Source organism: Diospyros lotus, chromosome 3 (assembly GCF_014633365.1).
Source record: "Diospyros lotus cultivar Yz01 chromosome 3, ASM1463336v1, whole genome shotgun sequence".
Taxonomy (NCBI): Eukaryota; Viridiplantae; Streptophyta; class Magnoliopsida; order Ericales; family Ebenaceae; genus Diospyros; species Diospyros lotus.
Window position 1 is genome coordinate 11,500,237 of NC_068340.1, and position 72,089 is coordinate 11,572,325.

The window sequence follows — 72,089 nt, forward strand, 5'->3', positions numbered from 1 at the left end:
CGGAGAGGACTCAATCGGCTTTTGAAAAGGGTTCGGGCCTCTTTTGGGAAGGTATTTCATGTTAGAATAGGTGCTTTAAACCCAATCATATTAGGAATGTTGTACACTGACAATTGTAATCATATTTATTATTGAATAAGGAGTTATTCAAATTCACAAGAAGTCATTATATTAGTTTCTTGTTATTATTGTAATGACCGGATGAAACTAGATAGAAGTCCATATAATATATACTGTGATTAATCCATAAAAATGTGAGATGATGCATCACAGTTTCTAGACATCATTAAATGTTCCAAGTTGTAGCAATGTCAAGAATGGACATTGACAATTGCGGTAAGACTTGTATGTGCTACGTTTTTGCTATATGATAGCAATGAGGGTCTCACACCCATAGGTATGGGGATGTCTAGACAAGTACATAGGTGACCAATGTTAAAGAACGTGTCACTGGACATGACTCGCCATGAGAATCCATTTTGGTTATATGTTGATGGAATTCTCATACGAGATGGGTGTAACTAATCCTTGAACCTGAGGTTATCATGGTCATCTCATAAGAAGACCAGTATGCTTTGATATCATTTTGATGGGCCTAGTCAAATGCTGCACGTGGGAGATCGTTGGGTATATCGTGAGGCTTATGGAGATGGGTGCATAACCAAGATGGGACTCGTCTATCCCTTGATAGAGGATGATGTATCTAAGGCACCTTCGATGGATATTCACTTTAAATCCATGGCCATGGTGAAAGAGATTAATAAGAAATTATTGATTCACTTTCTATTAAGTGAAGATATCTGGATGACCGAAGAAAACTCATGTGATCCTAATCAAGCAACACATCGCCAGACTTAAGATCGCATAAGATACATTAACGAGAAGATCGAATTATACGGTAACCATGATCTTGAAAGGTTGTTTACGGATTATGAATCATTTTGAATAATTGGGTAGGCATGATGCCTTACTAGAGGCTAATCTTGTCTTATGTGTTCATACCTACACATTGCCAATATATTCAGAAGCCTAATGAGTCATACACAATAGGCATGGTCCCTAGCTTAAACCAAGAGAGCTGACGTATGGTTAAGTGGGACACTTCGGCAAGAAGTTGTGTCATCATAGGTTCTCACGAAAAAGAACAAATAGACGTAATGACGTCAATATGACGAGGGGTCGTTATAAAGGAAAAATTTCCTAAATTGATAATTGATTAAATTAGGAAGGAGTTTCTAATTTAATAATTTTCTATTTGTGGAGTGAAAAATAAGAAATAAAATATATTTGGACTTAAATTAATATTTGGGCTAAATTGGATTTGGGCCAAATATTAAATTAAATATTATATTTAGGCTAAATTGGATTTGGGCTAAATATTAAATTAAATAATATATTTGGGCTAAATTAGATTTGGACTAAATATTTTATTTAAACTTATTGGATTTGGACCACTTAATTAAGTTTCTAATTGGACTAGAATAAACCCAGTTAATTAAGTTTCTAGTTGGACTAGGATAAATAGGTCAGCCCATATTCATTAGGGTTTAAGAAACCCTAGCTCTATAAATACCCCTTTAAGGCTTGCCTAATGGAGGGAATAATTTTGTGTGTTTTTCAAGAGTTGAAAAAAATTGCCGTTCACTCTCTCTCGTTTCTTTTGGCATCGATTCGAAATGAGGACGTTCTTTTCAGTTCGTATATAAGCCACGAAAAGGAGAAGGAGCTTGCACTCCCATTCCGCTTTTCTCACCAATGGACGAGTGTCGCATATCATGAGTTAAAGGCCGGACACTTGGATGGCTTGAATCCACAAACGAATTGAAAAGAATAGAGGCCTTGCCCCATAACGATCTTTCTTTATTTTCATTTCAAAGGCCTTGAAAAGAACAGAGGTTCTCTCGGACAGGCACTAATGACCCCCTCGGCTTCCGAAAGAGCTGTAACATGAGTCAAGTGTTAGAAGGCTAGTAGGAAGGATTTCCCATAGACCCTCTGATGATCAAGTCAGTATGCAGGAAAGAAGAAGCCGCAGAAAGAAATGTAAGGACTTCAGAAAGGGAAAATTGAGAGAATCAAGATAGGTTACCAAATGTTTGGATCTTGCCAATCGGGTTGTGTCTTGCCTTTTATAGGAGTCCATGTCTCAATGGCTAATTGGGACATGTGTGCAATGGTATTGCTAGCCTCTCAGAGAGGCTTCTCTGAGGAGCATCTCCGAGAGTGAATCCTCTCAGAGAGACTTTCCTAGGACCTCTCCCTATCTGCAGCTGCCGACAACCCTTTGCGGCTTCCTTTCCAAGAGATCTCTCTCCGAGAGAGCTCTCTCAGAGAGGTAGGGTACAATAATTGTCTCCCACTCTTTGTTTTGACCGTTAGGTGAATGCAAAGTAGATCCTCTCCAAAAGATTTACCTCTGCAAGTTGTCTCGCTTCAGCTTCCTAAGGGTCCTTTTATAAATATGCCCTTGCCACACCAACTCTTCCATGCTTACTGCATATCTCCACCAGACTCTTTGCTCTCTCTATAATTTCCTCTCTGAAAGAAAATCCATCACGATTACTCTCACCGAAAGAATTAGGTTTCCCTCCAAAAGCCTTTTCTTCTCTCTAAAAGATATTTTCTCCCTCTAAAAGCATTTTCTTCCCTCTGAACGAACTTACTTCCCTCTGAAAGAATTTTCATCCATTCGTCCACAAGGATTTTCTTATCTCCGAAATATAGTTTCATCTTTCTGGGAGATATCCCCCCGATAGGATCGCCTCTCCCCTAGAGTGCTCTCTCCGCTATAGGTCTTCCCATGAGAAAATTTCTCTCTCCCTCCCACTAGTCTTAGCCTATCTAGTTAGACTCAGGATCATGGCAAGTGCAAATAAATACCATAGGTAGATCGACGAGAATGGGGTTGTTCGGGTTTACTTCAAGGGCATAAGGTTCTCAAATGTCGGAGGACGATGTCGCCCTTCTTCGTAGTAATAATAGGATACCCTCTCAATACCAAACTAGGAGTTAGGTTAGTATCTTTGAGTCCAGCTTTAGCCACGGCTTTAGCCTTCCCCTCATGATGTTAACCTCTCACTATATACTTTTTACCCCGCAAGTGGACGAGTTGAAGCAAATAGTATAACAATGAGTAGGGGTGTCATACCTATGAGGACTAACTTTTGACGTTTGCTCTAACTGATTTAACATTAACCTAACACACACATTTGTTTAGCTATTAACAATGACTTCAACTATAATGAAAACTAATTTACTAATAAAAGATGCAACTGAAACAATTTCTTCGATTCAAAACTCATAAAGCTAAGGCATTAGGGTTTATGAATCCACCGTCGGTCTTCTATGATTTAATAGTTCATTACTCGAATCTTGTTATTCCTTATCTTAGGCTGAAAATTGATGATCCAATTACAACCAAAAGCCTCTCCCGATAGTCATTCGGTTCTATGTATATATATGAGATTAATTATCTCTAGTTAACATTCGAACATATAAATATGCATTTAATCACAGTGATCATCACAAAATGATTTGACAAGGCATAGCGGTATCTCTACCTATTATAGGACCCTATGTTGTTTGTTACCATGTTTAATCTGTATTGAATCTCTCGAAAGCAATACAAATCACAAATACATTTCAATGGTGATCAGGCATTAAAATGGCATTATGAACATAACAAATAATCAACCGAATGAATAAGAAAATAGAAAACTAAGTAACTTTAAATCAAACCATTAGAAGTCGAGGTTTCATCATTCACCCTAACTATAAACACTTAGCAATGCATTCTTACAATAAAAAAAAAAAAGAAAAGAGTCAAAATCCATATCAAAGATTGAGAAAGAAAAAGAAAAATACAACCGAAAGTATAGTCCTCAAGTTGGCTTCTTTCACCCCTTCAATCTTCCGTCGGCTCATCTTCCAAAAACTCCCCCAAAACTTTGAGATTGAGCCTTTATATAGCCATCCCTACGATTTTCGAGTCATGCTTCGTGAAAACTCTCATTCCCCATTGAAATGGACGGAGACGGGTCGAAATCGCGCTTTGAATTGAAGTTCAGAACCCTATTGCGATATGCTTATTGCGACAGACCTGTGAGCTTTAGAAAGTAGTTCCTAAAGTGGTCTTATAGTGGTATGCATACTACTGTAAGACCGTGAGCTCCAGAAACTAACTCTTATAACGGTCCTATAGCGGAATGCATACCGCTGTAGGCCGCTAGATTTCTTCCTTAACCTCTTTCTTCTTCGCCTTCCACTTTTTTCTCTTGTCCACTTTCACTTTCTCAACCTCATTTCGAGTTGATAGCTGACCATGCCTTCAAGTTTTATTTCCACTCCTATCATGCACCAAAATTGTCCCTTTTTGTTCCATGTCCGCTTTGTTAGAAAACATGATCTGATCATACGCAGCGAAAAAATAAAATCTAATTTTATTGGTATCACATTTTTCAAATCTTACGATTTAAATCGAAGACACAAAACAAAAAGTTACCTCGAAATGAAATCTGATTACGTAGCCGATAACCCGCCTGATATCTCCCACACGTGAGATGCCGAGTCGGTCTACACGAAAATTTTCTCTAAAATTTCCGTTTTTGATTCAACTGATTGATCATCTCTGATTTTGGGTTTATTGTCATATTTATAGACAAAAACCCTAAAACCCTAAGTGCTATTGGATCGGGCTTTAGGTGCTAGCAAAAAGCCCAATCCAACTTAATAATTAAATAAATAATCATATTACTTATTTAATTATTCTTATTTCTTTAATAAATAATTGCACTTATAATTTAGTAATTCTATAATTACTAAATTTGCCTCTTTTTTCTTTTAAAACAATTTCTATTGGGTGAGACTTTTTGGATTCACAATTAAATTGGCAATGAGAATTAATCAATTATTAATTCTCGTAAATCGTGAGTGACATCTAGCAATATGTCATAATTACCCAATTTAATGTGAAGTGGGAATGTGAACCTTACACTACGATGCCCTACAATACAGTCCCTCTATCATCCTATATCCCGACGAGATATGAGATCACGGTTAGCAGGTCAAATCTCTCGATCTCATCATATGACCAAATCCAACAATCACACTTGACTAATATGACACAACCTCTACGAAATCCAAATTTCGTCGTCATATTACCTTGGCCAAGGATTTATCATCAAGTGATCACTGGATCGCATAGGATATCCTCTTCGTATATCTCGAGGTGATAGATTCCATGTCTAATGCACACATACCTCATGTGTCACTGAACTAGGCACATAGATACGTACGATTATCCCTGATTAGGACAACCATATAATATCGTTGATATCCTAATCCACCAACACACAGATATCCATGCCATCTCAGGTCTAAGGACTAATGCAGATCCGTAGTTAATATTGAATTATTGACCCGTGAGATAAAACCCATGTGATTCAATATTAACAGTCCCATTTAGTGAACTCGTTCCTATAACGAGCACCCACTCGTCTTCCTTCTGTATCTCATACAGAGTGGTACGAGGCCCACCAATCTTATCTTTTGGTATCTTATACCGAACAAAGAGGAAGACGATGTGTCGGCCTTTGCGAGTTACTAATTATCCAGGTTAGGAACTCTATGGCCAAGAACATATTTATAGTATAACGTATTGTGGATTATCCGTCTCGATTATTCTTAACAATTAAGAATGGTATCCACTCCTTATTATACTAAAGGATTATCCGTCTAGAACTTGTCTTAAGGGCTTATATCTAACACGCTTTGCATATGATGTGTACCTATAGTGACAATATTGAGCCCAAAATGAGTAGCAATCATGTTCATTGAATACTTAAATGCTAAACATGGACAACTAAATAAGAATGAAAAATATACTAATCAAACACCCCTAAACTTAGCCTCTTGGTCGTCCTGAACAAGATTATCACTCACGCACATGTTGGTGGATAGCCTTCCCATTAGTCTTAGATTTTGGTATCTTTTAAAATTCACAATGAGTTATCAAGTAATGCTCTACCACAGTTTTGGACTCACTCCATGCTTAACGTGTGTGTGTGTGTGTGCATAGTTTGATTCTTTATCACGTATAAGGTTGTTGCTACCCAACCCTTAAATGGCTCTATTTTCGTTTCCCTCTTATGATTTGCACTCCACCCCCAAACTTAATACATTTATTCAATCCCTAGATATCCTATGGTTACTCTCAGTTACTTAAGTCTAGTTAGGTCTAGCTAGAGATAATACTACCTCGGTCTTTGAAGATTCTCCTTAATTTTGAGTGCTTTGACATTCTAACCTCTACCAAGTAGTCAAACCCAACAGTTTTCTTCATCCCCCACAATATAAGTGTCAACACAATCATCCTTTTTCTTTTTTCTTTTTTTTTTTTTAGCAAAGTCTCTCCCATTAAGCTTTCTAAATGACCCTTGTAGCGAGCTTTCAGCCGATTACTCCCAAGTTAGATGACCTTAGGGCACCAAGTGTTGAGACATCCCTACGAACTTAATCACCCGATTCGACTAGGCTACGAAGAGAGGTGCAAAATATATATACAAGCTAATTGATATAGTGTGCATGACATAATAATACGGGGATAAGATTTTTAGCCTTTGGTCATTGCTTAGTTTTCGTTAGTTTGTCTACACACTCCACACAAATTTAAAATATGCACGGAATCAACACGTTCCTTAGTAGACACTACCACAGCTTGACCTTCCCCAAACTTTAAAAAAAAAAAATGAGTTACAATACTAGGTCGAATGGGAGAGTCCACTAGCCATCTAGGTAAGTGTATTCAACCTATGTAATGTGTAACCCAACACACGTGCTCAATAGAAGTCTTCACATGGACATATGAGTAATTCAAACAATTTGAGGGACATCACTATCAAATACTCTATGAATCATAAAAATACCATGTAGTTTTCATCATTGCTAATAAAGCTATCCAACCATTTTTTTTTTAATGGCTACAACCAAGTAGGCTAACACATCATGTATGATAGGACCAACCAAACCCTCCCCCCAAACTTAAAATGAGTCATTATCCCAAGGGCTCAAAAAGCAATAAATAGGAATGAAGGTACCTGGGATGGAAAATCAGTTCAATAATGGTCAAAGTGAGTCAACGGTCTTCGAGAGGTAGTGGTGGCTGGTAATGGAGTAGCCGAGCGAACATGGATCTAACCTCCTCATGCTGGGTGTGAAGGTCGACTCTAAGGACATCTAGGCCAGCTTGCAACAATTGGAATTATCGATCTTACTCTTCTCGATTTGTTTGTATCTGTGCTTGCATGGCCTCTAAGGTGGGGCCAAAGTTGATCCCTCTAGGCTGGCACCCGGGTGGTGGCCTCACTGCTGGTGGTGCTTTTGGTTCCATGTACTCCTCAGCTTCAACTTCCTTCTCGACCTCTACCTCTGCGTCTTACATTCGAGCTGCATGTTGGCGCTGGGCAATCTGAGTCTGCGACTGCTGGATAGTATAGAGATTGATGATTATGGGTTTCATCTTGTCTAGCTTCGATGATGATTTAGGGACTTTTGCTTACTTGCACAATGCCAAGATGAGTGCTAAAAAATAAATTCTATTCTTGCTACCCTTGGTCAAGGAGAGGGCGATAATTTGTTGAAAATTGCGCTTACCAAATTTAAGTCATGTCCGATAGCCAGGGTTTATAGTAGCTACATTCGAGGATAAATCTTAGTCATGTGCGATGATGGAGTTATATTATAGGACAAGATGTAATGGAAAATCTTCGCCTTGAGGTTGAGCTCGTTATGGAGCACCACATTGTGGCGTGGCCACATCGGTGAAATGTTTTCACTAAAGCAACAACGGGCCACTTGATTTCAATCAGCTATGTCTAGGAGATTTGTCCCTGGTGCCACTTGATAAAATTGCTGGATTATATCGGGACTGAATGGCACCCATACTCCTCTCACATATGTATGGAAGGCATGATCTTCCTCATCCTCATCGTCACCACCAAGAATGTTATCGTTGAAATTTGCGAGAAATTCTCGAACCACTGATGGATAGATCTTGTGAGGCTTAACACAAAATTTGTGCCACTTCTTGGCATGAATGACTTCCAGAACGCTTGTGAGCTCAATGCTAGAAAGGTCTACTTCTCGCTCCCTATGGAGGGGACTCTATCACTCGAGCCCTTTATTCAGCTTTGGCAGTAAGGTAAATTAGGTAGGATGGAGGATCAGTTCACAGCCGTTTGGAAGCATTTGAACTCTTTACAATGGTTTTACCCTTGTTTGCAGCTGGACTATAGCGAGTTTTGGGTGCTGTCTCTACTCAAAATCGTTCCTACAAGCACAAAACCAACCATGAGACTTGGAATGAATAAGGGAAATAATCAATTATTTCTGGCCAGATTTTTCTTATAAATAGGCCAAGGGTTTCGATGTTTTGGGAGCATCAAATCGTAACATTCAAGAGTGATTTGAAGGAATTAAATAGAGGGTTTTCACTCTAGAGGCAGCAAGGATTATTTCTGGAGATTTTAGGGCATTTTCGTGATGGTTTAAGGGTGTTTCGAGGTATGACCAGAAAAATGAAACTTCACTAGAAACGAGCTTTTGGGCAAGCTTTGAGGGGCTTTTGGTCGTTGTTTCGAGCATCCAAGAGTGCCATTGAGGTTGCCTTAAGGAGTAGGATCAAAAGGTAGAAGAAAAACCACCAGTGGGAGTTTTTCAATCGCTGGCAGGCGAGAAGCTCGCCGGAGAAGAAGACCCGCGTGCATTACACGCGCGATTCAATATACACAAGCACATGAGGGCACGTGGGATGAGGTAATTTCTTGAAATTAATTTTAATATTTTGAGAAAATATTTTATGATTTATGGTGGTGGAAATTTTGAAAAAAATGTTTGAAGAAGTATTTATTTTGGAATTATTGAGGAAAAAATAGAAAGAAAATGAAGAAAAATTATGGAAAAATTAGGAAAAATAGATATTGATATTCCCTTGAATAAATATGATGGCTAGGGATTGTTGAGGCTCAAGGTTAAGCAATAGTACGCCTGGCACGAGAATTGAGGTCGGCACAAATTTCGAGGAATCCCGAATTTAAGTTCGAGGTGAGACTCTGATACTCATAGTCCTATTTTGTGTGAGGCTCCTAAACTCTAAATTGTATATTTTTCTTTTAGGTGAGACTCCTATTGCATGAAACATGTTTTGTGTAAAGACTCTTGTTTGCAACCTCCTATTGTTCTCTTGCATAAAATCATGTTACATATATGAAATGTGTTTTTTGGGAAAATATATGCTATTGGCTTTCAACTATTGCATCCATGTTGTGACACCCCTCTCTCCTAGAACTGCCCGAAAAGAGGTGCTATGAGAAAAATAGATAAAATAGAGTAAATCTTACCATAAACTAAAACTAGAAACATCAATAACTCAGCTAGTCACAACTAAAAACATCTCAACATGCTGTATCAAAACTCAAATCTACGAGAAGTTCAATATAAATTGGAAATAATAACTATTAATTAAGGTAATCCCTCAACTGAAAATATGAAATACTCCTAAACTAACAAGATATAATAAAACTCCAACACCCGGACATCTTTCATTCTTGAGCAGCTCCACGTACACATTCTACTAACCAACGCTGCTAGGCCCCATATCCGGTACTCCCCCGCTAGGACTTAGAATAGTGAAGAGTACAAGGTGAGCTACAAAGCTTAGCAAGTAATAATTATGAAAGAATAATTGTAACTGAATTGAAGAATATCGATACTCATAAATACTAACTATCCTTGTACTGAAAGAATAATGTTAATTGAAAGATTGCATTTACAAGATGCCAATGCACATAATCTATAAATAAATGCAGGTAATGCAACTTTGGCTCATAGGCCCACATAATCTGTAATACATACCTGCTAAATCTGAAACCTGCAACCATAAAAGCTGTGAGCACAGACTGTGGGTAATATGCCCTTAGCCTCTTGGTCGTCACCAGGTGAGCAACACATAACTAAATTGTAACTAAATCTAATAGGATCCCCGCAGACTAGCCACCTAACGCACATAATGCATTACTCATATACATGCTCTCACACAATATGTAGTGCTCCATAAAAAGTCATACTCCAGGCTCATACTAAGATGTATGCACATAAAATCATACATGTCACAGAATAATGCTAAGCTTGTAATTTAATCATCATCAACATTATTAGAATACAACGATTCTACGAATTGTGATCCATGGTATGGACATATTAAACTTATCATATTTTGGCATGAGAATTCAATATTTAGAAGTATTGAATAATTTAATTTAAATAAAAACTTGAATTAAACATCACTGGAAGCTTATTCGAATTTTAGGAAAAACCATTCGGATGTAAGGAAGGACATCCGGATGTGTTGGAAGCTCATCCAGATACACTGGGCTATATAACACCGGCTATTCGTGTAATATCCAGGAATTTCTTAAGGATATAAATGGAATTCTGTGAAGGGTATAACTGAAATTTTTGGAAAAATGAGGCTTTAGAGTACACTATCACAGTCTTAAGTGACCAATTGATCAGAGGGAGTACCTCGGACCTTAGATAGCCAAGGAAAATGTAATGGTATCATCAAGTAATACGAATTATAATTTTTAGTGATGAAAGAAATTGGATCGGGAACAGTTTTCGATACAGTTGTTGATCAGGCTGAGAAAATCGAATCGACATATGAGACGTCCGGAAGGTCAACGGAGCATGCCAAGAACTAAAATTTTATGTGTAGAACAACCCTTAAGCGAATTCGGGTTAAAACGAAGAGATTTAAGGGCAAAATGAGCAATCGGGCCAAAGTATAATTTTCCAAATTTGCCCGAGGGAGGTCAAAATGGTAATTTTTTGGGAGTTTTGAGGATCAAATGAAGAGTGATAATCTTGTGGGTCTTAGTGATATAGTTGGTTAGGTCAGGGGTATCATGGAAAGGGCGGAAAAGTTATTAGATGAAAGCATGGGGTCAAAGTGTAATAAAATGAAAGTGGCAATGTGAACACAGCAACCATATTTCAGCTGCTGCAAATCACCACACGTGGAGGCTGAATCCGGCGATGGGACGACCAAGGGCGACCTGGGGGAGGCTTGGGGACCAAGCCATGGCCGGTGATTGGCCGGAAGAATGTCGATTTTCGGGTATAAAAGGGGACGGGGGTTTTGATGATTTTAGCAACAAATTGATCATGTTTTTGGATGATTTTTGGAGCTTTGATAAGGGGCAATTGGTGCTTGCATCAAGGGGAAGATTTTGGGAGCATTTTCATCAAGTGTAGAGGCTGATTGAAGCTCGGCCGAGAACGGGTGGCGGACCGCCTGCCGCCACCTGCAACTGCCATTTTCGGGCATTTTTCAGTGAGGTTTCGGCTCAAAACCGGTGCTAATAGGATCGAATTCAAGTGGGCTTCAAGAGGGTATCCTTTTTGTGGCCATCGGAGCAACAGCCGGCGATCGAAGAAACGAGGAAGATGGTGGCGCGTGGCTGCACGCGTCAGCCTTCACGCGCAGCCACGCGCAGGGCGCGTGAAGGCGCATGTTATAGGGGCAATCTGATAACTTTCTTCCAATATTTTTCTTTAATTATTTTAGAAATTATTGTGTTGAAATATTTTGTAAAATGTTTGAGAAGATAATTATTGTTGAATTATCGAGATAAAATAGGAGAAAAATAGAGGAAATTATGAAAAATTTGAGAAAAATGGATTTTAACGTTTCCTTAATTAAATATGGTGTTTATGAAATGTTGTGACTCAAGGTTGAGTGTAAGTTCAAGTGATTTCGATTTGGCACGCAAATCGAGACGTTGGACGAGGATTGAGGCATTCCAAATGCGTTTAGGTGAGTGGTTTGACTCTAGTTTTACCCTTGTTTTGGAAATGTCTTGGTGTGAGTATAGTGAGTTCAGGTGAGCGGTCTTATCAGAACTCGAGATGCTATGCTTATGCGCTTTACTTATGTATTTGTGGCATCATTTGCATATTAATTATGTGGTATATTGCATCAACTGTTTTTACTTATAAAAGAGTCGATACATGGCATGTGATTTTCATGTCATCGGGGCATTGGTTTTTCGTGTCGTTGTTGGGTCCGTATGGGATGGGATAGGGTCTTATTGAGAATGGGACAAGGTTAATCCAAGTGAACGAGTGACACGATAGGGCACTCGAGAGATTAAGTATGTCGCGGCAAGGTCAACCCTAATGGTGTGTGGAATGGATTTTCCATGGGAGGTTGAGTATGTCAGGGAGATTTCTCAAGTTAGACGTGTTGCATGTTGTTGTGTCTGTATATGCCATGCTCGTATGTCTTTCATGCATTATATAAACTGTTTCACGCCGTCACTTAGATGTTTTATCATATAATCTGGGTTATACCCCTGAAACATTCAAACGTTCCATCCAGGGACTGCTGCGAGGGCGAGGACGTGGCCAGTTGAGACCTGCGGTGTTTAGCTTGCTAGTTATTGTATCACTTTGAAAGCTTTAGTATGTATTCTGGTTATGTATGAACGGTAGTATGATAAAGTTGTTATCATTTGGTAGTTTTGTAATAAGTGTTTCGGTGTAGAAACACCTTGTATGAACTCGTGATAGGCCACGGTATTTTGATGTTAATGTATCTGTTGCGTTATAATATGTCTCGTTTAGTTGTTAAGATTATTGATCTTGTTAGTTAAACGTGCAAGACTGGGGTACTCGGGATTCGTTATTTGCATGTGAAGATTATTCTTGAAATCACAGCGCGTGATGAACTTGAAAAAAAAAAAAAAAGATTCTCGAAAATACCCTTATAGTGACATGCCTAGCGAGGCAGGGTGTTACAATTCGGATATGTTAAAGGTCATTCAGATATAGTCTTGAACTTTTGAGATAGGCATTCAGATATGAAATAGGGTATCCAGATAGAAGGAAAGGGTATCCGAATATGAGCTTTGACTTATCCAAATGCATGAAGAAGCCATTTGGATATCACATACAACATATATATATATATATAAGACACATCCAGATACGATACAAGATATCCGGATATCACTCGCAAAACATACAAGACACATTCGGATATGACTCAAGATATCTAGATATCACTCACAAACATCACTGGACACATTCGGATACGGAAGCAAAGCATCTAGATATATAACAATGCCATCTAGATCACTCACAGAGACTACATAAGCCATTCGGATATGCAAAGATCCATCCAGATGCTACTCACAAATTTTGACAAATTCATTTGGAGATGAGGGCTCTCATCTAGATGTTTGCGTATTATTTTGACAAAAACAAACGATTACAGAGATTTCATTTTAAAACAAAACTTAACAAATTTACACCATTTCAAAAGAAATCTTTGGAAAACAATCCCAATCGACAAGAAACATTATCAAGGATGTTTCAACGATCATATTTGAGAGATTCGCTATAAAGAACATGCATAACTTTGCCAAAATACTCACTTTACGTGTGTGTGTGTGTGAATATATATATACATATCTGTTAAAAATTTGAAACTCAACCAAAGGGTTCTTGAACAATCTGTAACGAACTAACATGAACTTGTAATGGAAGGGATTATAGGGAAGATACTTACTTTACGATCTTCTTGATCGACTTTAACATTTACAATAGAAGATCTTCTATGCCAAGACATTGCTACTTGAACTCTTTGTTCTTCAACGCGGCATGAGGAAAAAAAAAAAGGCTTATGAGACTATGTATATACATAGAGAAACCCTAAAAGCCATATCTCACTCTCCTAATATAACTTAGAGGCTTCCCCAAACTTCTCCTGACTCATGGATTCTCCCTTAAATACATAATATCACTAATTAAATAATTTATAATAATATGAAATTATTATTTAAATCCCTAAATTACCATCACACCTTTACATTTATTTTCCACATAATCTAAATGCTATTTCCTCATTTAAAAATTCCTAAATTGCCACCTTAGCAAATTCTCTCAACACAAGAATTAAATAAATAATTAAATAATTCTAAATAATTTATATTCCTTCTAACGGGTTGTTACACATGTGACCATACTATTGTACCTATCTGTTATTGCCCAAAGGTAAAAGTTTGGATATCTCCTGAGAGGCGCTATGCATGCGCTATCGAGAAATCTCTTATGGGGAAGACCATGAGTCTAAGGTATAATAGATGGGGTGTTTGCATGAGTTCTATGAGGTCAGCTCAAGGTGACATGGTTAGGGACTTTCTAAGAGGCGTTATGCATTCACCATCGAGAAAGCTCTCGTTGAAGGAGGCTAATATGTTCACGAGTCACTTCAGAGTAGTTCTCGTTGTTTCCTCCTACATTTTATACTTGTTCATATATATATGTATATTGTTTTGGAGTTTTCACTAGAAGATTCATTTTTTAATTGGATTTTGTTATTGGAATATTCAAACGTTCCAAGTTCGACAAGCGGGTCTAAGGGAAATGAGATAGTTGAAAAATAAGCTCATTTTACTGTTGTAACATGTTTTGGCATATCTTTAAGTATTTCAGTTGATGCAAACCTTAGTATATTTTTGATCATGTTTGAGACGTTTAGTTAATGTTTACGAGAGATGATATCCGTGTAATTCGTTTTGTAAACGTATTGAACGGTTTTTTATATGATAAATAAAGTGTTATAGTTATGTACCATATCAAGTTCAATTTAACTTCTACATTTGTAATAATATCACCTGTCTTACCTATTTGATCATTGGATTTGATAGGCTGAAAATGTGAAATTGAGATTTTTAAGAATTATACATTGTACATCAATGGATATGATGTGAAAAAAAAAAGAAAATTCTTGAAATTCTAAGTTATAACATGTTCGAAAAATTAGGGGCATTACAATATCGTACCCTAAAATAATTATATATTATATTATTTAATTATATGTTATAATTCTTGGATTAAAAAAATTCAAATCAAATATATTCTCAAAAATTTAAAATCTAACAAACCAAATGGTGTTTTTTATTACTTAATACATTAGAATAATATAAAATATTATAGTTATTACTTTTTAATTTTTTGCTTGTATTAACGTTAGATTTTTTTGTTATTAAATTATTGTAAAATAATTTAAATTATGAATATAAATTTATTAAAATAAATATATCTAGTATATGAATACTTTCCTACCCGTTATTGGGATAAGGGTTGAATAAAACAAATATAGAGATAAAAATAAAAATAAAAATACAAATACAAATACAAATACAAATACAAAGATAGACAAAAGTAACTTTACCCATTCCCTATCATCGCTACCTTTAATTTGGAAGATGAGTACAAGACTAGCATGAAGCCTCTTGACTTATTCATTTGGACTATTGAGATACATATTATGTACGAAAATACGATAAATATTTTTGATAAAAAATAAAAATATGAAAATAAATATTTTTTTAAAAAAATAAATATAAATAGAATTCGAAACAGAAATAAAAAACGTTTCGAAAACGTTTCAGAAAAGAGAAAACGACTCTTATGAAATATTTTCATGTAATATAAGATATATATACATATAACATCTGACTAATATATATTTTTTTAGTCTTAATTTGTGTGTATTTTCTGTGCTTTTATTTATCAAAAGAAAATAGAAAAAGGCAGGGAATAAAAAACTGATGACGACTGGCACAACGATTGTCGACGGACTATGTCGCTGTTACAAGCTAACTTTTTAATTATTTTTATTTCTAATTAGAGAGATTAGGATTGAGATTAAATTAAACTAAATTTTTAATTAAATCAATTTCAAATTAACCGAGTAACTTTTCATCTAGAAATTAATTTTTTTATTTTTATAAAAATTCATAAAAAACTATAAAATGAGAAAATTCAAAGAAAATGATAAATTGTAATAATTAGACTATTATAGTTTGGGTCATTTGCTGGGAGACCTTTAAAAATACTCATAGAGATTTTTATGTTCTATACATTTTCTCATATACTCTTTACATTACTAATTTGGTTATTTAAACTCTAATTATGTAAAATAAAAAAGAAAAATTAAATTAAACAAAAAAACAATTAAAACCCAGGTCTTGTTCTTTGGGTAGGCAACAGCAAGAAGGGAGGCTGGGAATTAATTAATTTACTTACAATTGCATGATCCACCTCTTTAGGTAATATTTATGTTTATTATTAATTAATTTAAGTTAGTTTTTTTATTTTTTTTTCTGGAAATTAGTTAATTAAGTTATCTACAGTCAATGCTAAAGGTCTAAACGGCGCGGCGGGGTCGGCTCCAGCACGGACTATAATATTTAATTATAATATTAAATATTATATAATAATATTTAATATTTAATTAAATATCTAAATAGCAGTTTGTTGGAAACTGCTATTTAGATATTTAATTATAATATTTATTATATAATAATATGTTATATGAATATAAATGTTAATAATAATAATATGTTATATGAATATAAATGTATAAATATTATAATTAAAAATTTAAAAATCTAAATTTTTAAATTTTTTTAACGGTAGATACATAGATATATGTATTGTGAGATCAATAAATAAATGTAAATATATTAATTTCGGGATACCCGAAGGCAAATAGGGGAGAATCTCGTAGGCCACTTACTCTTTCTCCGCAAATAGGAACAATATTCTCAGCGCCTGCAACTGCAAGCTACATACTTATAAAATAATAATTTATAAAATATGTATATGATGATTACACTCACATGTTCCTCCCATCTATATATTCTATTATTACTAGAGATAAAAGTGAAACTGGCCTCCAACCGTCAGATCAAAGCTCCAGAATTGCATCGGAATCTAATCAATTTCTAGTTTCTAATGTCTCTCTCTCTCTGTATTTCAATAATCTTATTTAGTTCTAATCTATACTCTTTAACAGTAGTTTTATAGGATAAGTTGATTTTGATAATTACTTTAATTGCTAAAATTAGTGTACAGATATTTTAAAGATATCATATAATAAAATTTTTATTTAAAATTATAAGATAAGATCTAATAATATTAATTATATGTGTAAAGAAAAGGTGGTTGAATGGTTTACACTGGACTAGACCGGAAGTCTACAGTAACTTTTTTTTGGCTTTTTCTGCAACTTACACGTAACTGGGAAATATGAAGGATCGTGATGGATTTGTCGTACGGCTCTCTTTCTCTTTCTACACTACGACCGTAAATAAATAAATAAATATATATATATATACACACACGCATACATATCGGATTAAAATCGAGAATAGCGTTGCCAAACGGGTGTGGCTGAGGTGAGGGCCACATCGTACGACACGTGGTCTCCCAAAAGTGGAGCAAGTCCACAGTAACAATGGTAAGGCATAGCCATAGCTGATCATGGTGGTTTAATCAAATTTCAACAAATCAAATCACAAGGGATTGGAAAGGGATAGTGGGGGAATCTTGCTGCTGGCTAGCGGCTCCGTCGCTTCTACGCACTCCCATCAGGCATCAGAGAAGCATATCATGATGCATCCAGCAGCTCCAGCCCTGACACGTTGCTTGGACATGCGGGAGTCTCGTGTTCCTGTCACACCGGATCAGTGCCCCCCCCCCCCCCCCCCCCCCCCCCCGCCCAACACACACAGTCCTTAATTTTCCTAACAAATTCACACGCTGCACGCAACTCAAGGCCCCAACTAATTAATTCTCCACCAAACCAAACCCCCTTCCGCTCCATCTATCCCTCTCTACCATTAACTAAAACTAAAACTAAAAGTAATGCTAATAATTGTTTACTTTTAGGCATTGTTTCAAAGCTAATCTATTTTTTCCATTTCTTAATGTAATTTTTTTTGGTAAATTGAAGTAATCATTTGCATCCACAGCCACCACCCATTCGAGCTATTCAATCATTTCATCCCAAGGCTATTTGCGTCATTTTAAGAAAACAGGAAAGATAAGTCCGCTATGTTCGCCAGCGTGTCCTCTACCGGGAATATAGAAGAAAACCAGACTTTTGTTTTTTTTTTTTTTTTCCTTTCGTTTTTCATTGATCTTTTCTTTTGCGCGAACAGCGGATTAGGACGTAAACGCCGTTAAGACAGCGTAACGGCGACCAGCGTCTCTCTCTCTTCCCCCCGTTGGATCATGATTTGATGATTTGTCTGTTTGTTCGGTTTCTCTCTCTCTCTCTCTCTCTCTCCTGCCTGCCAGTGCCGGGACCTTAGCGAAGCCGAACTCATCGGAGACGTAATTGTAGGAGGCGGGGCCAGTCCTGTTCTTTACACAACGTGCGCGCTCTGAATTGCACCGGAATCTCGGCGGACAGCGTCGTGGCTCGCCGGAAACTGCCATGAATTCCGGCACGAGCCTCTGAGTCCGCCGCTGAGGCCAGACAAGCCAGACCGAGAGACAACCGGGTTCTTCCTCTGAGAAGATAAATTTTTACAAGGATATTAATAATGAGACATCCATGAGGTTAACGTGTAATGTAGGGAAAGGAGGAAGAGAGACAAGGCATCAAAGGGGGCTTTGGAGCTTCTTGCACGCCACAGATGCCTAGATCCCTGATTCAATCTTTCTTGCCTTTCGCCGCAATCCATTCTTCTTTTTTTCGGTCTTGCCCCTTCCCCTAACTTTGTTTAAATTCTTCCCATCACATGCTCTCTCTTTCCCTTTATCTCCCACTTCCGTTTCCGCCTTTTGTCCTGATTTCACTGGATATAGCGTTCATCATCTTCATCACAATTCGATAAAGGTGCATGTTCTATTTCTTTTACTTTTATATTATTATTAAGTTTTTCGTTTGGGCTGAATTCTTGTTACATTTAGTGTTTACTTACTGTTTTAGGCTTTCGATCCTTTGATCGGCTGTATTTGATGCTCGAAATTGGTATTTCACCATTTAAACAATGTATGCTGCTCGATCCGCCGTTGAATTTGGGGCTCTACCGCCTGATTTCGAGTTCGCACTCTTATTTGCCTTTTTAAGTCTCCAAGTTTCGAACTTCCCCTCTTGTTTTGGACTTGTATGCTAACCTTGAATTGCTCGTTCTTCTAACTCCGTTTTGTGGAAAGTTGCTCTTTTTTTTACTTGCGGACGGTTCGTGCATTTGTGTTTTGCAGAATAAAAGAATTTGTTTTGACTGCTGTTGAATTTTGATAAATATGCAGTCTCAAATCTTGAGAAAACTGCTTATTTAATTCTAAGGTTCTTAACTTCTGAAGTTCTAAGAAAATCTCTATAGAATTGTCTTCTCATCCAAATTGATGAATTTACTTAATTGAAAGAATTTTTGTTAAACAATGGCCTCCATAAACATTGTATGTCAAAATTTTGCCGTTTATTATTTATGGATCCTCTCTGCCCCAAAATGCAACAAATTTTTTGATGTATCAAACCCCCCAGCCCCCAACCAAATTTTTGTGATTAATTCTTTTATTAGGGCGTTGTTGGTTGTTGACTTTTAATTTCCTTTTAATCGGACTCATTTTACTTATACTTCCATGCACATTTTCTTCAGGAAGGCTGGAAATTTCAACTGCTTGTAGAATTATTGTGTGGGTTTTGTAGTGGAGAAAGCCGGTGAGGGAACAGATTTCAGTTTCCTTCTGCTTCTTTGCTTCTTGTTCACCATGCCATCTGAAATGATGGATCGGAAAGGTTCTCCAGCATCATCTTTCTTTTCTGAGGAGGTATGTTTTCCAGATGAGGTAGTGGTTGCATCTGCATTGAACAACTCTGTTCTGATTGAGTAGTTGATATGTGCAAATTTATAGTTAAGAACCAAATTGCCTTTCAGGTTTTGAAATAATTTTTCTTTCTGAAATACCTCATCCAGTCGTCATTCATCCGTTCTATTTCTGCTCTTGGCAGAGACAGTTTGGGTTTTGGAAGACAGAAACCATTCCTGGTCACTATGGTGCGTTGTGATATATCTATCCAATTTGTTTTCATTTATGAATTTTAAATTTGACATGTTTTTGTATATTGATAGCAATGTGGTGCAGACCAAATAATGAAAGAAAAGTTCCAGTTATGAGGTTGGAACTACCACCGAAAATTATGCTTATTGGACCATACACTTGCGATTAGACCTTTATTTATTTTTATTCCTCAAGTGTAAATATCTCAAAACCCAACATTATAGGAAAATGAGTGACCTATAGCTTGAACATCACCTACTCCTAGGGAGAATGTAATTACATAAATAATACTTTGGAGTCTAAGCATGGATAATGTTACAAGGTCAACATTCTGTATGAATGAAATATAATTTTAGGTACATTTTTAGGCGCGAACATAGTGGAAGCACAGATTTCACATCTGGTTTTCATTTAATGATTCTTAAGCACAACAATTTTTCCTCATTGTGCCCTCTCTCTCACGCGCGTGCACACGTGCACACACACTGCACAAATGCATACACACATCCACAAACTATAGTTACTGGGTTTACTCCTCTTTAAACTACAATTAGGATCACAGGTTCTAAATCATGGTTCTTTTACATCCCTAGATTGTGAGGAACACGATCTGGACAAACAAGAATGGATATCCCTAGTGGAGAATGAATTTAGTTGAAACAACTTAAAAATTCCAGCAGAAACTTAAAATAATTTTCAAAAAAAAAAGAAAAGAAAAGAAAAAAAGCTTGTTTACCTCACGTTCTTGTATATTCTGTTGCATTTTGAATTATATTCAAACCTGATTTCATTTGCATAGGATTCTTCAAGGCATAAGTTGTACAAGAACATAGAAAAGAATTCCAAGCAAAACAGAACAATAGCTTTCAATAATGGGAAAAAAAAAAAACCAATCCAACTAACAAACCAATTAAGCCTACCCCGCCAACCCCCCCCCCCCCCCCCCCCCCAAAAAAAAAAAAAAAAACACACACACACACACACACACAAACATGTCATACACGGACATGTGCTTTTGTGTGTACACCCATGCATGCATGGCTTTGATCATGCACACGTGGTAGTGGTAACTTTTTGTATTATGGATCATTTTGGTCTGTGGAGTAGAAACAAGTGTTATGTGTTACGGGCTCACTTTTCTCACTAAACACTAAGGTTTCTCCTTAATCTCAACCAATTCACACACAATAGCATAGGCACTGCACAATTATTAGAAAACTTTACCCAAAATTTTATTAATTGACCATGATTACAAAGGAATGGCTTAGGGCAGAGTAACTTATTTGGCAATCACATGCACTTTGTATACGTGAACACTTGGCCTAACAATTGCACCCACTTTTGTAAGCACTGGTTATATGTCCCCAACAATGAAGATAGTTATTTTGGGTTGACACCTTCAACTATTAAGCACATCTCCCAGTGTATGGGTGACAAGATTCTATGCTGAGACAATTGCCCAAAGCTCATGCGATAGGGATAATGATAGGAATATTTTGATAGTTTCCTATTTTGATTTTAGAAATTAGATCTAGATTAGGTTTTATCTTGTTATCTTATTTTGTTTCCAATTTCCCATTTCTGTTAGATAATTATAGCTATGATAGGATTTGGATTTGAAATAATTTTATAGTTAGTATTAGATTTAGCCTACAAATAAGGCACCTAACATATTCTTTTGTTCTTTCCATTTATTATTGAATATAATTGGTATTGCTTCCTTCTCAATTGATTATTCTCTTTCCCTCTCTCGGCTTTACTTCTTTCTTCTCAAGCTGCTGCTTCTCTTCTTCTTGCTCTACTTTCTTCACTTTCTACTATTCTGTATCATATTTGATGTTAGAGCGTTCTTTTGTGGTTGTTCCACATCATCATGCCTTGCTTTTGCGCTTATGCTAGTTGTTAGCACAACTTGGCTAGTTGTCACACTAGCCTCTTTGCAAACAAACATTGCTATGACACGCCCATTTCCGGACACTAGGGCTGATTAGACTTGACTACCTGCCCATTAAGAACTTGATGTCTTCATCTACAGTGTTGAGAGTTAAATTGATACTTGCTTCCCAATTTGCTCAATCCCTATGAACTGTTTGCCTCCATCAGCATGCTGACATCCCACTGTATTGCTGCAAGAGAGTTTACCTTGATTCTAGTAGTTGTTGCCTCCCCAGCAACAAAGCATAGTTGTCTTTTGTCAACTACTGACATCCCATTCAAATAAGGCATTAGTATGACTTTTGCCACTCTTAGAAAGTCAATTTCGAAGATAATGTTGAAATCATCTAGGTCATAAAATTGAAAGTTCCAACTGCCTCCCCTAGGTTTACTTAAATGTTTGCCACCATGTGAAGCTTCTTTTGGGCCTCCAAGCTCATTGCCTGACTCGGTTACGACATTTCTCCACTTTAAGCCCTAGTCTTGACACAACATTCTTTGTTATGAAGTTGCATGTTGCTCTTTGGTGGCATGTTTCTTCCTTTTACATGCAGAGACCTGCTTCAGCACATTAAGGGCCAGAACAACTTCTAGAGTCATCTTCTCTCTTCCAGATTGCTAGAGAATAGGCTAGACAGCTGGAGGTCTTGATCTCACTTAATTATCCTTAATCACATCATTACCTCAAAATTACAACTTTTAACAAACCTTAACCAATTTTCACAAAATCTATATGTTTAGAATCTCCTCATTGAACAATATCATATCCAAAATGCAGATTAATACCCATTCATATAATCTCTTAAAATCAAGCTTAAAGTCAGTTGCTTAAGTGAGATAATTTTCCTGTTTCAATAGCCAATGCAATAGTCAACTCTTGGCTCGACTGTTGACCTTAGTAATGCCATTTTTCAGACAGTCAAGTTCTGAAGTGCACTTATGGTCGGTTGTTAGTCCCTCCTAGTGCACAGTTGACCCTTTAAGTTGACTTCATGTCTACTAATACCTTGGTCTAGCCAAGGGATATAAATGGGTTCCCTAATTAACCCCATTTATGTAGTTGTTTTAATAAATGTTCAAATAAGCTTTATGTCTATACCCTCCAATTTTGAATTTTCATACTTGCTTTAATTGGGGGGATTTTAGATGGGGTTAATTGGGGACCCATTTACATTCCTACTCTAGCCACTTTTGCTCACAACTGACCTCCTTAAGTTGACTGTTAGTTGACTCTCAATCCTTCTCACACTCTCATCTCTTCCTTAGATTCTCAAATAAAACATGAGGTGTTTCATTAACAATGATAAAAGAACTCAATTATAATTCTGTACTTTTTGTATCTTGTAATGGATTATATTGCACTAAAATTTATGGTATTGTTTTGATTATATCTTATTATTTTTAAAATGAAAACTGCTAATATATTCTATCGTTTGAAGTTATCTTACTATGTTTGATATTATATTTTATGATTTTATTAAGTGAATTATTATATGTATCCATTCATTATAATAAAATAAACACAATGATTTTATCAAACTACATGCTCATGTTAGGACCCTAGTTCTAATTGATGTTTTCTTTGGAGATAGAATTGGAAATTAAGGGAGAAATAGCAAGAATTGAGGGGGAATAGACAGAGTATTAGGGAGAACATATTGAAATTAGGGAGAACTGACATAAATGAGGGGGAAATCAAAGAGAATAATAGGGGCAAAATAAATAAAATTGAGGGAGAACAAAGAGACTTCAATAAATTCTTGATAACTCATAACATGATTTGCATTGTGGAGTTACATGTTTATATAGAAAGTTAACCAACAGTTATTTGTGGCTGTTACAATATCCTCCACTACCAATAACTGCTCCTAAATCACTCCACTACCTCCTCACTTTCCATAATTGTAAATTAATTGTAAATAATACTCAATTACTCTTAGAACATAACTGTAAAAATACTACAACTGAATAGAAATACTACAACTACCCCTAATTAACTAACAGGTGACATTCCCTCCCCCTTAAAAGATTTTTTGTCCCCAAGAAATCTTAGCTTATGGCCTCACTTCATCCAATCCTTGCCTTTACTATCTGATTCTTCCTTCTTAGACTGTAAGGTGCCAGATCCTTAATGGTGCCTAAACGATCAGCCAAGTCCGATACCTGTTGAGGACAAATGTTAACTTCTTTTTCCTCCACCTTGCTAGCTCTATCTAGTATATCCTCCATTACTATCTTTGCATTGACCTTAGGTAATGGAAGGGGGTACCCATTCTGTCAAGAATAGCAAGCTTGAAATCTTCAAGATTTGGAGTTGATGTAATCGTAACCTTCTCCAATGGCACAACATCTTTTGCTGCCTGTTGGCTAGTGTACCCCAAGGATCCATCTTCAACCAATATCTCTTCCAATGGTGTTGTAGTGATTTTTCGTGCAACTGCCATTCCTTTCTTGGCATCCAATTCAAGATGTTCCTCAACTTCTTGTAAGTCAAAAATCTGAGGAAGGACCCTAGTGCCTGCTTGAATCAATTCTACCATGGAACTTGAAAGAAATTATACTGGTAGACTGACCTGAAACCTCTTTGAAATCATAATCATTAAGCTGTCTAGCTTTTTATTTAACTATTCCTTGAATACTTTCTTCAGTGATTGAATTCTATCAAGAGTTCCTTCAGCCATCTGCACAGGCCAAATTCTTCGAAATCTACTACATATCACTGCTGTAATAAGCACCTTGTTCTAATTGAAAATGAACTGGTAGGAACCCTAAATCACAGCTGAGGAACTGCTGTCCAGATACTAAATGTCAGGACCCTAGTCCTAATTGATGTTTTCTTTAGAGATAGAATTGGAAATTGAGGGAGAAATAGCAAGAATTGAGGGGGAACATACAGAGTATTAGGGAGAACATATTGAAATTAGGGAGAACTGACAGAAATGAGGGGAAAATTAGAGAGAATAATAGGGGAAAAATAGATAGAATTGAGGAAGAACAAAGAGACTTTAATAAATTCTAGATAACTCATAACATAATCTGCATTGTGGGGTTATAAGTTTATCTAGAAAGCTAACTAACAGTTATTTGGGGCAGTTACAATATCCTCCACTATCAATAACTGCTCCTAAATCACTCCACTACCTCACTTTCCATAACTGTAAATTAATTGTAAATAATACCCAATTATTTCTAGAACATAACTGTAAAAATACTGCAACTGAATAAAAATACTACAATTGCCCCTAATTAACTAGCAGGTCGTGACACCCAATTTTCATTTTCCTAGCCTGAATACAAAAATATGAAAACAAAAATTCGAAATGAACTCATGATTATTGACAACAAAATTAAAACGGTGGTTGACACCCCCAACCACTGAGGGACATCTCCCAATGTTTGGGAGACAAGAATCTATGTTTGGACAACTGGCCATAACTGAAGGCAACCACTCTAACGAATCACACAACCACCTGTTGGCGTGTGCCAGGCTTGTGTCTGCAAACAACTGTCTTATCCTAGCCACAGGTTGCCAAGTCTTGCACAGGGCCATGCCATCCACACATATCGGTTGCCATAATTGTGCCATCTGCATATTTTGATGTGACTTGCTACCAGTAATTAGTTTAATCCAGCCCATCTTGCCTTGCTGGTTGTACTGGCTTATTATGCACATGCATCACTGTTCTTGCCTGAGTGCTTAGATTGCATGCTGCACCTAGCTTGCAGCATTGGTATGCCACAGTTCATGGCCTTTCGCTTGCTCCAGACATTCATATATGATGGGACCATGCAACTGAAGGCCTTATTCAATACATGGATGCACCTTGCCTTGTGTGTGCCTCCCTCACACCACAGTGCATGGCCTTTCTTGCCCTTTGCTTGATTTCTCTATCGGAAAATTGGAGAGATGGTGCAGCTGTTCTTCGTGGTGACCTCCACCATCAATTGACTCTATATGTGCTGCCAGTGAGGATCTTGAACCTGTTTGTGGAAATGGAGGAGATTTTCCAAGTAAATATTGCAACCCCAGGATCACTGGGTTCAAAGTTTTTTTTTTCCTCATATAAATTTAATATATATAAAAATAATATATATGTATTGCTTCATATTATATACATATTATTTTTATCAAATAAAATTTGATTTTCTATTCATACAGATTAGGATTAGATTTTCTAAATATATTTTTATCAAATAAAAAATATATATACATCTAGTTAATGATTAGAATATATTTTTTGTAATTTAAAAATATATTCTTATAATTATATTATTTTTTAAAAAATATATATGTATATATTTTTAGTTTAAAAATAGATCTTTAGTACATTCTTGTCAAATAAAATTTATATATGTATATATATTGTTTAGAGAAGAAAGAAAGAGAGAACAGAGGAGAGAAAGAAGAGAGAGAGTCTAGGGGTAAAATGGTCACACTAATTTTTAATGGAAGGGGTTGTCTTTATCATTTATGAAGTGTGGGGGTACTTTTGCATTTAGGGCAAACCTCAGGGGTGGTTATTGCAATTTACTCTAATCTTGAAGTTTTTGTTTACTTTAGTTTTTATTTCCATAAGATTTTTGTTGCAGTGCATCAATCTCATGCTTCTTCCTCTTAAATCATTATTACTATATGGGCAGGATTATGATAGTGCATGTCGATACATGGTTCAGGAAGAATTAGATTTACCTAGTCTTACCATTATATGAAGAGAGGTTATTTTCTGTATTTTCAAACCCATAATGCCAGGTTGATATGGAGTGACCTTTTTGTTCCCCATCTCTACTAAGACCATGTAACTATAAATATGCCGTATAAATCTATGAAGCACCAGTTAGATTATGTATCCAACATGTCTAATTGTATTTTCATCTAACAAATATGTGTCTGCACTAGAGTTTACTCAATCCCATTTATGTGTAATAGCTCAATGCTAGGTTGTAATTAGACAAAATAAAATTTCTTTATCATCAGCACTGCAAGCGTTATTTCCACTAGGTGCAGTTGGCTACATGAATTTTCCCTCTCCAATCATTTCAAACTTATGCAATTTATTTATGTAAAATAGAGAAAAGAAGTTGATTTAAGATAGATCTGGTATTCTGAGAATACCTAGTGATTGGAGGCTTGTTTGGGGTTTAGATGGCTAGGGAAAATTGTAGAAGAGGCTAGGGTTCTGATATGTTATGGGTTGATATGCAATTTAGAGGTAAAATATGGTTGAAAAGGTGAAATTTAGGGGCTGTGAACAAGGCTGGAAGTAGGATTACGAAAATAAGAAGATGAAAATGAAAAATTAGGGAAGAAAGTGAGATTTTCTAGGTATTGGACCTAGGGTTAGAACTGCATCACACAATTCAAAGAAGGCATCAATGTTAGAGAAAACTGAAGATTTTCATTCACTAATGAAAAAGGAGAAAACTGAAGATATTCATTCACTAATGAAAAAGGGAGATTACAATATTATTTATAGAGTTCTATTAACCCTGTTCTTACTAGGATTAGGAAATCCCTCTTCTATTAGGAAACTAAACATCATCTAATAATAAATAACAATAATAATAGTAGCAAAAAAATATAAATAAAACCCTAACACTTAATTAGAGTTACCAAAAAGACTTTAGGAAACATTATGTAAAATGATCCAAATTCATGCCTAACAAAGTGTCAGGACCTGAGGGTATTATTGAAATTTTTGTAATAAAAGTAGCCACATGGCCACTTGCATGTAAGTAGTTATAGATGAGCCTCACAATTATGATCAATATCCCATGGGAAGAGCCTATATAAGGCCATGTATTGGAGGATGAGAGTTATTCGGTTTGAATGATAATCTCTTTCCCTCTAAATTCAATTCTTCTCTCTCTCTCTCTCTCTCTTTCTTAATTCTTCTAAACTCACGATAATTTCAAGTCTCTCCCCGAAGACTTGACAATTGATATCAGAGTCGGTCATCCTCGGTTGTGATTCTGAGCACGAGAGTTAGTTCAATTGGCAGGATTGAGGTGAAGTGATTAGAGATAGAGATGGCAAAAGGAACTTGATTGAAACAATTGGAGAATTACCTAGAAGCAATGGAGTTCAGGATGACTCAAACATAGAAAGTAGTAACGCAAAGCAGGGAAGAGGCCAGGGCGATTTGCGATGAATTAAGAGAGGAGATGGCATCATCTCGAGGAGGAGTTCAGAGGGAATTGGCAAGGCAGAGGGAGATGCTAGATCAGTTTGGGCAGCGAATAGGCAGTGTGGTCAGCATGCTGTCCGCTTTCCCTCAATTCTGGTTACTGCTAGAATTTCCTCCCTGCTCAGTTTTGGAAGCTAGCATGGTGGGAGCGGGAATTCTTCCCTAACCCCAGGGAGTCGCAGAAATGGGGAATTCATCGTACAAGGACTCTACAGAACTAGTAAGGGAATTCAATTCTCCTCGTTCTCACCAAGGCTATCTGCCGAGGTTGGAGATTCTTTTATTCGAAGGATCCAAGCCTGGGTGGTGGATTTGGAGGTATGAGAGGTTCTTTCAGTTCTATCAAATCGCTGAGAATCAGCGGATCAATCTGGCCATAGCCTATCTAAATGATATGGTTGATGCTTGGTTTCAAGGGTGGTATAGATCAAGGGGGATGGAGGTTAGATGGATTGATTTTGCGGAGGAATTGTTATTAAACTCCTTTATCACATCAACCAAACGAAATATGGTTGATGTGATAAAGGAGTTTAATAAACTCAAACGGGAAGGGTCAGTGGCCAAATATCAGGAGAAATTTGAGGAGTTAGGAGCTTTGACGTGGAGTGCTCAACCAACCCTCACAGATCAGTACTTTTTATCTAGCTTCATTAGTGGCCTCAAGGATGAGTTGAGGTCCATGGTAAAAATGATGATGCCAACAACGGTTAGACAAGCGGCAGAAAAGGCCAGGTTGCAAGAATTGACGTTGTAGGTGATATTCAAGAGGAATAGGGTGGCTGCTAGGCCAATGCTAACTCCTAATTACCCTGCAAAAGGGAATAGCAGACCGTTATTATTGGGAGGGACTTCTGGGGGTCCTAAAGTTAACCCTTTGCCTCCCCGTGCTACAACCATGGAGCAAAGGCAACTTATGGGATTGTGTTTTAAATGCGGTGAGAAGTATCATGCCGGGCACCAGTACAGGAGGTAGCTCCTTAACATGGAAGGGGAGGAGGAGCATAATGCAGATGATCTAGAGGAGGAGGTGACTCAAGAGGCAGTTGAACAAGTGAGGGAAGAAGAAACAGAGCATGAGGGAGGAGAAATTTCTTTCCATGCTTTGAAAGGGGGGCCTATTGGTCAAATCATAAAGGTGTAAAGGCAAGTGGGACAAAAGAGGTTGTTAATATTGATTGATAGTGGCAGCACCCATAACTTCTTAAATGAAGCTACTACCATGGAATTGAAGTGCAGATTAACAGCTACAACTCCTTTCTCGGTGACAGTGGCTAATGGGAGTAAGATGTATAGCCACAAAAGGTGTGAAGGGTTATGTTGGGAGATGCAAGGACATGCATTCCAAGCTGACCTAAGGGTGTTGGAATTAGGTGGTTGTGACATAGTGTTGGGTGTGGATTGGATGAAGACTGTTAGTCCTCTCACTTTTGACTTCAACAAACTAGAAGTCACGGTGGAAAGGGGAAATTCTAAGCTTCTGAAAGGGATCATGGAGCACGGAGAATGCAAATGGATAAGGGGAGAGAAATTACAAAGATGGATGAAGAGTAAAAAGGGTCAGATAGCCCAATTGTATTCAATCCACGCATTGGAGGAGCATGAACCAGGGGGCAAGGATACATAACATATATGGAAAGGAAGCTAGGCACTACTCCAATCCACCACTAAGGTACCACTTCCGAATAGCTTAACTTTACTGTTAAAGGAATTTTAGGTTCTCTTTGTTGAACCTCACACCCTACCACCCCAAAGGACCTTAGACCATTCAATATTCCTTAAACCTCACTTTGAACCAGTGAACTTGAGAGCCTATAGATACTCTCCCATACAAAAAGTGGAGATTGAAAAACAAGTGGCTAGCATGCTCTCTTCAACCATCATACGCCCTCGCCAAAGCCCCTTTGCATCCCCTGTCTTACTTGTGAAAAAAAGGATGGGACGTGGAGGTTTTGTGTTGAGTACTGACAACTAAACTCTAATACCATCAAAAACAAATTCCCTATACCCCTCATTGATGACCTTTTAGATGAGTTATATGGAGCCAAAATCTTTTCTAAATTGGACCTAAGATCTGAATATCATCAAATCTAGATGTCACCCCCTGATACACATAAGACAGCCTTCCATACTCATCAAGGACTATACGAATTTATGGTGATGCCTTTTGGGCTCACTAATGCCCCAGCTACCTTTCAGGCCTTGATGAATCAAGTATTTCAACCTTATATAAGGAAATTCATCCTAGTTTTCTTTAATGATATCCTTGTATATAGCCAAGACTTTGACCAGCATTTAACCCACCTAAGACTGACATTTGAGGTCTTGAATTCTAACAAACTATATGTTAAGCTATCCAAGTGTACATTTGCTCAAAAAGAAGCGGAGTACTTAGGCCACATTATTTTAGGGGAGAAGGTGAGGATTGACCGTCAAAAGGTTGCAACTATGGTTGAGTGGCCTAGACCGCAATCAGTAAGGGAGCTAAGAGGGTTCTTGGGTTTGACTGGTTATTACAGGAAGTTTGTGTAGAATTATGGGCTCATTAGCAAGCCCTTTATAGAGCTCCTCAAGAAAGATAATTTCTGGTGGAACTCCCGAGCAAAGGAGGCCCCTTGCTTACATTAATCTGGCACTAGCTCCTAGGCATTTGGGTTTGAGTGTGTATGATAAGGAGCTGCCGGCAGTATTGGGAACTATTGAAAAATGGAGGCACTACCTTGAGGCTAGCCCTTTTATAATTAAAACCGACCATAAGAGTCTGCAATTTTTATCCCAGCAAAAATTGCACTCAACTAAAGAGGAAAGGGGTCTCAAAGCTGATGGTGTTGGACTACTCCATTGAGTATCAAAGAGGAAGGAAAAGGTTGGACAATGCCAAGCAATGTCGACGATAATTTTAGAGTGGATGAAAGAAGTGGCTAGAAGCTATAAACAGGCACCATGGATTAGAGACCTAATGGCAAGTCTGGTAGTGTAGCCATCAGGACCCTCAAGGTACACCCTACTAATGGGCTGGTGCGGTTCAAGGGAAGAGTGGTTGTGGGTGATGATGTAGCATTGAGGAAGAGGATACTACCTACCTTACATGAATCACCAGTGGGAGGCTATTTGGGCATCAGGGTAACCTACCACAAAGTGAGACACTTATGTTTTTGGCTCGGGTAGAAAAAGAAGTAGTGAACTTTGTCTTATCATGTTCAATCTTTCAGAGGTGTAAGCATGAGAATGTATCCTACCCAGGTCTTCTATAACCCCTAGAAATTCCAGAGCAGGCATGGGAGGGAGTATCTATGGACTTTGTTGAAGGGTTGCCAAAATTTGAAGGGTGGAATGTGGTCATGGTAGTGGTGGATAAGTTGACCAAGTTCGCACACTTCATTAGCTTGACCCATCCCTTTACTACACAGGAGGTAGCAAGGGTGTTTATGGACTCGGTGGTGAAGATCCATGGGGTGCCAAAGTCAATTGTCTCTAATAGGGACAAGATTTTTACGAGTACTCTCTGGTAGGAGTTGTTTTAAAGCTTGGGTGTGTATTACACATGTCTATTGCCTACCATCCACAAATAGATGGCTAAACCGAGAGAGTCTAAGCAATGTTTTGGAGGGTTACTTGAGATGCATGTGTCATACTAAACCTAAGAGTTGGCATAAATGGTTGTCTTTAGCCCAGTGGTGGTACAATTCAAGCCACCATAGTGCCATTAACAGGAAGGAGCCCTTTCGAAGCAATATTTGGTTACAAGCCCCCTCTGATTCCATCCCTATCTAGTGCCACAGCCACCATGGCCACGGTGGAACAATATCTCCAGCAGAGGCTGGAAGTTCTGAAGATACTCAAGAAGGAAGTGAGCATAGCTCAGAACTGGATGAAGCAGCACACTAATTGGAAAATGAGTGATCAATCCTTTGAGGTGGGGGATAGGGTCTTCTTAAGGTTGAAAAGGTTCTTACGATAGCCTTTTACAACCATACCAACATCTAAACTAAACCCCAAGTACTTCGGGCCCTATGAGGTGGAATCAAAGGTTAGGAAGGTGGCCTACAAACTAAGATTACTTGAAGGGGTCAACATGCACCCGGTGTTCCACGTATCCCTCCTGAAGAAGTCCATTAAGCCCCATGCCACTATCAGTCTCGACCTACCACAGATGAATGAAGAGGAAAAATGAGTAGTAGAACCCCTAGCTATTATGGATAGAAGGGTATTATATCAAGACTCGGTGCCCTTGACTCGGGTGCTTGCAAGATGGACATAGAAAGACCCCAACCACATGACATGGGAGTACTTGTCGGAGTTACTCGATTAGTTCCCATGAGCTATAGGGTTACTCTAAATTCTTGGGGACAAGAATTGTTTCTAGGGGTGGGGAAATGTTAGGACTCTAGAGGGTATTATTGAAATTTTTGTAATAAAAGTAGCCACATGGCCACTTGCATGTAAGTAGTTATAGATGACCCTCACGGTTATGATCATATCCCTCGGGAAGAGCCTATATAAGGCCATGTATTGGAAGATGGGAGTTATCCAGTTTGAATGATAATCTCTTTTCCTCTAAATTCAATTCTTCTTCTCTCTCTCTTTTCCTTTTCTCTCCAAATTCTCTCTCTCTCGATTCTTCTAAACTCACGGTAACTTCAAGTCTCTCCTTGGAGACTTGACACAAAGCTTCTAGGAGGGCTATTCTTCATGAAAAGCATCCCAAATCAATGCTTTGGCCTTAGAACCAATTTTAAGATTCTTCTTATATGTCTTTTGAGGTTGCTTCTAATGTCCTCCATCAGAAATACTTGAAAATTATGAAATTTATTCTTATAATAGTGCCCTTGGACATGAGAATTAAATGGATCCAAGACTTGGAAGATTTTTAGAATGGGAAGTAGTCATTTGTTATAAGAGCTTTGAATTTCTTTGTTGCTAGAACACATTTTTCTTGAGGAGCTAGACTGCTAGTAGATCTTGCCAATTCAACTCATATAATCCATCAAAAGGTAAAATGTCAATGATGCAAAGATGGCAGAGCTAACAACTAGGTGGGGGCTACATGATTCTAGCTCTTTAATTATCTCTATCTATAGCCATGTCTTTTGTGAGGCTATTATATCAGATACCATGATAAAATTTCTTACCAAGTTTTTTTAGTCTTCACCTTTTTTGTTGTAAACTTCTTCCATTCTATCCAATTGCCTTATAGGTGCTTCTGCTGGTCTTCTTCTCATGTACTCAAACAATGCATCTTATCTTCAATATGCATTAGGGTAAATTTTAGGAATTAGTAAAGTAGCATACTTTGTTTGGTCTCTTATTTATTTCTTTTTTTTAATGATTTCCTTTTTTAAAATTAAGGTTTGTTTAGCTGTCTTTGTAACCTCTATTAGTGTATTTTGGGGAGCAGCCTTGGTTATTGAATTGATAAACAAGTATGAGAGTGGTTTTACTGTCTTATTGTGCATTCTTGTTTGTTGTTGTTCCCGGTTCTACATCATGCACAGAGTTTGGTTTTATTTTATTGTATCTTATATAACTGCAGATAGAAACCATGTTGCATCTCTTTTTATGGTTGGATACGTGATTATCTATAAAAAGAAATAATTGTTAGCTTTGCATAAACAATGGCACCTCACACCCAAGAGGGGGGGGTGGTTGAATTGGGTGTTTTAAAAAATGAGTTAAGATTTACAAATTTTTTGTTTGAAAAGAGGTTTTAGTGCAATAGAACAATGAGTATGAAACAATGTTTACAAAACTTGAAAAATCTAAAGTAAGAATGAAATCAACACAAGTGATTCATAGTAGTTTTGCTTAACCGGCCTACTCCACTACCTTAGCTCTTCACTAAGGATTTCCAAATTCACTAAAATCTCCTACTTGAATTTAATAGGCCCTTTAGCAATCAGCTAGGCAATGTACAACCTTCTACTTACACCAAGTAGGCTCTCTAGCAATACTGCCAGTCAATATACAACACTTGATACAAATAGATGATCTGAGAGATAAATCTCCCAGATACAATGTCTCTCAAATATACAAAAAAAGGCTAAAACAAGATAATACAATTGATATATATAGCCTTTTGAGAGAAAAATTTAAACAAAATGAGCCCTTGAAGAAGAAAGATATGGCTTTGATGCTCCTTCTCTAGTGCTTCCTTGAGCTGTATTTATAGCTTTCTCCCAAGTTTGAATTAAATGAGCCGTTGATGGAGCTGGGAGCATTTAATGTCTACAAAAACTAGTCGTTTTAATTTGTCAAACAAGAAACTGTCAACAGATGCCAAAATCGATCTACTATTTTTATCGAAACATTTGAAATCACAAAATGGCTTTTAAAGAACTTTTGACATTATAGAAGAGAAGTCGACTTGTTCAAACAAATGGTCAACAATTTTAGACATAATGTCGACAATTATGAAAGAGTCGACATTATACAGTCATTGTTAATTGTTTTTGAACTTAGAAATAAACAACCAAGAGCTTGAAATTTCCCCGTTGACAAATCACGGGAATTGTCGATTGTTTTTGGGCAAATGGCAAAAACGGTCAACGATTTCTTAAAGAAAGTTGACAGAGTTTGATCTAAAATAAGCCCATATATCAAGGGCACAAAACGGTCGACAGATAACACAAAGAAGTCGATAGTTTGCCTTGATCTCTTAAAGGATGTGTATGATTTTTGAAAGCAATTTTGACACATTTCATACACAAGTTCATTTTATTTTAAAAACATATTTCTTAAATGACAAAAGTGATATTTTCCAAGAAACAAATATTTGCTAATAAGAATTTTATACGGCTTGACAAAATGTTTGGAAAAATTAACATCCTTAGGTCATGAACTTTCCACTTTGAACGCATCAATTTCAATTGTCAAGCATGAGTTTATACAATTTGAAAAACCAAATGCTATGAAAATATTTCCATGAATAAAACACAATGAAGTTTTTCATCATCAAAATAATATAAAAAACATGACAACAATAATCCCTCAAGGTTGCCACTAAGCACACAAATGATTCAAAAATTATTCTCTCTATTATGGACAGGCACTTAGTTTTGTTGGGAGAATAAGAATTATACAGTCTAACACAGCATAATGTATGAGGGTCTCAAGTGTTTTTTGGTTCAAATCACTTGGTATGAACCAAAGAGGCCACTTAGTCCAATCTTAACAAAGGCCTGTGAAACACCTGGCATTAACACTTCGTATGAGGTGGGGCTGGGGAGAGAAAGGGAAAAGAGAGGAAGAAAGAATTGCAGTTAAAAAATTGAATCTGGAGAAAGATGTTTCATTTCAGAACTGCTGCTTTTATATCCCCATTAGGAGTAGGAATCTTATGTGCCCTGTTAGGAGTAAGAACTTTATAATGCTTTTATCTGGATGCTTCCGGGTATAGTTTGCATTTTTTTAAGTGCTTGAGAGATTTTGTTTGTTTATCTAGCTTTGATGGTATAATGTGGCAGTGACAAGAGAATAGTAGATATCACAAATTGGGATTTCATTATATTTTTGCAATTAAAAGGAGTAGACCAGTGGATTGATGCAAATTATTTCATATGTTTCTTCACAATTATGCACTAGATATTTGTACTTTTTATATATCTGGTAGTCTGAACTGTTTACTGAGTTGAACTATGGGAATACTGCCTTTATTCAGGTGTGAAAATGGATGGAAGAATAGGAACAGCAGACAGAAATTCAGTTGCTTCATCGCCCCTAGGGAAACCGATGTCAGTGGAATCTCAGATGGTGAAGTCTTTTAAACTTCCTGATCCTTACTTAATCCAAGACCAAAAAGTTAATCTTAGCTTAGAGAAGGATGCAGTAGTATCGGAGCAAGGAGGTAGCCATTCCTTGTGGAGACCCATTAACATTGATCAAGGAACAAAATCTAATTTGAAAATTGAGCCAACATCATATTCTGTGGGAAGTGAAAAAACCCACATTATGGGCTCTCTGTATGAGAATGGTCTCTTCTCAAGCTCATTGTCAGAAATATTCAGCGGAAAATGTAAGTCCTTTAAAACAGAGGAAAGACCTCACAGCTAATTAGTGCTGATTCATTTGGAAGTGTCTCCTAGCTTCTGCTAGCAAATATTCTTCTTCTGTTGGAATCATTATCTAGAATTCAAGATATTTTCTTAAGCTATAATTGCTTTTCATTTCCATTTATTTCAGTATGGGTTTATTGTGCAGTGAGATTAACTTCAAATAGTGCTCTTCATGGCCATTCTGTTGGTGCTGCTACGTCTCACTATGAGGAAGAGGAACCTTTTGAATCCCTTGAGGAAATTGAAGCACAAACTATTGGAAATCTCCTCCCTAATGATGATGACTTACTTTCAGGGGTGACTGATGGGCTTGACTATGTGCCCCAATCCAATGCTGCAGATGATACTGAAGATTTAGACCTTTTTAGCAGTGTTGGAGGATTGGACTTGGGGGAAGATAGCTTCCCTCCAGGACTAGGAGATACTAAAGTTTCTGGAGGACATCCTTATTGTCATTCTGGAGGATCTATTAGTTTGATTTATGGGGAACATCCTCATGGGGAACAACCATCTCGAACTCTATTCATAAGAAACATAAACAGCAATGTTGAGGACTCTGAGCTACGGTCTCTTTTTGAAGTGAGATATTTTCTTCACTCTTTTGATGTTCTGAACCATATATTTTCTGAGATCTGAAACTTGAGCTAATTTTGACCCTTACTGCCATGTAATGTCCAGCCATTTGGGGATATTCGCACTCTTTATACAGCAACCAAGCACAGAGGCTTCGTTATGATATCATATTATGATATAAGAGCAGCCAAGAATGCAATGAGGACCCTTCAGAACAAACCACTGAGATGTAGGAAGCTTGACATACATTTTTCTATCCCAAAGGTATCCCATTGCCTCTTTCTCAATGTGGCCACTAATTCTTCTTTTGTTCTTTCATCACCAATTTGTCACCGGTAATGTCTTTGCAAGCTTGATGACATGCATGCTAAACCGGTAGGCTTCTGTTACATATCTGCCATTGCACTAGTTGGGACTAAGTGTGTAAATGGTTCTCTTTTGCCAGGAAAATTCTTCAGAGAAAGATGTTAACCAAGGCACTCTCAGGGTTTATAACCTCGATTCTTCTGTTTCAACTGAGGAACTTCATCAAATTTTTGGTGTCTATGGTGAAATTAAGGAGGTAAGATTTGTTTTGAATTTTCAACTGTGGCTTCAAATTCAATTGGCAGGTTTGGCTTCACTATTCCTTGTTCCAAACTGCAGATTCATGAAGCTCCACACAGAGGTCATCACAAATCAATAGAATTTTATGATGTTAGGGCTGCAGAGGCTGCTCTTCATGCATTGAACAGAACTAATATCGCAGGGAGGCAGATAACAGTTGAACCAGGCTATTCTGGGGATGCTAGATGGTGGTATTGCTCTGCCCTTTAGTATGAGCCCTCACCAAAGAATGTTGAATGTTTTGCAGCTACGTTTTGCATACTTTTGTCAGAAATAAGTTATTATTGCAAATTTTGATGTTTGAGTCCTTGTAAGCTCAGCTTGTGGTTGTATTTGACCATGAATAGCTTATTTAGTTATTGCTTAATTTACATTTTGATCCATGGCATAAATTTATGTTTTTACTTTATGCTTTTCTTTTGGCCAGCAATGTGATGCCATTCCCTCCAGATATTGAGCAAGATGAATCTGGTTTGCAGCTACAACAAAGTCCTAGTAACTCACGAACAGGATTTGATGGTATGATCACTGCCAGTGAGATACGCTGTTCATATGATATTGATTTGAAAGACAACATTTAGTTTCTATTTTCTCAAAATAATTGTTTACAGGACCAATCTCACATGGAGGAATCACATCTTCTGGGATGGATAATGGAATGCAAGGAGTATGCCCTGCAATTGAAACCACTGTTAGGCCATACACGGAGAACATGTTCCATTATGGGATCTCCTCTAGTGGTACGAACAGTTGTCAGTCTAGTCTCCCAGAGTCTGGCCTCTTGAAGGGCCAACTGAATATTGAATATCAGAGGATACCCAACATTCATCCTCATTCACTTCCAGAGTATCACGATGGTTTAACCAAAGGTCCTCCCTGCAACTCTCCCAGAATGGCTGCAAATATTAGCTCCAGGCCATCTGAAAGAATCGAGAACCGCCTGTTTGGCAGAGCCAGCTCTCCACTTGAACTGAATGATGCCGGTAAGTCCGATGGCTAACAATGTGCCACTGCTTTGGTTTTTCCACATCAATTTTGACTTTGTTTAGCAGGAATGTTCTAATTTTAATGTTAAGTATTTTGTTTGATACTGCATACACCAAAAAAGAGAGAAATACTTGTGCAGTAACATGTCACTAGTGGCATTTTCTAGTTCTCTTATTTTCTGATATTCTAATTTGTTGGGGTTAACTGTTCTGTTTTCAGTTTTTGGTTCCTCTGGAAATGGGAGCTGTCCTCCTGGATGTCAATACATGTGGAGTAGTTCATGTCACCCTATGCCTCAAGGCATGAAGTGGCCAAACTCACCAACTTATGTTAACGGGCTTTCTACTGCTCACACCACGCCAAGATTGCATGCACTTACAAGATCTCCATCTCATATGTTGAACACAATTCTTCCCATAAATAACCACCACCTAGGATCAGCTCCCTCCTTGAATCCTTCTCTCTGGGACCGACAGCAAACCTATGCCGGAGAATCCCTTGATGCTTCTGGCTTTCATCCAGGTTCGCTAGGAAAAATGAGAATTTCTGGTAATTCACCACATCATTTAGAATTTGTTCCCCAAAACATATTTCCTCATGTCGGAGGAAATTGCATGGACATGCCCATTGCCTCCAAAAATGTTCTGCTGCATCCCCATCATCAAAGGTGCCTGATGTTTCCTGGAAGAGGCCCAATGGTTCCTATGATGAGTTCATTTGATCTTCCGAATGAACGGGCTAGAAGCCGTAGAAATGAAAGCAGTTCCAACCAAGGTGACAACAAGAAACAGTTTGAACTTGATATTGACCGCATAATGCGAGGGGAAGACAAGCGGACAACACTTATGATCAAGAACATTCCTAACAAGTATGTCGTATCTTCCTAATCACTGTTTTCTTTTTTTATTATTTTTTATTTTTCTAATGACTGTTACTTATTGGATTTGTTCACTCCTTTCCTTGTATCTGGAATTTGTCGTTGCTCATAACTTAACATTGCAAGTAGATGGTCCCTCAGTCTGGAATAATTAGTTCACAAATCACTTGCAAAGTCCTAAACTTCAGTCCATGATTTTCAAGAGTAGTTATTGCTCTATTTCTCACCATATTATAGTAGCAGTTGTTGACCATAAATAACACAAAGACAAACAAAGTAAAAGATGGAACCCAAAATAAAACGAACTGGGGTGCAAATTCATTTATTGTGCTTTCTTTAAAACTAAATACTCACCAAGGTGGATTATTGTTCTAGAACTGGGAAAATCATTTATTCATTGATTGTCAAGATGAGGTGATGTTTGGTTCTTGCTTCCATTCACAAATTGATGACTTTGATTTATGGTTTGAACTTTACCCTTATTCTTCAAGTAGCCACTACTGTGTATTGTATGTCTAAAGTCTAGAGATGAGAGATATCAAGTTCAGTAGGGTTCAACCATTTAATCAAAATCTCAGAAGACTCTGGCATGCATCCAAGTTAAACACCTATTTCCCTAATAGTAACATGATGAAATGCTGGTAGTGTTTCAAGGATGTGCCTTTATTTCAGATCTTTGTAAATGTTGTCTCAACTTTCACATGCATCAGAGAAATGGTGGTTTCCCCAGTCATATTTTCTAGTAGGAACTAATTGGTTCTATTTTGTCACGGTTTCAATTGTAGATATACATCAAAGATGCTTTTGGCTGCAATTGATGAACGCCACCGAGGAACTTATGATTTCATTTATCTGCCCATTGATTTTAAGGCAAGTACTTTCACACTAGGAAGCAGTTTAAACAGCAGCAGAACTTTTGTTTTATATGTACTCATATGTTATGCATGTTTGGTGATAGAATAGCCGGGGTGGAGCATGGAAAGCATTGTCACAGGGGCCAAAGAATTGATATATAAATATAATTAAATGCATTCATATATATTAGGTTAGGCTCAATCAAAATATGATCTTAAAAATAAAAATGAAATAGAAAATATATGTACCTCTTTATTTTTTCAAAACTATTTGTACTTATTTTTTCCCCTTGGTATAAGATATTTGGGGGGGGGGGGGGGGGGGGGGTGTCATTCTATAAATATATTCTAAATGTCACTCAAAAAACCATAGTGTATATGGAAGTCTTGAAAGATGAGGGTATGTGAAAAAATATTGAAAGGTACAAGGGGGTAAATGAAAAGTCTTGAAAGGTATAAAGGATAAATGAAAAATCTTGAAAGTTAAGGGGGTAAATGAAATAAACTGAAAGTTTTTTTTTTTTTTGGGGGGGGGGGGGAAGGGAAATGATACTCTGCCTCTGAGAATAGTGCAGCTCAATTCTGTTTAAATTTCTCTCTTCGTGGAAACCAACCTTGCTCTTTTGGCTACAGAACAAATGCAATGTGGGTTATGCATTCATCAATATGACTGACCCTTCCTTGATTATCCCATTCTATCAGGTACGTGTCATCAATTCCATAATAGTATTCTGTCTTATTTTCCTGATATTGGAACTCACCTCCGTTACTCACTATAGATTTCATTAAGAGGAATAAAGCTTACTCTAAAAGACCATTTAATTTTTTGCAGGCATTTAATGGAAAGAAATGGGAGAAGTTTAACAGTGAAAAAGTGGCATCACTTGCTTATGCTCGCATACAGGGAAAAGCTGCTTTGATTGCCCATTTCCAAAACTCAAGCTTGATGAATGAGGATAAGCGATGCCGACCTATCCTCTTCAACACTGATGGTCCCAATGCAGGTGATCAGGTGAGCAGGCCTTATTACATGCACACTGTGATTTTGTTTAGTTATTACGTGTTTCCAGGCTTCTGTCTCTTTGAGCATTAAGTACTTACAGAAAAAAGGCTGCCAAGTTGGTGACAAATACTCTAATAAATTGTGATATTTGGTTTTATACCCATGACAGACAAGTCGTGATTATCTTTATTATGCCGGATTTCATTGTGCTTCATGCCATGGGGCAACTTCTGCTATTTGAAGGCATAGCCATTGTAATTGTTATGCTGTGTTCCCTTCATATAGCAGATTCTCTATGGCAGTCTTAGCTATTACTTAAACACAAACACAATTTTGATCTCCCTATAGCAAGGTAACAGAAGATGGTACAACTAAGGCTTAAAATGGTTATGCTATTTGCAGGTGCCGTTCCCCATGGGAGTAAATGTTCGATCAAAATCCAGCAAAACTCGAGGGATGACCAGTGATGAAAACAATGAAGAAAGTGCATCAAACTTGCCCAAGGGACAGGAATCTTCTGGTGGGGAGTCACCATCAGGGTCTGCCAAGGATTGAGGCTGTCTGGGCCAGCAGCTTACCTTCAATATTTGAAACCAAGAGAAGCGTTAAAATCTGAATCCATCCCAGATCTTGGTAGCATATTCAGAATGGTCCGTGGAAGTAGGAAAAAAAAAATAAAAAAAGAAACGAATTTTGATTTGTGCTTCCGGAAAACCGCCTACCAATTAGAGAAGAGAAGAATAACGCTTGAAGAGAGGTACCTGACTTGCCTGTTTTGGAGTGTTATGGAGAGCAGCGAAGCAGATTGAAAACGACTGGAGCTTCGAAGTTTTGGCTGGTTTTGTGAGTTTCAATTTCAGTATATATAAAACCATATACCTAAGTATAGGAGTTATCTCATCAAAGAGAATTTTTTGTTTCCTACTCTTTGAAGAAGCATCTACAGTCTCCACTGCTACTACTACCCACTTTTTTAACTAATTAGTCCGGCATATACATATATATGTATGTATGTATGCATGTATGTGACTTTTGGTTCGTGTCTTAGGACTGGAACTCAGATTGTGCATAAGTTTTTGAAGTGATGAATGATTGATGATGATTCCATTAACTGCCTTATTGTAACATGTACCTTGCACTTTTGGCATTAATTTGGAGAGATCAGGTGCGGTTTTACTGTTTGTATTATCTGTAACTGTTTTTTAAATACCCTGCCAGCTGGTCTATCTATATATTCCTATGATCTGGAAAAGTTTCCTGCCGCTACGAAAATAGTAGAAGAACAAGACTGCAAGACGATTGAATCAATGCAAGCTTTGACAGGAGCTATAGCTGCATAACTAGTTGACCAGACTTCGAACTTTGACATGCATTTTGCCTTGTTTGACTTGCAAGCTGGTGGTATAACATTGATGGTTGGGCTTAATTTGCCCAGCCCAAGTGTTTTCTTTATGGGTTGCTAGCCCGATGCATATATCTATATATATATATATATATATTCACTTGGTAGAGCTTTCCCAAAAAATCTTGGCACAAAACAAGTTTTATGAACTAATTAATGATGGGCATTCTAAGACTGCAACACTGCAGCTACCTTGACCGGCGCATAAGGGGGTAAATTATACCAAAGATCACTAAATTTTGGTATCTCTTTTATTTTAGTCATTAAATTTTAATTTTTTTGTAATGTGATCATAAAAATTTTAAAAAATTTATAATGTGGTCACATATAAGATTTTTCTATCACTCTATAGTCGGAGTGGGTAACGCGGCGTTGATGTGATAAATAATAAAAATATTCTGTCACGTGGCACGTTCTAATTGATTGTCATTGCATAATAATTTTTATTATTTATTACATTAGCACCACGTCACCCACTTTAACTATAGAGTGACTAGAAAATTTTATATGTGACTACATTGTAAAAATTTTTAAACTTCTATGATCGCATTGCAAAGAATTAAAGTTTAGTAATTAAAATAAAAAATACACCAAAATTTAATAATCTTTGGTATCATTTACCGGGCACATAACTTGTTTGTCTCCGCGCAACTTGTTTGTCTCCTCAACGACCTGTTAGCCTGCTTTGGCACACAAGTGGTAGAAAAGTTAGAAAGCAAGACTCGAAGGAAACCCTAAAGAGAAGCTCTGGATTTTGTCCGGAGAAGGCAACTCTCAAATGATTACAAATGATTATGAATGCAACTCCCTACCTACCTCATTTACTACCATTTTCCCTCCTAGTGTATAAATTCAACAACCAAAATCTTCCCTCTAAAGCAAGAACATTGTAGAACATACAAGATAAAATCTTCCCTCCCAGTGTATATATTTGTTTGTTTGTGTGTGAATGTCATATAAGTTGGTTGGGCAGTATTAAGTTTGGTTCCTAACAGTAACTATGAGCATGAAATTAATTATGGAATGGAGCGTATGAAAGTCGGCGACAGTAGCTAGCAAGCCCGGTATTATTTCGAGGGCCGTACGACTTCCAGAATTCAATTCATACGCATTTGAGATTGCTACATAATACTCTTATATATTTTTATGATTTAAAACATATGAGGGTACTAACAATTAAAAAATATAATGTTAATTGTTAAAAATTATATGCATCAAATTGTCGAGATTCTAATATCTCAATTATGAAAAATTATTACTTTAAGTTCTTATCACAATAGAGCAATAGCACATGCATGAATGTGTCTGTTTTTTCGAGTGAACGTCATGTTAACGAGACACGTTATATTAGGTTTAATACATAAATATGGTATTTAGTCCCTTAATAATTACAAAAATTGACATTTGGTCCATAATATAAAAAAAAACTAAATTTGTTTAAAAAAGACATAAATTTAAAAAAATTAAAAAAATTTCATTAAAAATACCAAAAATATTCAAAAAATTGATGGAGGTTATTTTGTCACCGATTTGCCTTGCAAACAACACACAATTTGGATATGGAGCAGATCTAAGTGATAGATTTGAGTAAGATCTATAAAAGGACACTTGGGGCAAACACATGCATAAATGGCCCAAAATCAATAATGCAAGGCAAAATGAGCAAAGAAGAGATAAAGTGCAGCCAAAGATCAAACCATGATCGAGTGGGATGTTTCAAGGCTTGTGAAAGATGTCCCCTTAATTCGATGATGTATGCAAGCTACAAAACAAAGCAATGTTGATCAAATCAAGCAAAGAAGAAGATAAACGCACCATGAGGCTTCATATGACCGAGTGGTACCCCCTACTCGGTCTTTTAGAGCAAATGCAAGCCTTGGCAAACTCCAACCCTTAACAAAGGCAACCATAAAAGAGACACCAAGGAAAAAATATATATATATATATCATTAACAAGAAGAGATAAGCCAAAAGAAGACCTTACACTCGACCATGATCGAGTGGACACGTGCCTACTCGCCTGTCTCCATCTGACTGTGCCATTCATCACCCTCAGGAGCCTCTCTTGTAGCCAAAAGACCCTTCCAGGGCGTTCTACAAATCGAACCCGAGAGTTACTTTCCAAGACCTTTCTTGGGGACCCACAAGAATATTCCAAGATTCTATAGAATATGCTTAAGATTCCACAAAATATGTCGAGATGCTAAGAATATGCTAGGAATATTCCATCCTAAAAATGTAGGATGGTTGCCACGTCTCCCTCTCATTTCTCTATAAATAGGACCTCATTCTTTCTCAAGTACGCTCACACTGCCACTCCAACTCTAATTCTTATGCTCAAACACTTGAAGATTAACTTATGCATTAGAGGGTTTGAGTAGAGACATCCACTTGTGCCCCTAAACGGTTATTCGTTTTGATAGGTCTCTCAGTCATTTTAGGGCCTCTTGGTCATTTCAGGATCCATCAATCATTTTAGGGTCTCTCGGTTATTTCAAGGCCTCCTGGTCATCAGGGGTCTCTCGTTCATCAATAGTCACCTTGTCAACAGAAGTCACCCCCATTCATCAGGGCACCTGATCATTGCAACAAGACCCCCCAGGTCTCCTGATCATTGCAACAAGATCTCCAGGTCTCCTGATTGTTGAAACAAGACCCCCAAGTTTTTTGATCATCATTACACATGACTATCAAGATCACATTTTTCACACTATAAATTCATTTTTATATTTTGACAACAACAATCACTTTTTGTTTAAGACCTCATTTGACAATTTATGAACAAGATTTATGAATTCAATGAAGTTCTAATTATTTTTTATTTGAATTCTTTTTATCATAGTTCCCATTAGGTCTTTGATAAGTGCATAATTCCATATATTTATTTCCCTTACATATGGTCTCTTGGGTGAGCTTTATGCCTTATTGTGTTGATTTATACTTATTTTTATGGTTAAGGCAATTTTAGATAGGTTAGAATAAATTGGGCTTTTACTTACAAAATTTTAGCTTTTTAATATTTTGACCTTTCGGGCTTCTTGCAGATTTTCGAACATGTTAGAGTTCAAGAACATGAATAAGGTCTTCAGAGCTTTTGTAGAGGACTTCTTGGGCTTTCCAGAATGGTATGATTTGTCCAAATCATAATTGCTTCAAGTTAGGGCTGAAAAGCTGGGCCAAATCCTAATTGGATTAGAATTCTACACAAACATAGAATCTTTAAAAGGCCATAACTTGAGCTTATGATGTCCAAATCGAGTGATTCAAAAGCCTAAATTCATCTAAACATTCCTAACTACAATTATTAAGAAGGGGATGAAGCCCAAAACTCTGTTTATCCAACCCAAAACGGGCTCACAAGTTACGGGAGTCTAGGAGCCCTAATTCCTTGGCTGATTTGGATTCTTTGTTGGGAGATATTTAAAGTCTTGATCCAAGCTCTAGAGGGGGGATGCCCAGGAAGCAAAAGAGGCAGAAAAGCACATCCAAGAGGGGGAAAAAGCATCCTTTTCATATTTTCTCTTCTTTTTGTGTTCTTTCTCTCATTATGTGTGGTTAAACTTTGGTTTTTTGGTAGAAGGATATTTTAAAGCCATGGTGAAGAACATTGTGAGATATTTTTAATTTTATTTGCAATCTGATTTTCTCTTGAATATTCATGTATCTTCTGATTTTAATGTTTATGATTATGTGTTTTGATTGCATAGACGGTTGCTATTCAATTCTTGATGCATGATCTATTGCTAGCTTGAATACCAAATCCGTAATTGTTTGGTCTTTCTTGCATAAGTAGCAACTAGGGTTGATGATTATGGATAAGTTTTTCTTCAATTCCTAGGGAGTACATGTGTTGAATTAAATAAACTGAGCTTGTGTGTTTATTGTTCAGATTTGGTCTTGTTTCCACAAAGTTTAATGCTGTCATTGAATTAAATTCTAGAGAGCTTGTTGTAGGGTTGTTTGAAGGTAAGGGTTAATTGAAGAGCTTGTTTTAATTAATTAAGAAGTATGGGAAACATTGAATGAATAGAGCTTGTTGTTCTTTCTAAGGTCAAGTATTCAAGAAAAATTAGTGACTTTGGCATCAATGATCAGTGTTATAACCATTGGTGAATCAATCCCTTCTACCGAAAGCATTTCTATTAATTACTTTAATTTTGTTACATTCTGATTTGTCTTATTCATTTAGAATAATATTTTATTTTTAATTGTTTAAATTTCAAAATACAAACCCTCCAATCATTTCTTCTATTTATTCTAATTTTTCAAAGGAATAGATCTAACCAATCCCTATGGATACGACCTTGCTTATCACTATCACAATTCATATTTTTAAGAGCAAGAATTTATTATTTGTTGGATTCGACACCCACCAAATTTTTGGCGCCGTTGCCAGGGATTGGTGTTAAGTAGATTTATTCTTTTTGTTTTTATTTTTATTTTATTAGTGATTTTGTTTGTTTGTAAGTCTTATGTGTTTTCAAGTTTATGACTAGATCTTCTCATCAAGGTGAATTGAAATTTGACTTGGAAATTGATAGAACTATCCATAGGTTGAGAAGAGAAGCTAAGCAAGTTTCAACAGAATAGGCTTCGGGAATAGCATCAAGCATCAATATAGCTTCGAACACTCTTTCCATTCCATCTAGCGATTCAAAAGAAGAGGAAGTCATGGCCATTAATGATAGGACATTAAAGGAGTTGGCTGCTCCTGATTTGAACCAACAATCTTTATGTATTGAGTACCCTAATTTAGATGTTGCTTTTGAATTAAAATCAGGATTCATACATTTGTTGCCTACTTTTCGTGGTCTTACAGGTGAGGATCCTCATAAGCATTTGAAAGAATTCCACGTGGTGTGTTCAAGCCTGAAACCATAAGGAGTGACTGAAGAACAAATTAAATTACGTGCTTTTCCATTCTCACTGGCTGATGTAGCAAAGGATTGGTTGTTTTACTTATCTCCAGGTTCTGTAACTACATGGACAGGGATGGTCAGATTGTTTCTTAATAAATTTTTCCCTACTTCACGAGTTGCTAGCATCAGAAGGGAGATATGTGGAATAAGGCAGAAAGATATAGAAACCTTTCACAAGTATTGGGAAAGATTTAAACAATTGTGTGCCAGCTGTCCTCAACATGGAATTTCTGAACAACTTCTCATTCAGTATTTCTATGAAGGGTTACTACCTATGGAGAGGAAAATGATGGATGCAGCTAGTGGAGGTGTTATAGTGAACAAAACCCCTAGTGCTGCTAAAGATTTGATTTCCATCATGGCTGCTAGCTCACAACAGTTTGGATTTAGACAAGACACCCCTTTGAGAAGGGTGAATGAGGTAAGTATATCTTCCTTTGAAAATCAAATATCCAATCTAACTTCTCTTGTTTAACAATTGGCTGTAGGAAAATTGCAACAAGTCAAAGCTTGTGGAATTTGTGCTGCTACTGGTCATCCAACGGACATGTGTCCTACACTTCAAGAAGATTCTTTAGAGCATGCCAATGCAGTTGGAGGATTCCCAGGCCCACCACAAAGGAAGTACGATCCTTATTCAAATACCTACAATCCAGGGTGGAGGGATCATCCCAACTTTAGTTATAGAGCAAGACCACAATTCCAACATTACCAACCTACACCACATATTCCACCACAACAACCTTCCTCAAGTTCAAGTATGTCTTTAGAAGAAATTGTTAAATCACTTGCAACTAACACACAACAATTTCAACAGGAGACAAGAACAAGCATTAAGCAATTGGAGAATCAAATTAGTCAACTAGCAACATCAATGAGCAGCCTTGAAGCTCAAGGTTCTGGGAAATTGCCTCCCCAAACAATTGTAAATCCTCGAGAAAATGTAAGTGCCATTATGTTGCGAAGTGGAAAAGAAATTGACACTCCTGTTCAGAATCCTACAGATTTAGCTAAGAAGACTCAAAAAGAGGAGGCAGAAAATGAGGCGACAATCTCTTCTAAGGTAATCTCTCAAACAATTGTGCATAATTCTGATAAACCTAATCCTCTTCCTTTTCCTAGCAGGTTATCTAAATCTAAAAAGGAAGATCAAGAAAATGATATCTTGGAGATTTTTCGAAAGGTAGAAGTGAACATTCCTTTATTGAATGCCATTAAGCAAGTCCCAAGGTACACAAAATTTCTCAAAGAATTGTGCACCAACAAGAGGAAGTTGAAAGGTAATGAGAAGGTAAGTATGGGAGATAATGTTTCAGCCGTCCTTCAAAAGAAATTACCTCCCAAATGCAAGGACCTAGGTATGCTCACTATCCCTTGCAAAGTAGGTAATGTCAGGATTGAGAAAGCAATGTTAGATCTAGGAGCTTCAATAAATGTCATGCCTCTTTCTATTTATTCATCTTTGAATATTAGTCCATTTAAAGAAATATGTGTGATTATTCAACTTGCTGATAGATCTAATGTGTATCCTGAGGGAGTTCTTGAGGATGTTTCAGTGCAAGTTAATGAATTGGTTTTTCCTGTTGATTTTTATGTGCTTAACATGGAAGAAGATGACTCATCTAATCTAGCACCAATCTTATTAGGGAGACCATTTCTAAAAATAGCAAGGACAAAGATTGATGTTCATGATGGTACCCTTACCATGGAGTTCGATAGGGAGATTGTGAAATTTAATATATTTGATAACATAAGGTACCCTAATGATGTTCAATCCGCATTTTCTATTGATGTGGTTAATGTTTTTGCATAGGAGACTTTTGAGTTGAGACATAAGGGCAAGACGAAGGTAAGGACAAAGGATAAGAAAAAGGACAAAACAAAGGCATTTCAAGACAGAATGGTTGCTAGAAAGAAATTTGTGTTTGGACAAAAAGTTTTACTTTACAATTCAAGACTCAAATTAATGCCAGGTAAGTTACGTTCTTATTGGATTGGTCCTTTTGAAGTTACTAACGTATTTTCTTATGGTGCAGTTGAGGTACAAAGCTTAGGAACTAATAAGGTGTTCAAGGTCAATGGGCATAGGCTTAAGCCATTTCATGAAGGTTTTTAGGAGCAAACTGCAGATGAAGTGCAATTGAGAGATCCAACTTAAACTAATTGAGAAGTGGCAATGTCGAGCTAAAGACGTTAAACAAAGGCGCTGCTTGGGAGGCAACCCAAGATGATTAGATTTGCTTTCTCTATCCCTTTTCTTTTTCTTTTCATATGCATTATATTTTTTTTCTTTGCCATTTTCTTGCATTTAGCCTAACATTGGGGACAATGTAAGTTTTAAGTGTGGGGGAGTGATTGCATTTAGAGAGTTTAGAGAGTGCATTTTGAACATGTTAATTTTTTTTTATTACAATTATTTTTATTATTATTTTTTTTTTTTTTTTTTTAGGATGTCTAGGATGTTTTCCCAATGATATTCAAGGATTCACATGTTATAAACTTAGATTGACTTGAGGTGAGAATGTTATAACATGATTGAACAAAATACTTGCATACTTAGGCTAGAATTGACTCGAGTTTGATTTTGAAGAATATTAACTTGTGTCGGTAGACCAAAAAACCATTATTGGGGGAGCCTTTGAGCCTTTGAGATTGAAACATACATGGCAATCTTGTGTTTTCTTTTCGAGTGATGTTCATTCATTTAAGATTGCTATAAAACTTGCTTCTAATACTAGTCAAAGTTGTAGATTCATGTGCATGCATAAAGATGAAAATGGCATATAGGATTTATAACCACTTGACTTAAAAAGCCAACCTTACAAAATTGACTTTAGTATACCTATTTTGAGCTTATTGTCCTTTTCTTTGTTCAACAACCCTTGTTAATAAGCCATAACCCATTTTCATTTGTTATCCTTATTTTGTTTACCCACCTTTGGACTAGTAGAGCATTTGAAATTATTTGAAGGGTTTTGAAAAGGACGGTGAATTGAATGAGTGTGGAGATGCTATTGTTGATTTGTTATGGCTGTATTATTGATGAAGTGGAATGTATTTGGGGAATGCTTATGATATTATGTCCTTGTAGCAAAAAAAGAAAAAAAAAGTTATTGCTATTTATGTACTCCTATGTTTTGAGCTACTTAGTAGTAATTGGGGGTTGACAGTATACTCCTGCATCATCCTTCATGTCAAACGGTGGTTCAAAATATGAGTATGCATATGCACCCTAAGCAATGCTTAGAGAAAAAAAAATATGTTGAAAAAAAAAAAGAAAGAAAAAAAAAAGGTGCAAGGACATAATATATGATCTTTTTTAAAAGAAATGAATAAGGAAGAAAGAAACAAAGAGTGTTTGATTATTGCTTGAGGTGTTGGGTCCTTCATGCCTAATTAACCCAGCTTGTTTCTAAATGCTCTATTAGTTTCTTAGGTCTTAACCTTTTTCCCTTTTTATATCCTACTTTTACCTTAGCCCCATTACAACCTTATTAAAGATCATTGGATTTGTGTATGGCATCTGACATCAGCAAAAAAGATTGGATGAACAAGCAAGTTTATGGTAGTAATTGAGCATGAATTGAATGTTGAGTGAATTTTTCCAACCCTTAAACACTTGAGTGAATTATGAGTGACGTGTGAGGGTCTACCATACTTGTTGATTGCTTTCTGAATGAAAATCTCTTGTTTATTTTAGTTTGAGTTTGTTGAGTGTTTTAGTTCATGACATGTTATAGCGTTTGATTCTTTGGGTTGTCTTTGATTATGATATGTGATATTTTTCGTGTCATTGGGGGAATTAATGTGTATGTGTCATGTCTCGTAGTCTTGCTTGAGGGCAAGCAAAAGCTAAGTGTGGGGAAATTTGATAAGTGCATAATTCCATATATTTATTTCCCTTACATATGATCTCTTGGGTGAGCTTTATGCCTTATTGTGTTGATTTATACTTATTTTTATGGTTAAGGCAATTTTAGATAGGTTAGAATAAATTGGGGTTTTACTTACAAAATTTTAGCTTTTTAATATTTTGACCTTCCGGGTTTCTTGCAGATTTTCGAACATGTTAGAGTTCAAGAACATGAATAAGGTCTTCAAAGCTTTTTTAGAGGACTTCTTGGGCTTTCCAGAATGGTATGATTTGTCCAAATCATAATTGCTTCAAGTTAGGGCTAAAAAGCTAGGCCAAATCCTAATTGGATTAGAATTCTACACAAACATGGAATCTTTAAAAGGCCATAACTTGAGCTTTTGATGTCCAAATCGAGTGATTCAAAAGCCTAAATTCATCTAAACATTCTTAACTACAATTCTTAAGAAGGGGACGAATCCCAAAACGCTGGTTATCAGACCCAAAACGGGCTCACAAGTTACGGGAGTCTAGGAGCCCTAATTCCTTGGCTGATTTGGATTCTCTGTTGAGAGATATTTAAAGTCTTGATCCAAGCTCTAGAGGGGGGACGCCCAGGAAGAAAAAGAGGTAGAGAAGCACATCCAAGAGGGGGAAGAAGCATCCTTTTCATATTTTCTCTTCTTTTTGTGTTCTTTCTCTCATTATGTGTGGCTAAACTTTGGTTTTTCGGTAGAAGGATATTTTAAAGCCATGGTGAAGAACATTATGAGATCTTTTTGATTTTATTTTCAATCTGATTTTCTCTTGAATATTCATGTATCTTCTGATTTTAATGTTTATGATTGTGTGTTTTGATTGCATAAACGGTCGCTATTCAATTCTTGATGCATGATCTATTGCTAGTTTGAATACCAAATCCGTAATTGTTTGGTCTTTCTTGCATAAGTAGCAACTAGGGTTGATGATTATGGATAAGTTTTTGTTCAATTCCTAGGGAGTACATGTGTTGAATTAAATAAACCGAGCTTGTGTGTTTATTGTTTAGATTTGATCTTGTTTCCACAAAGTTTAATGCTGCCATTGAATTAAATTCTAGAGAGCTTGTTGTAGGGTTGTTTGAAGGTAAGGGTTAATTGAAGAGCTTGTTTTAATTAATTAAGAAGTATGGAAAACATTGAATGAACAGAGCTTGTTGTTCTTTCTAAGGTCAAGTATTCAAGGAAAATTAGTGACTTTGGCATCAATGATCAGTGTTATAACCATTGGTGGATCAATCCCTTCTACAGGAAGTGTTTCTATTAATTACTTTAATTTTGTTACATTCTGATTTGTCTTATTCATTTAGAATAATATTTTATTTTTAGTTGTTTAAATTTCAAAATACAAACCCTACAATCGTTTCTTCTATTTATTCTAATTTTTCAAAGGAATAGATCTAACCAATCCCTGTGGATACGACTTTGCTTATCACTATCACAATTCATATTTTTAAGAGCAAGAATTTATTATTTGTTGGATTCGACACCCACCAGTCTTTTATGAAACTACTTAAATTTTAGAAAAAAGACCTAAAAATATGCAAAAAATTGACTGGGGTTTATTTGTCATTTCTTATTTAAGACTTCATTTAACAATTTATGAACAAAATTTATGGATTCAATGAAGTATTTGTTGTTGTTGTTAGCAAAATACTACAATTACTATTTATGATATGGAAGAGTTGCTCGATACTTGTGGTTGACTCGAGTTGGTGATACTTGTAGAGAAATTGGCTATGGGAAGTAGGTCCCTGGGAGAATTGAGTCTCCCGAACGAAATAAGTCACTTGAGAGAGCTGAGTCACCTGAGAGAATGTGGGCTCCCGAGATGAGTGTGACTCTAGAGAAAATGTCTCTCCAGAAAGGATGCTTTTCTGCATATAGCTTGCTTCGTTCGGAAGGCTCCTAAGAAGAGTTGAAATTCTTTCAGGGAGGATGCTTGAGGCTTTTGGGAAGGAGAGAAGCTTTTTTGGGAAAGATGTGGATGGCTTCCGGGAAGAACTAATTTCTTAAGGGAAGGATTTGTGCTTCGATTAACTTTCTCTAGATCACTGTTAATATTATCAAAAGGTTAAAAAGATTGCGGGAATTTCTCACCCGCGATGACTTATAGGGTTTAATTGTATGTATATTTTTATCTAATTTTTATTTTAATCTTGTGCTATTTTTTGTATATAAAATGTATGTTTTATATAAATTTTATATTATTTTAATCTTTTTTTGTAGTAATCGAGTAAAGGAAATAAATTCAAAGATTTAGACATAAAAAATAAAAAAATAAGAAAAAAGATATTAGAAAATTATTTTTAAAATTAATATTATAAATTAAATAAATAATATTAGAATATAATTAAAGTTATTATAATTAATAGTATATTAAATATTATATTATTTATATATATGTATTATATATTATACTAACAGTGGCGTGAATTGGGGGAGACCTCAGGCTAGGGCACATGGCATACCTATATATATTATTAAATTATAATAAATGGAGAAGATTGGTAGGAATTAAGAGTAGCGGCGCATAGTGAGGAGAGAGGGAGAAGCGGCGCATAGCAAGGAGACTGAAGAGGAGCGGCCACGCAACATCAAGGAACGGCGGCGGACGATGGCGAGCGACCGTGAGTCAAATTCGTGGGACTCAGATTTGCTTCAAATTTGGACAGGGAATATCCTTTTTCATTTAATTTTAATTTTAATTTTTACTTTAATAATGTCTAACTAAATTATTTTAATTAGGATTTTGATGGATTTTAATTTTGAGATTATTTGTTTAGTTTGATTCAAAACTTGATTATCATTTGCATGAGGAATTTATATTATTATATTTAATATTTTAAAAGATTGATTGTTTTTTAATGATTTAATAATTTATGCGTGACTAACTAAATGATTGTTATAAATTAAATCTATAGACAATATAAATTACATACTTGACTATAATATCGAGAGAAGATTAGTTTATATGTGAAAATCGAGAAAGCTTAGTGAGTCACATTTTCTTCCAAGATTAGAGGTTTTTAAAAAACTTAATGTCTATTTATTCGTTTGACATTTGCTAAAAAATTTGATAGTGAAATTGAATTAATAAATGATTAATATGACTTGAGAAAAATTATTAATTAATTAATTAAGAAAAATTCACCATCACATGCAAATAATTATAAAATACTGTAAGAGTATTTTTTATTTTAAATCAATTTGAATAGATAATTACATAACCTAGATTAAATGAAATCTAAACCCTAGTACATTCATTAATTAATTTTTCTCATAAAGAATTCAATTTTCATTTATTTTTCTTTTTATTCATCTAATTAATTAATTAGTTCAACATAGTCTAAATTAAAATTATTTTGGCATTGTGATCTAATGCTTGTGGGTTCGACATTTCTTTTATCACTATATGCATATTTGATTAGGGTACACTTGTTCGAATTAATTGTGCATAAATCACATATCAATGACCTTCCGGTATTTAAGTCAGTATTGGACGTAGATAATTACAGATTAACAACAGTCATAATGCAGTAAGTGTGTCTAGAATTTACTGAATATGGAAGTTCATTTTTGAGTCCTGTAGCTAGATTTTTAGAAGGCACGAATCCGAAAGACCTTGGAGGGACATGAGTCTTGCATCCCTATTGTGAAGCCCCGTTCCCACCACGGGTGTCACTTGTGAATAATAAACAGGACCATTCACACTACAGGGCAATAATGAAGGGACAAACTATGTTTCAAGGCGAAACGCTGTAGGTGAGAATTAAGTTTCATCATTCCCTTCGGTCCACTAGAGGATATGGGCATAGGAAACTTGAAATCTTAAGTGGGTGTCACCCTACTTGGCTTCAACCAATGGCCTAAGGGTGACTCGCCCAGGAACCAATTGAAAATCACACTAACGATTCACTTCGCATTCCTAAGATTAACTAATGATGACAAGGGTCTAAGCGATTTATGTAATACCCATGTTCGTATGAGGTTGCCACGTCATTTCAATGAGTTTTGAATACCGAAAAATTGGCTTGATAGTAGTTATAAGTACCAAATTGACTACAGAGAGTGCCTCGGAGTGAAATTGTCTAAGAAAAATTATATGGTCTCTACGAGCGTATCGATATAGGATTTATGGTATCGAAAAAAATCGGATCAGGAACTGTTTTCGGTACAGCTAAAATGCAGCTGTCATTTAGGCTGTAAAACCGAATTGTTGTTGGAGACTCCTGAAAAATAAACGGAACCCTAGGAGGGCTCTGATTTTTCGTAATAAATAACCCTTCAGTGATTTCGGGATTAATCGATAGCCCGGTGAGGACACTCGGGCGAAATCATCATTTTCAACTAAGATTTAGATTATTAATTATGGATTTTCGGTATTAAAATACAAATTTAATTGATATTTGAGGGCATGATTGTAATAAGAAAATTGCCTAAGTGACATAAGATGAAAATTGGAATTTAATGGTATAATTTCTTATAAATATTAGTGTACAATATATAATTATATAACTATATATATATGCGTGCTCAGGCACGCAATAGCCATGCCACTCAAACCCCATACCCTCTGCAACGTTCTCCCATATCCTGCAATTTCAAATCCCCAAGCCATCCATGATTTGGAAGATTTTGTATGCAAGGAAGATTTTACACGCAAGATGATATGGCCATGAGGTGAGGGAGAGATCGGCTGCCTATAAATAGGACTAAGAAGTAGAAGCAAAGTGGGCAAGAGAAGTTGGAGAGGAAGCAGCGAGCAAGCGGCCTCGACCATGGCAACTTGTCATTGAGCTGGACAGTGAGCGGATGGCGGCCAGCAGACAGAGTAGCACCCTCGGCGGAGGCGGGAAAGCTCAGTGGAGGCCGGGGAACCGGCCGACGGAAGCCATGGCGGCCATGGCCGCAACCAGCTGTGGCCGAAGGCGGCCGCGAATAGCTGCTAGCGGCGCTGTGCTGGCAGCCGGGGCGGTCGGGGAGGTGTGCGGAGGCGCTGGCGAGCGGCGGCGTGGGCGAAGGGCTAAGCAACGGTGGCTGCATGACTGGTTCACGCGCATGGCTGTTTGCGCATGAGGTAGGGGAGAGAAGAAGAAGAAGAAGAAGAAGAAGAAGGAAGGAAGGAAGGAAGGAAGAAGAAGAAGAAGGAGGAAGAAGAAGAAGAAAAGAAGAAAGAAAGAAAAAAAGAAAAAGAAGAAGAAGAAAAAAAAAAAGAGAGAGTTGCAGGCAGCGCGCAGGCGGGAGGAGGAAGAAGAAGGAGGGCAAAAAGAAAAGGAAAATGAAAGAAAAAAATAGAAGAAAATAGAGGAAATGTGGAAACATAATTAGGAAAAATAGGAAAAGGTCTCGGAAAAATTCCAAATAATAGGGATTGGATATTTTGGAGATTTTGGCCTAGAAAACGGGCTGGGCACGCGTTTCAAGGATAAGGCACGCATACCGAGGAAGTCAGAGATGCTAAGTTAAGGTAAGTAAGATTTCCTAGAAAATTCCAAAAAATCGAGAATATTATTTTATAAATTGTCGTAGTGAAATATTTGAGAAAATATTTTAGAAATATTTAGTTTGGATTTATTGAGGAAAAATAGGAAGAAATAGAGAGAAAATTAAAGAAAATGCCAGAAATTATGGAAAAATAGGTTTTAATGTTTATTTAAATAATTATGGTGATTAGGATACTTTGAGGCTGAAGTTGAAGAGACTCGTGCAAATTTTGAGGTTGGCACGCAAATCGAGGCAAGACACGGATATCGAGGTAGCCCGATAAGCTTGAGAAGGTAAGTGGTATTCCCCAATTAAATTTAGTTTTATGGAAAATGTTTTCATCATATTGATATGCCCTGATATGTATCCATCACGTAGACTGCATACATGACTATGAAATGCATAAATACACGTTGATATCATCGATCATGCGCATTTGTGGCCGTAGGGAATACGAACTGGCACCGCTGCTTTACTAAGGGTGCACCTATACATCTCGGCTTCAAAAGAAGGGGCCGCAAAAATGGTAGGTAGGATGAGGGGTGCAGTTGGCACCTACGATGAAAGACATTGCATACACACATGACATAACATTATGTACCCTTACTTAAATGATTCATCATCTAACTTGGGGTTTGCCCCTGGAATATTCAAACGTTCCAGGTGGAGATTGTAGCAGATACGAGGATAGATAAGGCATGAAATGGCACTTATCAGAGTGCATGAAGAATGAAATGTATGTTACGTAGCCCCTGTATTTAAGTTCTGCTACTTTAGGTTCTGAACGTTTTGAGGAATGTTGAAGATGTAAGAATTTATTTATGATTAATGTTAAGATATCAGGTTTCGATGTTTGCTTCTGCATTTGACGTATATAATGATTCTCTTTCGAGAAAAATGATTGGGAATTCTGGGACGGATTCGAGGTATGATGTGATTTAGAATTAAGTTTGAAAAGAAAAATTTTATTGTCCCGGAATTGTCCCAATTTATAACGCGCCCGAGAAACCGGGGCGTTACAGTTGGTATCAGAGCTTAAGTTTAATGGAAGACTTAAGTGACTCGAATGTAGTTAATGTCAGAGTTAAACCCTATTTGGAAATTAGGGAAAAACAATTTGGAGACTTAAGAGGATCCGATATTGATAAAACTAGTTAGTAGGAACCCGAAATTGAGGCTTAAGAGAAAGAGTCTGATGGTCCGTAAAACGAAATCCCTATTTGAAGATTCGGAGATTGTCGATTGAAGGCTTAGAGGTTATTGGATTAAGTGTTGTGTAGTGGAAGTGCATGTCTAGGCAAGTTCTGGCTAAGGAAAGACTTGGTATTTAAGTGTGTCCATTTGTGACCCACCTCTCTTTCCTGGGAACTTATCTAGTGTACTATTCACGTATAGACACTATTCTAGTATATGATTACTATTCTCAGTGAATAGTAAAAGCCTGATGGAAGCTGGTACAATGATCTAGCTATTGAAGTTAGGATTTGATGATATGATTCGGGTGTAAGGTTGACTCGGTAACCATGATTATAGATTCGAGAAACTTAGAGACTATTGATTTGAGGTTATTAGTTGAAATCATTGCAATGAATGATAAGATAGCTGGTAGTTATCAAAAATGATTGAGTCATGGATGACTAGTCTGATGTGAAATAGCGTAGCTGTTAAGTTAGGATCAAATGATAAGTATTTCGAGAACCATTTAGTGGCTCGGAAGTAAGACGTGTAAGATCAGGGATCCAACGGATTGAGTCAAGCAAGAAACCGAAGATGGTCAAGTGATGGCAAGTGAGTTGCGTCAATTGATGAAGTGTCAGTGGTGCAACCAATGGGACTCGCAGAAAGGGGATAAGGAACCCTAGCAGCGTAACGGCACTACTGGTTCGGTGTTATTAGTGACAGATTTGAATCTAGGGACCCACGTGCAGATTGTTGATGGATGGCTTGCGATAAGGTACGGGAAGTCCGTCGATCGAAGCATCATAATAGACTACCTGGGAGACGATCAGATGTGGAAGATCTAGGACAGCCCAATAGGGTCTGTATCTTGTATGGGTCTAAGTCCCAATGATCTAGGGTGTGAGGTGTGCCACATAAACCTGTGGAATCAGGTAAAATTATCAATGGTCAACACGATGAGAAGAACTCAAAAGCACCATGATGAATGGTGGATTGAGAGCAATCGTTGCAAGGAAATAGAGTTCTCAGAAGATAATTGGAACTAGATATCGTGATCTGATTCGAGATTTTTGGAGATAAATCGGTTTGGGATTCTTGATAATTTCTTGGAAGAATTGATTAAGGATATGAGGATTCATGAGGAAACTATAGAGTTTTCAAAAAAAAAAAATGAAAGAGTTGCTTAATAGGTCTTATTAACTCTAAATGAATGATGAGAGACCTAGTTAATAGAGGTTGTGACTACGGTTCAGTGTGCTAAGTGGGCTTGAGGATTCGAAAGTTTGTGAGAAGGGACATGTCAATGGGTGGTGTGGGGACCTGAATCATTATTTGAGGTTCAAGGTATCCTTAGGTAAAGAGTCCTGGGAAGTTTTTGAGGCTCGATTATTTATAAGAAATGATTAGAGCCAGTTAACGCAATCTGATCCGGGATCTTTAAAGATGAATCGATTTGGGATTTTCGAGGAATTTCTCCTAAGGGATGAGAATCTAAGGATTTCTGATGAGACTTTAAAGTTTTCCAAAAAAGATTTGGAAGGTCCTTAGGTAATCTCGTTAAGGAAATATAGATTGATTTTCTTAAGCTGTGAAAGTCATGATTCAGTAAGAATCAGGGTACCATGGGAGACGTAAGTACCTACCCACTCCAGTTAACGGGATGGTTACGGATTGATGTCTTTGAGAATCTTTGGCGTGTTTGAGAGAGACAGGAAATGACAGATGTGTCAGGATGTTAGTGATAGATCGAAATCTATTGGAGATATAAGATTTTCGATTTTGAAGAATAAAGGTCCTGTTGGGCTAGATGATTAGTCTAAGATAGCCCTAGTGGGTAAATCGAGGATGTGTAGCTGGGCGATGATGTCAGTGAGTAATAATAATATATATATATATAAAAAAAATGATGAGCCTGTGGATATGTGGTCCAAGCGTATGTGCTCAGTGAAAAGTAGTAAGTAAGAGAAATGCTAGGACGTATTACCGAAAAAAAATTATTAGGACTATTTCTTAAATGATGAGTCCGCTAATGATGGCTGGAGATTATTGGGTGCTGAGCTATGTGTGGACTAAGAGGTTAGAATAGTACGAATAAAGTTGATAGCACTATTGTCAAGACGATTAGACATTAGAGTCAGGGAACATGTCTAGAGATTGCAAATTGGCAAATGAACTTGTGCTACGGTTGATTGGAAGTCAAAAGAGCCGATGGTCAGATGCGAGGAAAGTAATAAGATGATTTCTTTATGATAAAGTATGATTGACATGAGATGGTGCCTTAAGGATCGAGCATGATTAAAGTTAGTTGACATGAAACGTTATTACTCGAGGATTAATTCAAACAAATTTGAGGATCGAATGATTAATCTGATGATATAAAATGTTATTTGAGGATCACTTCAAAAAGTGTGAGGAATTACTTAAATTATTGGGTATATGGATGAATGGATATTAATTTGGCGACCAAGTAACAAAGGAGCAAGCGATGCGAGGATATTAGTATTGCTAGACTTGGAAGACAACGTTAAATTTTGGTCTAAGTTTTGGAGACAGATAGAATCCATTAATAAGATTTCTTGAGAAAATAGTTACATAATTAGAAGATGATTGTGGTCAATTGACAAAAACTTGAGATTATATTGGGAGATGAATACCTACAAGAATGAGGAAACAATAGAAATCTCGAATAGATTAGCACAATTAAAGATTAAGCAATGACTAAGTTGGAGATGACCTAAGGTAAGGCATAGTTAGTTTCGAGGATATGTGATGACGTATATTTCTGATGTTTTTGGGATCCAAGGGTACGTGAAATAGTTTGATGACATAAAAATATTTCTTTGAGGATCAATTTGATAAAAGTCAAGATGTATCGAGATTAGGGACTCTTGTGTTAAGATTATCAAAGCATGATTGATTAGTTCAAGATAAATGTCATCGTAGGAAATCAGAATTAGAGAAGTGCCGTGATATCGATCGAATGACCTAGTGAAAAGCAAATTGAAAATTTATGATGTGGATATGAGAGTTGTAGGCCCATTACGATGATATGTGTACCGACTTGGATAGGAGTTCAGGTAAAGATTCGTGGCCCAAGAACCAAGTTATGATTTAAAAGATATGCAGGGTTGACAAGTGTAATTGTCTAGGGATTGATAAGTGTGGTCAGCTTAAGAGTTCTAATTTTAAGATTTAGGACATGTGGCAAATTTCAAGGACAAAATTTTTGTAAGGAGGGGAGAATGTAATACCCATGTTCGTATGAGGTTGCCACGTCATTTCGATGAGTTTTGAATACCGAAAAATTGGCTTGATAGTAGTTAAAAGTACCAAATTGACTGCAGAGAGTGCCTCGGGGTGAAATTGTCTAAGAAAAATTATATGGTCTCTACGAGCGTATCGATATAGGATTTATGGTATACAAAAAAATCGAATCAGGAACTGTTTTCGGTATAGCTAAAATGCAGTTGTCATTCAGGCTGTAAAACCAAATTTGTAATACCCGAGAAATTTGGGTTAATTAAAAAGAAGCAATTTATTAGAGAAATGAGATTTAAGAGAAAATTGGTATCTGAATAGCTCGAAAAATTGACCAAATTGACTACCGGGAGTGCCCTAGAGTCGAGATGCCAAAGGAAAATGATGTGGCATTAACAAGCACCCTAAGATAGGATTTATGGTGTCGAAAGAAATTGGATCAGGAACAGTTTTCGGTACAGCAAAAATGCAGCTGCTAATTAGGTTGCAATACCGAATTGTTATAGACGACTTCCCGAAAGTCAACGGAAGCTTGATGGGGCTTTGGTTTTTCATAAGAAACAACCCTTCAGTGGTTTCAGGAAGAAACGAAGAGGTTTGAGGCCAAAACCAAGATTCGAGCCTAAGTACAGTTTTTTTGAAATTGCTAGAGGGAGGCCGAAACGATGATTTTTCAGAATCTTCGGGGGTCAAAATGATGTTTTAGAACTTGAGGGTCTTAAATGCAATTATGGAAAGTTAAGGGGTTAAGTGAAAAGGGTCAAAGTGAGATAGCCCAAAAGTTGAGGGGCCAAAACGCAATTTTCGAAAAAGCTAGCACGGGGGAATCTGAGCAGTCGGCCATGGCTGAAATTGGCCACAGGGATGGCACAAGGGTGGTCGTGGGACCAACTTTTGTAAAGGCCTGGCCGATAATAACCATCGTGGTGGCTGGAAAAGGCAGAAAAGCCACCGAAAGTGGCCAAGTGATCGAGTGCCTGTAAAATGCTTTTGGTTATCGGATAAGGCTTGTTCAAGGTCGATCCGGGGTAGGGTTATGCTCTAAGGCTCATGGGCTAACCGATCTAGGGCGTTTGGAGCATCAAAGATGCCTATAAATAGGGTTTTCGAGATGGCCGAAAATGGGGAAGTTGGAGCTTCAAATCGGGCACTTTAATGAACGAAGTAGAGGCTTAAACCATAGGGCTTTGGTTACCCATGGCCTGAGGATCGTTCCTGGAGAATTTGAGGCATTTGGTTAAGGATTAGAGGGGTTTTGAAGCCCGCCAGAAAATGGTGGCGGTCCGCCTGGTCGAGGCTTCAAGCCTCCGGTTGGGGCACCTTCGGTGCTCCTTTCGAGCTCCAAGATAGCCCATGAGGATCGACTGGATCAGAGGAAGAGGATGGTGGAGTCATCCCCGATCGCCGGCACGGTTGTCGCCGGAGAAGATGACTGGCGCGTGCCGGTCACGCGCCCCTCTTCACGCGCGCCCACTCGCCCTAGCATGTTGGGGCGCGTGCGGTCGTGTGGGCTTCTGGAAAAATGTGCAAAAATGTTTGAAAAATCCAGAAATTTTTTTTATGGAGGTTTGTGCAAAAAGATTGGGATTTGGGATTCCCGATGTCTTAGTTTTTGTACCAAAGAGCCTCGTTTTGCGTGAAAATGCACCATCCGGGTAAGTCCAGTATTTTTCCTTTGAAGTTCATAGCATATTATGAATTGTTGTAAAGATAGATTTGAGGAAATAGTCTCGATATAATTATTGGGACTTTTAGAAGGAAAAATGAAGGAAAATAGGAAATAAAAGGAAATAAATGGAATATTGAGGATATTTAGTGATTAAATATTATTTTATGTTTGAGGTGATCGAGATGATGAGATTGGTGCAACTTTTGAAAGTTAGCACGAAAATTAAGGTGGGGCACGCATATCGAGGCGATACACGCTTTTTGAGAAAATGCAAGTTTATCTCAAAAGGTGAGTTGTTCTATCCTAAGTATGATTTGGTGAGTAAATTTTATATTAAACATGGTTGTGAGTTTTTCTATCCTACATGATATGATTGTTTATAATACATGATATTTATGAAAGATATGATTGCTTACACATGCATAATATTTACGAAAGATATGATTCATTATGTCATATTGCATGGAAAGTCGTGATAATTGCATGACACGATATTATTGTCACATTGATATTTGTGCATGGGAATGGGATGTCGCCCCTAGAGTGAAGTCGTAATTCCCCTAGAGCAATGATGGAATAACGTTAGGCTTATCCTGTAGAGGTTTGGGATTTACCTAAGATTCCGTGTCGGGTTGGTGGGCCTGGGAAGTTACATTAAAGGGCAAATGTCGTTCATGTTATTGCATCATGCATTTGTATATATGTTTTGGACCCTCACTAGAAGTTTTATCTTCTAATGGGTTATGCCCCTGGAACAATCCACGTTCCAGTTTTAGACTTACAGTTAGGGCAGGGAGTAGGATGAGATATGAAGGCACGTGATGGCGTGGCCAATGATTCAGCAAGCTGTCTCGGATATGTTTTAGCTGATGCTTCATTGATGTTTAGCCTTGTTAGAATATTATGGAATCTCCACGTATTTATGTATTTCAATATTGAGGATATGATGTTAACTATGGTACGAATTCTTATGTTATAAATAAAGTGAATTGATTATGTACCGTATCAGGTTTTGATTATCGTTTCCGCATTTTTAATGATTTACTGGGGGTTTTTGTTCGAGACTCGGTACTTCAGGTTTAAGTTATGTACCGAGAAAGAAAGAAAAAAATGAATTATATATATTTTCGGCCCCAGCATAGTGACACGCTCGATAAGAGAAAAACGAGGTGTTACAGAATTGTTGTAGGAGACTCCCGAAAAATAAACGGAATCGTAGGGGGCTCCGATTTTTCGTAATAAATAACCCTTCAGTGATTTCGGGATTAATTGATAGCCCGGTGTACAATATATAATTATATAACTATATATATATGCGTGCTCAGGCACGCAATAGCCATGCCACTCAAACCCCATACTCTCTGCAACGTTCTCCCATATCCTGCAACTTCAAATCCCCAAGCCATCTATGATTTGGATGATTTTGCACGCAAGGAAGATTTTACACGTAAGATGATATGGCCATGAGGTGAGGGAGCAATTGGCTGCCTATAAATAGGACTAAGAAGTAGAAGCAAAGTGGGCAAGCGAAGTGGGAGAGGAAGCAGCGAGCAAGCGGCCTCGGCCATGGCAGCTCGTCAATGAGCTGGATAGTGAGCGGATGGCGGCCAGTAGACAGAGCAGCACCCTCGGCGGAGGCGGGAGAGCTCGGTGGAGGCCCAGGAACTTGCCGACGGAAGCCATGGCGGCCATGGCCGCAACCAGCTGCTGCTGAAGGCGGCCGGGGAAGTGCGCGAAGGCGCTGGCGAGCGGAGGGCCAAGCAGCGGTGGCTGCATGGCTGGTTCACGTGCATGGCTGTTTGCGCATGAGGCAGGGGAGAGAAGAAGAAGAAGAAGAAGAATGAAGGAAGGAAGGAAGGAAGGAAGGAAGAAGAAGAAGGAGGAAGAAGAAGAGAAGAAGAAAAGAAGAAAGAAAGAAAGAAAGAAAGAGAAGAAGAAAAAAAAAAAAAAAAGAGAGAGTTGTAGGCAACGCGCAGGTGGGAGGAGGAAGAAGAAGGAGGGAAAAAAGAAAAGGAAAGAAAAAAAGAAAAGAAAAGAAAAAGAAAGAAAAGGAAAATTAAAGAAAAAATAGAAGAAAATAGAGGAAATGTGGAAAAAAATTAGGAAAAATAGGAAAAGGTCTCGGAAAAATTCCAAATAATAGGGATTGGATATTTTGGAGATTTTGGCCTAGAAAACAGGCTAGGCACGCATTTCAAGGATAGGGCACGCATACCGAGGAAGTCAGAGATGCTAAGTTAAGGTAAGTAAAATTTCCTAGAAAATTCCAAAAATTCGGGAATATTATTTTATGAATTGTCGTTGTGAAATATTTGAGAAAATATTTTAGAAATATTTAGTTTGGATTTATTGAGGAAAAATAGGAAGAAATAGAGAGAAAATTAAAGAAAATTCCAGAAATTATGGAAAAATAGGTTTTAATGTTTATTTAAATAATTATGGTGATTAGAATATTTTGAGGCTGAAGTTGAAGAGACTCGTGCAAATTTTGAGGTTGGCGTGCAAATCGAGGCAAGACACGGATATCGAGGTAGCTCGATAAACTTGAGAAGGTAAGTGGTACTTCCCAATTAAATTTAGTTTTATGATAAATGTTTTCATCATATTGACATGCCCTGATATGTATCCATCACGTAGACTGCATACATGACTATGAAATGCATAAATACACGTTGATATCATCGATCACGCGCATTTGTGGCCGTAGGGAGTACGAACTGGCACCGCTGCTTTACCAAGGGTGCACCCATACACCTCGGCTTCGAAAAAGGTGGTCGCAAAAGTGGTAGGTAGCATGAGGGGTGTAGTTGGCACCTACGATGAAAGACATTGCATACACACATGACATAGCATTATGTACCCTTACTTAGATGATTCATCATCTAACTTGGGGTTTGCCTCTAGAATATTCAAACGTTCCAGGTGGAGATTGTAGCAGATATGAGGATAGATAAGGCATGAAATGGAACTTATCAGAGTGCATGAAGAATGAAATGTATGTTACGTAGCCCCTGTATTTAAGTTCTGCTACTTTAGGTTCTGAATGTTTTGAGGAATGTTGAAGATGTAAGAATTTATTTATGATTAATGTTAAGATATCAGGTTTCGATGTTTGCTTCCGCATTTGACGTATATAATGATTCTCTTTCGAGAAAAATGATTGGGAATTCTGGGATGGATTCGAGGTATGATGTGATTTAGAATTAAGTTTGAAAAGAAAAAATTTATTGTCTCGAAATTGTCTCAATTAACGCGCTTGAGAAAGCATGGCGTTATAATTTATGTATTTTCTATTTGGGCCTTGATTCTATTAATTGTAATCCAACCATTACCACTTGAGAAAAAAATAATCTTCGACTTTTCATTATAGCATATTGAGATTTGTCAAAATAAGCCTTCAAATTATCTCCGTATAAAATTTTCTTCTTGCCAAAATTTTCAAAATGTATCCAGCAAGATTGCAAAATTCTTCCCAAGGCACACCATGGGGCAGATTGCACGCTTTTTGAGAAAAACCATTTATTCATTTTCTTGTCAAAAAATATCTAAGATCTCCTGGGGTTTCCAAATATTGGGCTATTTTCCCACGCCTAAGGGAAATTTCTCACATATCTATATTTTTCCAAAAATAGAATTTTTTGCCAAAATAGCCCAAAAATTTGTTTTTTTCTAAAATTCCTCTAGGGCCCAAAAATTATTTCAAAATGGCCCAAAACCTCAAATTTTCAGAATTCTTAAAAACATTTGGCCGATGGGGGTTGTTGGCTCACCTAGGGCCCTATAGTGCATTAGTAGTGCGAGCTGGCAAGCTGCATAGTTGCCTGCCTCGCCGCGCGCCCGAGTGCTTGTTGCGGCCCCCTGGTAGGCCTGGCTGCTGCTTGCTGACTTCCTTCACTATTTTCTTTTTTTTTTCTTAAAAAAAATCCCAAAATTTTCAAAAATTATTTTTAGAAAATATGCATTAAAATCCTTTACTTTAGCCACCATACATCACATGAAAGCTTCATACACATCAAACCAAAATAAAATACAAAATTAACTTTACATTACAAACCAAAATACATAGACTACACATAGTTTTTCATGCTCATAGCCATTAATCTTCCAGGATACCTTTTCCCTTGGAGTTCTCAACACCTACAAAGAGGTCCAAAATAACCTCATGAGCCATTGCTCAGTAAAGGTGCAATGTAAAGTAAATGAAAGCATAAGTAGTCATGTAAAGCAAGATGTAATGCATAACATGAGTAGTCATCATTGCCTTCACAACCTTTTAAGGTGGAGGCTTCAACTGACCCCTTTTTCCACTCTTATTCCTCCTTATGGCCATAAGTCCACTAGATCACATACAAATGCATAATGCTTGCAACTACTTGAAAACTCATAAAATGTTACTTACAAAGCTTACAAGACCACCACCCATGGGATCATCCCTTATCTTATCTCCTCTAAATCTTCAACAAACTTTAGCTTTCAAGATCCTTTTCTTTCAACCCTTAAAAAAATAATTTTTTGATCATTAAATTTTTTATTGAAGACTAGAAAATAAAAGAAACAAGAGGCTTCCCTTGCTTTTACTTAGAATTACTTAGGTTAAGAGCTTACCTCTTCTTGCTCTTTACTTCTTCATTTCTTCTTCAAAAATACACTCTCGGCTAAAGAAGTTTGGCTTTCTTCTCCTTTTTCCTTTTTATATTATCTCTTTCTTTTATTCTTTAATTATTTCCATTCCAAGACTTAATCCAAGCCCTTGGATCTTTTGGGTTGGGAGAACAAATCCTACCCTTCCATTACAATCACAATCCTTGTGCTTTGGCAGGCTTAATCTCATCCATTGATCTAATAAGATTTAATCTCCATCCCTAGGAAGAAGCACAATCCTTGTCTTCATGGAAGATTCCATCTTGGTCCTTGATTCTTACCCAAGAATGATCTCTACCATCCATTCTAATAATTTAAAATTAATTTTCATTTATGTTGGCAATCCATGTCAACCTTCAAGACTCATTTGTGGCCCTTGGATCAATTCCCATTCCAAGACCAAATATTATCCATTGGATCTATCTTGAATTTTCCATTTCCCCCCATTTATTTTAATGAGACTATTTTCATAAGATCATCTTGAAAGACTAATTTTCATTTATGTCTCATTTATTTAATTCTTCCCATTTTTCAAAATAAATGCATGACCATTTTCTATTTTTCTTTTGCATTTTCTTTATTCAACATAATGATGGTTGTTCCTTCCTGACCAAAGGAGGACAATCGAAGGCGGGGTGTGGGCTCTAGCAATGGGTCTGTCTGGGGGGCGGCTGGCACCTGCAAACACTCTGATGCTCGACTGAGTAAGAGTAAGGAGAAATAGTATATTAGTACGTTAGAGATCAGAACATACCTTGACTCTGAAGATAGCTGACTGATATAGGAGGAGGAGATGTCCTCCTGCATGCATGCGTTGTGCGTTTGCAGGTGATGGGACTAACTATCTGGCTTCGGTGGAGGTTCCTAGGTGGTAGCATGGTGGCGATGAGATCCTCATTAATGTGGATGAGATCTACCATTAATGAGGATGGGATTTGAGACGGCTACGTGAATACCCAGTGGGGTTGCAATGATGTTGTGGTAGGCTGGCGTTGGGCCAAGGTGGGGTCCCGAGGGAGGACCAAGATTGGGCCTAAGGAGAGGGCCGAGATTGGGCCCGAACGGTCCAATGGCCTTCATTAAATGCTCGAGAGACACTTTTCTTTTCCTTTTTGAATTAATTTTAATTCTTCATTCTTCCTTCACAAGATCTTGCCAAATGTCTCAACCACACTTGTTGTACCATGAAAAAAAGAGGGAATAAAAATCAAAAAAGGAGAATAAATATTAAAAAGAGAAGCTGGAGACAAATTGCCGCTAGCCTCGCGGCATGGGCTAGTTGCGAGGCCAGCCTTGCGGCCACGAGCGGCAGCCTCGCGGCTGCATGCCGCGAGCTTGCTTGAGGTTAATTGCCGCAAGCGGCCTCGCGGCATGTTGCCACGAGGGTGTAGGATCATGAACGAGGATCAAAAGCATGCAACGGAAGCGTTTTAAAATAAAAACGATCCTCGTATTGGTTAGAGTCTAGGAGACTTACTTTTACGGCGAATTACCGGACGGAATGGAGCGATAGGAGCTTCTTCGCGTGGAGGAGACGACGGCTGTCCTGCTAGCCTTCGGCTCCGTCGCATCAGAACTCAAACGCCCCCTTTCGATCTTCCGGAGTATGACTCGAACTCGTGGCCTCTCTTCGGTGAAGGAGAAAAAACGACTTGGATGAAAAACAACTAAAGAGAGATATATATAGGGAGAACCCTAGGGTTAAAACCCTAGTGGGCCAAACCCTAATGGGCCAAGACCTTTTAATTAATTTTCTAATTGGGTTAGCCCAATTAATTAATTAAAACCCTAATGAACTATTATTTTATTTTAGCCCAATGGACCATTCTAAATAAAATAACTCTCTCTTAATGTAATTCATCCAACAAGCCAAATGTATTAAAAATACATGAGTTACATCGAGCTACCCCGGGGACCAAAAGACAAATTATTCACGGCTGCTAAAATGACCAAAATATCCCTGCTACCTAGTAGCTATATTTTTGTCATTCTAAGCGTTCCAACTATCACCATATGGTAACACTGACCCCACGAATAATTTTGCATATGCCATGTCTTTGACCTACTAGTGTAATGACGAAAATACCCCTCTGCGTAACACCCATCATTTAGAAAGGAATAATGTACTAACACCTTTCTAAATGACTTCTACCATCCTTAGATCACTAGTCCAATAATCCGTGACTACTCGAATGTACTTGCTTATCATTGGGAGCTACCCAGAAGCACACACTCATAAGTCACGTTCCCAGGGCCCTGGATTATTCGATTATTCTTGGACAATCACAAGGGGGTGAATCACAGAAACTATCTTGTATTAGTCTGTCTTAGCTAATTAGAAACCATACTCCCAACTCAAAAGGATATTGATCTTTGATAGACCTCACCTGCAATGAATCTAAGAATATAGCTCTAGGTTCACTAGACCACCAACTAATACTCAAGTATTAGAGTACTCGTCCACGTAGTAGCAGTGATAGACTAGCTCCATGATAATTAGTACTTTGTCATTAGCTTCTATCACAGGTCCACTCTACGCATTCCAAATGCGCTTGTACAATTAGAGTAAACGGACTGTTTACTGGCTAAGGCAAGCCATCCTCCATTAGGATCTATTGCACAATGATCTTATCATGATAGAATGCCCAGTTCTATCAAAAGATCAAGAGTTATATTTTCTTGCTTATTAAGTACCCATGATTCATGCCTAACTGTGAAGAACGACCCATCACATGAATCACTTACTTAATAGCATGGACACCTTTCCAACAGTTAAATGCAAATAATATATGTGCCATAAACTGAATAAAAGAAACATCATTACCATAAATTAAACAAAACGTGTCTTTAGGGCATACATTTCCAACAATCTTCCACTTGCACTCAAAGACTATGAAAATCCATAAGTTCAAAATCCATAAGTTCCCACCCCTATGACATCTAAGTGTCTACGAAAGACCTTCTCTGCCAAAGGCTTGGTGAAAGGATCCGCTAGATTGTTTGATGTAGATATCTGGTCCACCACTATCTCATTCTTCTGGATGAACTCCCGAATGAGGTGGTACTTCCTCTCAATATGCTTGCCCTTTCTGTGGTTCCTTGGTTCTTTGCATTGTGACACTGCTCCGGTGTTGTCACAATAGAGTATAATAGGCTTTTCCACATGTGGTACAACTCCTAGTTCCATAAGGAACTTCCGGAGCCAAACTGCTTCCTTGGACGCCTCTGATGCTGCTACATACTCAGCTTCCATGGTGGAATCAGCAATACAGGATTGCTTGATACTCCGCCATGAAATAGCTCCTCCAGACAAGGTGAAAACATATCCACTAGTGGATTTTCTTTCATCCTTATCAGCCTGGAAATCTGAGTCTGTGTAGCCTACTGGAACTAAGTCATCAGCTCTGTAGACTAGCATATAATCCTTAGTAGCCTTAAGGTACTTGAGTATATGCTTTACAGCCTGCCAATGTGCTTCCCCTGGATTTGACTGAAATCTGCTTATCATGCCTACAGCAAAGCAGATATCTGGTCTGGTACACAGCATGGCATACATGAGACTTCCTACAGCTGAAGCATAAGGAATCCTACTCATGCGCGCCTTTTCTTCCTCTGTCTTGGGACAGTCCCTGGAAGATAAGCCCAATCCGTGTCTAAAAGGAATTAATGCCCCTTTACACTGATCCATACTGAACCTGACCAATATCTTGTCAATATAAGAAGATTGGGATAAACCTAACATTCTCTGCTTCCTATCTCTAAGAAGCTTTATACCGAGAATGTAACTGGCTTCTCCCATATCTTTCATGCTAAATTGACTTGATAGCCAAATCTTTATTGATGACAACATCCCTACATCATTTCCTATGATGAGGATGTCATCAACATATAACACCAGAAAAGACACCTTTTCACCATTTGTTTTCTTATACACGCATGGTTCATCTACGTTTGGAATAAATCCATAAGACTTTATAGACTCATCAAAACGTTTGTTCCATGCCCTTGATGCCTGCTTAAGTCCATAAATGGACTTCTTAAGCTTGCAGACCATGTGATCTTGGCCTTTCACAACATAGCCTTCTGGTTGGGACATATAGATGTCTTCACTAAGATGGCCATTAAGAAAGGCCGTCTTAACATCCATTTGCCATATCTCATAGTCATAATGACATGCTATGGCAAGGAGTATGCGAATGGACTTAAGCATGGCTACCGGTGAAAAGGTTTCCTCATAATCGATCCCTTCTTTCTGAGTAAATCCTTTTGCAACCAACCTTGCTTTAAAGGTTTGCACCTTTCCATCCGCTCCCCTTTTCCTCTTGTATACCCACTTACACCCTATGGGTTTTATCCCTTCAGGTGTAGCTACAAGATCCCAAACCTGATTGAGATGCATAGACTCAATCTCGGCATCCATTGCAAGGCGCCACTTGTCTACATCGACATCAAGGACAGCCTCCTCGTATCTAGTAGGATCTTGTTCCTGATTGTCAGAGACTAGCTCGAAAGCTTCTCCTGTCCATCTATCAGGAACTTTAGTTTCCCTCCCACTACGACGAGGCTCCGTGCGTATAGAAACACTCGGTTGTGTCTCTTTTGGTTCCTCAATTGGGACACTAGATGTACCTGAAGTTTGTTCAAAAGACAAC

The 72,089-nt window shown here is 37.3% G+C and overlaps 1 protein-coding gene and 1 non-coding gene across 5 annotated transcripts; one reads left to right on the top strand and one right to left on the bottom strand.

The window, feature by feature from the left end:
- The first annotated feature begins 18,095 nt into the window (after nt 1-18,095).
- On the top strand, nt 18,096-42,102 carry LOC127796782 (protein MEI2-like 4). Of its 4 annotated transcripts, none has more exons than XM_052329166.1 (15): nt 18,096-18,754; nt 19,521-19,692; nt 19,874-19,919; nt 35,698-36,051; nt 36,237-36,670; nt 36,770-36,928; nt 37,110-37,226; nt 37,310-37,461; nt 37,698-37,789; nt 37,882-38,253; nt 38,477-39,125; nt 39,920-40,004; nt 40,622-40,690; nt 40,821-41,000; nt 41,394-42,102. In XM_052329166.1, exons 2-15 carry the CDS (start codon nt 19,633-19,635, stop codon nt 41,544-41,546), a joined length of 2,922 nt encoding a protein of 973 aa, XP_052185126.1. In that variant the 5' UTR covers nt 18,096-18,754; nt 19,521-19,632; the 3' UTR covers nt 41,547-42,102. The 4 variants fall into 4 exon arrangements, with proteins under 4 accessions (XP_052185126.1, XP_052185127.1, XP_052185128.1 ...); XM_052329167.1 differs by having other exon boundaries at nt 19,525-19,692; XM_052329168.1 differs by lacking the exon at nt 18,096-18,754 and having other exon boundaries at nt 19,544-19,692; nt 19,800-19,919.
- A 5,331-nt stretch (nt 42,103-47,433) lies between these two features.
- LOC127798569 (small nucleolar RNA R71) lies at nt 47,434-47,540 on the bottom strand. Its single transcript, XR_008022433.1, has one exon. It is a non-coding gene; the product is annotated as a small nucleolar RNA R71 (small nucleolar RNA).
- Nucleotides 47,541-72,089: the final 24,549 nt, after the last annotated feature.

What these genes read in the sequence shown, in the direction of transcription:
- LOC127796782 (XM_052329166.1), top strand. Translation starts at nt 19,633, where the DNA reads ATGCCATCTGAAATGATGGATCGGAAAGGTTCTCCAGCATCATCTTTC. An exon ending in AGAAATATTCAGCGGAAAAT is followed by an intron (nt 36,052 to 36,236) that starts GTAAGTCCTTTA and finishes TTTATTGTGCAG; the next exon opens with TGAGATTAACTTCAAATAGT. An exon ending in AGCTACGGTCTCTTTTTGAA is followed by an intron (nt 36,671 to 36,769) that starts GTGAGATATTTT and finishes TGTAATGTCCAG; the next exon opens with CCATTTGGGGATATTCGCAC.